This window comes from Chenopodium album, chromosome 5 (genome assembly GCF_948465745.1).
Source record: "Chenopodium album chromosome 5, dcCheAlbu1.1, whole genome shotgun sequence".
In the NCBI taxonomy this organism is placed as follows: domain Eukaryota; kingdom Viridiplantae; phylum Streptophyta; class Magnoliopsida; order Caryophyllales; family Amaranthaceae; genus Chenopodium; species Chenopodium album.
Genome location: NC_137838.1, coordinates 69148850 through 69220938, shown reverse-complemented (window position 1 = coordinate 69220938; position 72089 = coordinate 69148850). Strand labels below are relative to the sequence as shown.

General features: G+C 35.1%; 2 protein-coding genes and 3 pseudogenes across 3 annotated transcripts; 3 read left to right on the top strand and 2 right to left on the bottom strand.

The window, feature by feature from the left end:
• Positions 1-23025: 23025 nt before the first annotated feature.
• Positions 23026-26837, top strand: LOC145630930 (non-structural maintenance of chromosomes element 4 homolog A-like). Of its 2 annotated transcripts, XM_081683053.1 has the most exons (8): positions 23050-23129; positions 23299-23552; positions 23647-23727; positions 24689-24944; positions 25038-25128; positions 25280-25490; positions 25633-25724; positions 26347-26837. In XM_081683053.1, exons 2-8 carry the CDS (start codon positions 23312-23314, stop codon positions 26602-26604), a joined length of 1230 nt encoding a protein of 409 aa, XP_081539179.1. In that variant the 5' UTR covers positions 23050-23129; positions 23299-23311; the 3' UTR covers positions 26605-26837. The 2 variants fall into 2 exon arrangements, with proteins under 2 accessions (XP_081539178.1, XP_081539179.1); XM_081683052.1 differs by having other exon boundaries at positions 23026-23552; positions 26347-26836.
• A 1884-nt stretch (positions 26838-28721) lies between these two features.
• LOC145632199 (zinc finger CCCH domain-containing protein 14-like) lies at positions 28722-33230 on the top strand. The gene is made up of 3 exons (XM_081684510.1): positions 28722-29021; positions 30107-30155; positions 31925-33230. Exons 1-3 carry the CDS (start codon positions 28943-28945, stop codon positions 32682-32684), a joined length of 888 nt encoding a protein of 295 aa, XP_081540636.1. The 5' UTR covers positions 28722-28942; the 3' UTR covers positions 32685-33230.
• Positions 33231-34710: 1480 nt separating this feature from the next.
• Positions 34711-35437, bottom strand: LOC145630929 (18 kDa seed maturation protein pseudogene; annotated as a pseudogene).
• A 5013-nt stretch (positions 35438-40450) lies between these two features.
• LOC145633067 (spermidine hydroxycinnamoyl transferase-like) lies at positions 40451-41193 on the bottom strand (annotated as a pseudogene).
• A 6924-nt stretch (positions 41194-48117) lies between these two features.
• Positions 48118-49257, top strand: LOC145630928 (cytosolic sulfotransferase 13 pseudogene; annotated as a pseudogene).
• Positions 49258-72089: the final 22832 nt, after the last annotated feature.

Genomic DNA, 72089 nt, shown 5'->3' with positions numbered 1-72089 from the left:
TGTTGTACTGTATGCGATACAAAGTATTAATATCTTATATCCACATAAAACGGTTAACCATATAAAACGGTTAACCATGAAAGTTAAGGCGTTTTATATTTGAAAGTTACATTTTTATAAAAGATTAAATTAATCAAATAGAGTTGTTAGGATGGACAAGCGTTCTATAATCTATATGATTTAACATATAGAACGTCTATATATCTATCCTAGGTGTTCTATGTAATTCTAGAGAACGCATATCCTACTTGACAGTTATATTAAGTGTTACTTATTCCACTTTTTGTGGTAGTGTTTATTGGCACCACTAATATTAGAGTCACTACAATTAAATATTAATTAGACCTGAAGGGTTTTATATCAATGAAAATGTTACTATGTTTAAATAAAGGTGATTACGTTAAATAAAAGTCAATGAGTTATAATAAAGGACATAAGAGATTAATATATATTCCAATGAAAATTTATTATAATGATCAATATGAATATTAAAGGTCACTATATTAAAATTAGAATTACTATGTTCAAATTAACGTCAGTGGCACATTCAAAACCTTTAAAGCAAACTTGCACAAATTTTTATTAAGGTTATTACTATGTTAAAATTAGGATCACTGATAGGTTGTCGTACACCTGTCAAAAATAAATTCCTAACAAAACCAACTAACAATGTAGTAGGGTAAGTAGGGTCGAATCCACAGAGACATGGTTATTCAATCTAGCTTTCAAGGTAGGGAGAAACTAAAATATGTCACAAAATTGGGATAGAAATTAAATATAGTCTAATTGAAATAAGAAATAAAACAATTAATAAAAAGACCTAAGGTTATGGTTCACCATGTCTATAGTTCTAAATCTATAAAATATCAATAACAATTCAATCAATCAATTCCATAGAGCAATTGCTAAGCCTATGGTCGGGTCTTAACGCTCACAATTCAACATATGTAATTCTGTCGCTAACATAATCAGAATTGCTAATTGTAGGTAAGCCTCTAAAAGTAAGATCTTTCGATTCAAACTCTTATTAACAATAATTAATCAAACAATTGACCAAGTTGCAAGATTAACAATAAAACACTATCAATTAGAGAAATCAATAATCAAAATATTAAAAATACCAATCAAGATTCATTATATAAACATGGATTCCCAAACCCTAGAAATAAACTACTCAAACATGAATGAAATAATTAAAACTAAATCTAATAAAGAAAGCATAATTAAAATAAAGAAATAAAATTACCTCCATGAATAAAATTAATAAACTCAAGAACTATAACACCACAATAATTCTCCCTTTTCCAAACCACTTACTTTAAATAAAAATAGAGGAGAGTCATTTTCATGTTACCGCCACGTGTTAAAAGGTTAAGGATTTATCAAAGTATTGCAGCGGATATCCAACTTAAATATTAAAATAATATAATTTAGAAACCCAATAAGTCAAAGCTTACAAATTGGAACCATAAAGGCCCTTATTTAAAACCAAACCAATAATCAAAGTCCCAAAACATAATTAAAGTAGTAAAACATAAATAAGTTCAACACAAAGAACGAATACTCTCAATCACACCAATCCCTTGACAATGCGTATGTCAAATCACCGAACTTCACATCATCAAGCTAACCTGTGCAATACTGCTCCCCAATAATACAAGTGTAATAATTGGATCATCACAGGGTCATTGAAAGGCGAAGGCCATGACCAAAAGAAAACACACAAAAGCACGCAATCAGCAAAGCTGAGTACATACAAGCTACAACGTACCAAACCTAGCATGCTCAACTAATTAAAGTAAATAAACATACAACACGAATTCATTAATCAAGACTCCACACTTAAACAATTCAATCGACTCAACATACTTGCTAATCAATTCCAAACACTTGACTCTTTATATTTAATTTAATTAATTTAGTTTAATTAATTTAATTTGGAGTAAGCAATAGACGAGGTTGTCCAATCCACCAAATCATTTTGGTCCCAAATGACAATTTAAAATAAAAGTTTAGCGCGATGCAAGAATGGGCGCGACTCCATCCTCACAAAGTTAGTCTAGGATCCCATCTAACTTTCATTATAAAATAAAATGTAAATAACAAAAGAAAAGAGGACATGTTGATCAAACAAGCCTCGGAAAGCCATGGGCTACCACCGTGTACCCCAACCCATAATTGTCAATACTCTAGAAGTGCACGCTTTCTAGAGTTTTATTGCTCATCCATGTTTTACTTTACGTGATTACAATTTTAATTAATAGCCGACTCAATCAAATAGACCATATATAAAAATCATACATCAATTTATTTTTAATATTATTTAGGACAATGGTGATCACATCACAAATTGACCTTTAATTTCATTAAACTTCTAAATTATCCAAATTGTCGAACATAGTCAACTCACCTAACCAATTCGGCGTAATCCACCTTTACTCAACATACTAACAAGTCATGATTGAGTAATAAAATAAATAACAACCTTATGGAATAATTAATAAATTCATTCCAATTTAACCATTCAATTCCAATCCTTTAATAATCCAAATGTGGTTAACAAACCAATCCAATAAAAATATGCTTGTATCAACATTCCATACTGTGGGGAAGATTTCAAGCATTAATCCCCTAGCTTGAACCCCACTGTGATCATACACTAAAGTACGGTGGCGTCCAAAAGGGAAGAAGATAGAGCAAAAGAGTCGCCAACAAGTTTTTTAGGAACTTGTAAACCGTTCACGAGGTGAAGGTTACACCCCTTAACGATCCAAGAGATCGTCAACTCCATAAGGTCTTGAACCAAATAGGGTTCGGGGATGAAGGTACAAATCCAACCTAAAAGAGATTGAACCTACCCTAATAATAGGTTTCTACTTTATTCAGATCGTATTCATGTGCGCTTTCTGACTAACATACAAGCAATAGGATTAACGCTAAACCTGTTTATCTATGTTGGTTGACTATTAATGCACAAATAAAACTATTATTGGCGATCACTTGAATTATAATCAAATTAACCTAAACAAGATTATTAATTATCTTATTAAGCGTGATTACAAGTATAGATTCTCTTTAAACATGTATAAAAGGCGCGATCAAGCACTAACAATGAATATCAAGCAACATAATAATAATCATCATAAACATAATAACAATTATAATCATAAAAATATTCATGTTAATAATAAAGCATAATAATAATAGCAAGATCCTAGAAATGATACTAAAAAGATTAATAACAAACCCTAACATGTCACTAAGAAATAAAAATCAAAGCTTTAACCCTAACATGATACTAACATCATAAATATTAGGAAGAACATAGGAAGCATCATACTTTTAATCATACTTGATATAAGCAAATCACCCTAAATATCATACTAAGAAAAGCATCCTAACATGATACTAGGAATCAAAATAACATCCTAAACATGATTTCTATATCATAATATCAATGCAAACAATTAAAGCACTTACTTGGATGCCTTGTACCTCTTTCTAATAACAAAATACATACGTTAGTAACTTCAAGGAAAATAATAAACAAAACAATTAAATTAAATAATTGAAATAGAGATTTGGGACCAAACCCTCAGAAATTAAACCTTTCACGTCTAGGGCGAAGACAACTTCGAATATGGTTAGGTGTATCTAGATCTAATGAATGCGGAATTTTGTATTTGAGAGAAGCTAATTTAGAAAAAGAGAGACAGAGAGTAATGAAATCTTGATGAGAGTTGGTATATTGTAGACGAATGAAAATTGGTGAAAATTGATGACTGTTGATGAATGAAAACGGAGTTTTTACGACGTTATTTATAAAGAAAATCAACCAAAAAAGATAAAATATCAAAACGGAGTTCTGGCGCACATAAAATTGAATTAGCGCCAACGCTGGCTATTGGCGCCAGACGCCAACATTAGCGCCAGGCGCCAAGCGTAGCGCCAGACGCTACAGCTGGCGTTTGGCGCTGATTCCGAAATTTACGCGTTTTCTTAAAATCAGATAGAAATTGCCGTACAGGAGGATAAAATCGTAGTTTTCCTCAAAAATGCTCTTTGATTTTAATTAAAACTCTGAAAAGTCAACAAAAGTCAATTTATCAATGCTAATTGAATTAGGAATGAAAAGAATCTTCTAGAAGAATCTAGAAGACTAAAACCATTCCTAATTGCATTAGGAATGATAAATCCATATTAGGCCCTCCCCTAGATCATTGGGCCGCATATAAGGCTCAAACCGGGCCCAGTTTAGTAATTTGGCCATAACTTCCTCAATATTTATCGGAATTGGGCTTATAATATATCGTTGGAAAGCTCTTGTCAAGCCCTATCCAACTACACCACTATTGGACCCATATCATGGACCAACCAAACTGGATTGACTGTTTTCTTAAAATAAGTTTTCAAAAACAGAGAGAAGAGAAAAGAAATTAAAACTATCCGCAACACTAGACTTTCCACACTTTCACTTCATTCGATTATGATTCAACGTGAAAGGTACTCATCACTAGATTCGGTTTTGGGGAGACACAAATGGGTGTCTACAGAAGCCCCCACTTTGACTGAGTCTGGAGAAACGCAAGTTTCGAAAACAAAAGTCAAAGTATCGATAGGGACGGAAAATGATTCAGAACGTTCTGCGATCCTAAACCACTCTTGTATCGCCGATACCTGCAAACTAGCGTTAGTTAAACAGATAAAAGAGTTAAGAAACGCGTATCTTGCACCGTCGAGCACACGTCTCTGAAGGTAACCGATTTGCAGCTGCATTACTATTGTTTTGATGACCTCCTGCCAAGAGAATGTCATCCCGCTTGAAAACCGCTACGCTTGTAACTGCTTCCAAAATAGAAGATTGCTTCGCTTGAAACTATCCTCTTCCGCTTTGATAATATTCCACGTCTAAGGGAACACTATCGAAGATTGCTTCACTTGAAACAATCCTCTTTCGCTTTATGACCATCCTCCACGTCTAAGGGAACATGGCCGAAGACAACTTCTCTTGAAATCACCTTCAATTTCTTTTTGACAACTCTCCACAATCTAGGGACCGCCATCTTGCTGTTTTGATGTTCACTCGTCTCTGAACAAAGAGCTTCTTTTTTTTTAATATGTTCACGCTCCTCTGAACAAAGAGCTTCTTTCTTTTTGGATATGTCCACGCGTCTCTGAACAATAGAGCTTCTTTATTATATTCTTTTTTAATATGAACTTCTGAATGATGTTTCCACGCGTCTCTGAACAAAGAGCTTGATAATAGGATGCCCACGCGTCTCTTGAGCAAAAGATCTTGAAGGAAATGTCCACGCGTCTCTGAACAAAAGAGCTTCGAATGCTATGTCCACGCGTCTCTGAACAAAAGATCTTGATTAATATGCCCACGCGTCTCTGGAGCAAAAGAGCTAAAAAGAAATGTCCACGCGTCTCTGAATAATAGAGCTTTGATAATATTCCCTCGCGTCTCTGGAGCAAAGAGCTTTGATGATATGTCCACGCGTCTCTGAACAAAAGAGCTTGAATGATATGCCCACGCGTCTCTGGAGCAAAAGAGCTTGAAAGAAGTGTTCACGCGTCTCTGAACAATAGAGCTTGAAAGAAATGTTCACGCGTCTCTGAACAATAGAGCTTGAATGTTTGTTGCGATAATATTCTGAAGAAAATTTCCGAAGACCAACGCTTGCCGATCTCTAAAGCTCGCTTGAACTTTGCTTCCGCTAAAACCAGTACGTCGGTGTCTCTGTGATGAGCCAATTCTTAGGCGCTTTAAGCTAAGTGAGACGATCTTTCATCAGGTCGGTCACTTATTGTGATTGTAATCAAACTGACTACTTAATCATGTCAAATTTCTTATAGGGGCTAACTGGCGCACCAAGGAACCCGAAATTGTTGTATGAGGTCGAAATCACCCTTCTAAGAGGCTTCGAGCTCTTTCGCTGCTGAAATATCTCTGGCGCCAAGAATTGACTCTGCCGCCAGATGCTGAGATCTACTGTACAAAAGGGGTTGTAACGTGGTTAGGCTAAAGGTTATAGAAGAAGGGGATAAAGGCTCAAGACCCTCAATAAGCCCCCAAGGTGTGCAACCTTGATTTTGAATATTTGTTTTTATGCTTGAGTTTCTACTCTTTTTTTTTTTAGCTTTTTCTTTTGCTTTAGCATTTATCTTATTTTTATAAGTGTGGGCAATCCCGATCATGCGGTCTATCACTCACTTGGCATTCATGTTTCTCAGGCACGGTACCGAGCACTCGACAGAGACGCAATCTAAGACGTGTTCATATCAAAGACATGTTTATGTCAATGACATTGGAACACTTGCCCTTTTGTACACTTGTATTTATTTTTTGATTTTGCTTATTTTTGCTATTTTAATCTTTTGAATTCACTCAAGCCTTTTTGAAATTGCATAAGTTACACACCATCTCATCCCAAGGCTAGGTAGATATGGGTTGAAAAAATGAAGGGTCTATCGTTAGACGAGGCTCAAAGTGGTTTACCAAAAAAGGATGTATAATTAAAGGGTGAAAGGAGATATGATGTGGCTACAAGAGGTGCCTCAAATCATTGGTATACCTTGTGCTTAGTTCGACATGGAATTTTTTTATTTTTTTTTTAATGCAATATAATGAAATGATCATATGCAAGAGAATAAATGCTCATTTTATTAAAAAGGGGAAAAGGAAAAAATTACAAAATTAATCTAAAGAAAAAGAAAAGGTGCCTATGCTAGACTTATTGGGGAAAGGGTAAATAAAGAAAAGGAAAAAAAGATGTCATGAAATCTCATCGTTGAAGCTCGCCTCTTGTCTTGTGTTGTTTGCTTTATCATCACTCGCTCTTCTTGTTAACTGGAGGTGTGGGAAGCTTGTTATTATCAATCAAATTTTGGATAGCCTCCTTTAGCTTCCAACAGCTCTCAGTAGCATGACCCCTACCTTGATGGTACTTGCAGCGCACATTTGGATTCCAACTAGGCACTCTCTTCTCAAGCGGGGGATCTTGAAGAGGTTCAATAGGAGTAATGAGTCCCTTGGCATGGAATCGATCGAAAGCATCATCATAGCTAATTCAAATAGGGGTAAAATCCCTTTTTTGTTGCTTTCTAAATCCTAAGATCTCATTAAGGTCGAAAGTACCAACACTGTTGCTAGAGTAGGTGTTTTCGGAAGGAGAAGGATAGTCGTTCTTCTTCCCTTTACAGCCACTGTTGTTATTGTTACTAATCATGGCCTTCTTTTCGCGCGGAGGAACATGAAGGAGATTTGAATCAATGAAGTCTTGAACACGATCCTTGAGGGCGAGACATTTTTCGGTAGTGTGACCGCGACCTCTATGGTACCGACAATAGGAATTTGGATCCTAATTGGGAAAACGTTTCTCAGATGGAGGGTCTTGACTGGGACCGATGGAGTGAATATGACCTTGATCATGAAGACAGTCAAAACCTTCATTGTAAGTCATTCCTATTGGTGTGTATTCTTCAATAGTCCGTTTTTCCCGTGGCTTAGGAGCATTGAGTTCTTCATTAAACCCTTGGCGAGGGTTTTGTTTGATGACCATTACCCGATTTGCTAGTCCTTCTACCACATTCAAGAGCATGGCAACAACATCTTGCAGTTTCCGAACGTCCTCTTTTAGACTTGACGAGTCTTCCCTGGTATTATCTAAGAAAAGACTTTCATCCTCCTCAATCATGGCCCCTTCATCGAGAGAGGTTATATAAGGTGTCTCGATCATGGGCTCTCCTACAGGTGTGATAAGAAGTGATGGATCGAAGGATGCTTGGTTATCTTCTATGGCTAGAATCTCGGAAGTTTCATTGTTATCGATTAGATCTTTAATAGCTTCTTTGAGTTTCCAACACTCCTCAGTGTCGTGACCCTTTCCTCGGTGATATTTGCAGTGCTTATTGGGGTCCCACTTGGGTGGGCTGGCTTCTGGAACTGGATCTTTGATGGGCCCTATGGGCATGACTAGTCCTTTGTGATGTAGCTTCTCGAAAGCTGTTTCATAACTCATACCAAGTGGAGTGAACACCCTTTTTTATCTTTGGATTCGTGATTTAGAGGCGTTCGTGGTACGTACTTCATTAATGGGTGAGGAAGAAGAAGGATGGTCGTTCTTCTTTGCTCTCGCACTATTATCTTTCAGAAGGTCATCTTCAATGTCAATGCCTATATTATAGACAACCTTGAAAGTATTCAAGTTGTGTTGGTACTTTAAGTGCTTTGAATACTTCCCTTGAAGATTCTTGATAAACATTCTCACAGATTCTTTTTCGGTAGGAGCCTTGACCATATTAGCAGAAGTTTCCCTCCATTTATTGAAGAAAGAAGTGAACCCTTCGTTTTCTTTTTGTTTTAACATCTCAAGTTGTCTATGGTCCGTCTCGTCTTGGATGTTGCACTTATATCTATCTATGAAAGCGTTTGTTATTGACTCCCAAGAAGAGGTTTTCTCTTTCTCGAGAGAAAAGAACCATTGCTGACAAACGGTCTCAAGAGATAGTGGGAACAGAGAGGGGAAAAACTTCTTATCGATACCCTTAATGCTCATTATAGTTTCGAAAGCTCTTAGATGAAAGTAAGGGTTATCTATTGCCTTGAATTTTGGGATGTCAGTGGCATTGAACTTATGCGGAAGAAGTTCCTTGTCCAGCAAGACCCCTTGTGAACTAATGCCCTGAAATTTATAGTCACTAGATAGCTTGCTCAAGCTTTCTTGCATGAGGTTCATTTGTTGTTGCTTCACAGGGTCATCAATTTTGAGGGTTAAAGCCTTTAACACCTCAGTCACGTCATTCAATTGACTCCTAAGTTCATTGACTTCTTCTTGACTTGCCATTATCTTTTTAGCCTTCCACTTTGGACGAATCGGTTTATCAAAAAATGAGACTTGAATAAAGAGGTTGTCCTTGATTAATCGTCCTTCTCTCCTTGACCAAGTACTGTGGAAAAGGAATTTGGGGATATTTATTGTTAATTATTTGACTCAAACTCTATTCAACATGCAATGGATGGAGGAAGTGAAGAAAGATTGGAATAGAATGTGAAGAAAAATGATGTAGATGGAGGGATATGAAGAATTAAGAATAGGATGTACCCCCAACTTAAATGACGGAAAAAAACCGACTCATGCATGAACCTAAGACATGGTCATGGTGACATATACTCAAAGTGTGTGCTAAGACTAGTGAGTGTAGGTTATATGTTAAGACTCGGGTCATGACCATGTGGCTAGACTATGTGACTAGACTCAATTAATGACTCGACAAGGTGTTATTGACAGCGAAATTTAACCGACTGAATTAGCAAACTAGTTAATTAGACACTAGGTGATGACTCGATCAATAATCCGAACTGTCGTCAAAACGACAGGACTGGCGTCGCACTGTGTAGTGTAGCGCCAGACAACAGAGCTGTCGCCAGGCGCCACACCCCACAGAGTGGCGCTACAGCTCATCTTTTGGCGCCAATGCTGGAGCTTCAAGCTGAGACTGTTTTCGGTGTTATTAATCAACAGGGGCATGCCTAAAGTCGTACTAGGTCAATTCTGATTAAAATATTAGACTTTATTCACTCAAATTAATTAATCAATTAATTAATTAGGCAAAGTTCTTTAAGTCATTAATTTATTAAATCTCAACACAAGTCAAACAAACGGTTAAGAAATCATAGTATTTGCACAACAAATAATGCACAATTAGTCAAGTAGGCACAATATGATGCAATGAGTTTGCAACCTAACCATGGCTCTAGTTCTCTAAAGTTCGAGATATGGTTTAGTCAATAGAGGGTCCATGGTTAATTGTCCGGATGCACCACGCGGAAGCCTAACCGTGAAGGGTTGGCGCGAGTGGATGGGACACCGCGAGTTTTAGAAAAAAACTCGCTTCCATGGTTTGGTGAATTCAACATTCTCGGATGTACCCTTTGTTGCTCAGAGCGTTCAATCAGGTAGATGGAGCATGAATTCCCAGAGGGTTATGTCCATATGTAGAACACATATGGGTTTCAGAAAAGTGAGAAAAAAGCTCAATCAGGAAGTAGGATCGAGCAAACAATGCGAAAAACTGGTCAAAATTAGAACGCATATTTCTGGCTCGGTATTGGAAGAATTTGGCGCCAGAAATCGGAGATTGGCGCTTGGATTTAGCTGTAGCGCCTGGCGACAGGCCTGTCGTCTGGCGCTACAGTTAAATGTCTGGCGCCAATACCCTGGTCGCTGACGCTAATTCCTACATGCCTCAGCAGCTTTCTGTGCTCGATAAAATTTTCCAATTTCGCACAGTGTTATTTCGGTCCTAGTTGTGAAAGATATTTCTCAAATTTCCTACGTGTAAAATCCTATGTTTTAACTCATTACGGATGGTCTTTCCAATGAGATCTTTTTTATGCATATGACAATAATATTAATCAAAATTGCGCACATGAAATACTTAGAACGTTTCGAGTCTCATCCACTCATTCTAAATCATTGCCGAAACAAATTCAGAAATTAAAATAGAAATCCTCCCCAGTGGAGTCGCCAAAAAACCGTGGGGAATATTTCAAACATTAATCCCCTGGCTTGAACCCCACTGTGATCATACACTAAAGTACGGTGGCGTCCAAAAGGGAAGAAGATAGAGCAAAAGAGTCGCCAACAAGTTTTTTAGGAACTTGTAAACCGTTCACGAGGTGAAGGTTACACCCCTTAACGATCCAAGAGATCGTCAACTCCATAAGGTCTTGAACCAAATAGGGTTCGGGGATGAAGGTACAAATCCAACCTAAAAGAGATTGAACCTACCCTAATAATAGGTTTCTACTTTATTCAGATCGTATTCATGTGCGCTTTCTGACTAACATACAAGCAATAGGATTAACGCTAAACCTGTTTATCTATGTTGGTTGACTATTAATGCACAAATAAAACTATTATTGGCGATCACTTGAATTATAATCAAATTAACCTAAACAAGATTATTAATTATCTTATTAAGCGTGATTACAAGTATAGATTCTCTTTAAACATGTATAAAAGGCGCGATCAAGCACTAACAATGAATATCAAGCAACATAATAATAATCATCATAAAAATAATAACAATTATAATCATAAAAATATTCATGTTAATAATAAAGCATAATAATAATAGCAAGATCCTAGGAATGATACTAAAAAGATTAATAACAAACCCTAGCATGTCACTAAGCAATAAAAATCAAAGCTTTAACCCTAACATGATACTAACATCATAAATATTAGGAAGAACATAGGAAGCATCATACTTTTAATCATACTTGATATAAGCAAATCACCCTAAATATCATACTAAGAAAAGCATCCTAACATGATACTAGGAATCAAAATAACATCCTAAACATGATTTCTATATCATAATATCAATGCAAACAATTAAAGCACTTACTTGGATGCCTCGTACCTCTTTCTAATAACAAAATACGTACGTTAGTAACTTCAAGGGAAATAATAAACAAAACAATTAAATTAAATAATTGAAATAGAGATTTGGGACCAAACCCTCAGAAATTAAACCTTTCACATCTAGGGCGAAGGCAACTTCGAATATGGCTAGGTGTATCTAGATCTAATGAATGCGGAATTTTGTATTTGAGAGAAGCTAGTTTAGAAAAAGAGAGAGAGAGTAATGAAATCTTGATGAGAGTTGGTATATTGTAGATGAATGAAAATTGGTGAAAATTGATGACTGTTGATGAATGAAAACGGAGTTTTCACGACGCTATTTATAAAGAAAATCAGCCAAAAAAGATAAAATATCAAAACAGAGTTCAGGCGCACATAAAATTGAATTAGCGCCAACGCTGGCTATTGGCGTCAGACGCCAATGCTAGCGCCAGGCGTTACAGCTGGCTTTTGGCGCTGATTCCGAAATTCACGCGTTTTCTTAAAATCAGATAGAAATTGCCGTACAGGAGGATAAAATCGTATTTTTCCTCAAAAATGCTCTTTGATTTTAATTAAAACTCTGAAAAATCAACAAAAGTCAATTTATCAATGCTAATTGAATTAGGAATGAAAAGAATCTTCTAGAAGAATCTAGAAGACTAAAACCATTCCTAATTGCATTAGGAATGATAAATCCATATTAGGCCCTCCCCTAGATCATTGGGCCGCATATAAGGCTCAAACCGGGCCTAGTTTAGTAATTTGGCCATAACTTCCTCAATATTTATCGGAATTGGGCTTATAATATATCGTTGGAAAGCTCTTGTCAAGCCCTATCCAACTACACCACTATTGGACCCATATCGTGGACCAACCAAACCGGATTAGCTGTTTTCTTAAAATAAGTTTTCAAAAACAGAGAGAAGAGAAAAGAAATTAAAACTATCCGCAACACTAGACTTTCCACACTTTCACTTCATTCGATTATGATTCAATGTGAAAGGTACTCATCACTGGGTTTGGTTTTGGGGAGACACAAATGGGTGGGTCGCCGGTGTCAGGTGGCCGGCGGTGGTGAGGGGCGCCGGTGGTGGCTGGGCGGCAGAAGGGTGGCAACAATGGTGGTGAGTGTGAGTGAAACTCACGTAAGGAGGAGAAAGAAGAAAGAAAAGGAAAGAAAAGAAAATAAAAGGAAAAAGAAGAATAAAAGGAAAATAAGAAAATAAAATAAAGAGGAGAGAAAATAAGACTAACCTTTAGTGTGGGAAAAATTTAGGGGATGTATGGGGTATTTATAGGAGAGAGAGTGGTGTAGGGCAAGTTGTAAGATTGGGCCTCATAAAATTAATGGGTCAATTAAATATGTAAAGTGAGATTGGCTTTGATTGTTTGGACATGAATTATAGAATGAAGGTATGTATAAAAATTTGTACCAAAATAATTTTCGACCCAAAATTAAAAATTGAAACTTTTGAAATTAAATTCCGGAAAAAATACAAATAAATATTATAAATAATATATAATTTCATTTATAATATATTTAAAAATATGGGGGATTACAAGAACAATCCGTGGAGAATCCATGGAGTGGAGTTGCCCATGAGAAAAACTAGGGCTAAGAAAACGAATGTAAAAATGGCCTAAGGGAAAAATGATATCCTTTGAGTATTTATAAAATCCTAAATCTAATCTAAAAATAATTAAAGAAAAGAAATAAGAAAATAAAGATTACATAAGTTGAATTATTATTGGATGATAGAAGATGACGTGGCCCGAAGACTTGTGACGATGCGGAATGAAAAAGCTACTCGAGGCTTCAAGGCTGCTCGAACCAGACCAACGGGCGCAGGATGGTGGCCGCGGGCTGGCAGTAACAGCGGCTAGTGTCGAGTGGTCGCGGGACAGGGGCGCAGCAACATCCCGCGGGAGGCTGACTGCATCACTTGGATTCAAACGCCCATAACTTCTGTTATAGGAAGCTTCTTAGGCGTGCAACCTATCATTGGAAATCTCTTTAAGTCTAGTTTCCAACGCAATTTGAATCACTTCAATCCGATATGTAGAACACAAGTTATGATCAAAAGAGTGGACAAAGGTCAGTTTTGTCACATTGTAAAATATCGTTTTTCTTCGTTTCTTACTCAAATTCGTTTCCAAAAAGTGAATAACAACCCTTGTGGATGCTATATTCATTCCTCATTTATATAAATTTCAAAATCAACATTCACGAACATGGTATCTTCGATTAATAAACTCGATTTATCGGCTTCCATCTAAATATCATCCTAATCAACTCCAAACACTTCGAAAGCGTCCAAATGACTATAAAATCACCTGAAACATTGAGAAAAACACAAACGGGGCGTAATAGAGCACAAAACAAACAACTTATGAATTTACGTCATAAAAAGCAACAAAAGAACCTAAAAAGCTACTATATACTTAGCATAAACGTGCCTATAAATCCTATATAAATGTGATTTATCAATCATTATTTTAAATAAGAATTGTACGGATCTCAAGTCCACAATAATATTACTGTGAACCAGGATCACGAAAGAGTTTTAATATAAAAAACTGAGGAAGTACTAAGAGCATCGCCAATGATTTTAGTTAGAGGCTTGCTTGCAATTTATAAAATTCCCTAACTACTCTCTTAACCATTTGAGCTAATAAATGAAATTATTTTAGTCAAGTAAATTAGCTAGGAGCCTAGGAATGAACCATTGGGGCACAAACTAGCTACGAAAGAGATTAACTTAAAATCTTATGACATAAGAGAATCCACAAGGCACTAAAAGTTGTTAAAACCTACCAGACCGACCCGATCTGAAACCAACTCGAAAAATATCAAATTCTAGACCGTGTTGTAGACCTTAATCAGACCAAACATGGACCGATTGATCCCAGTCACTTAGTAGGTGTTCAATCCAAGAAAATTTAAGATTCCAGGTTTTCAATCTCGTCTAAACCCAAAATAATAATATGGTCCGGACTTGAAACCCGAATTTTATTCATAACTTGGTAAACTTTTGTAATTTGTTAAATACTTAAATAGTTAAATGTATTAAATTTATTGTAAACTTGTAGTCCTTATACACATTGTTGACTTGTAATTTTTAACTTAAGTAACCTTTTTATCACGTATAATATGTTATCTAATTGTTAAGCCCTAATATTGTACTTAGTATTGTATTTAGTTAATGGGCCAATTTATAAGGCCTAATCTCTTATCTTAGGGTGTATAAATACTTTGTGCATAAGCTAATACAATATATAGAAAATTCATTGTCTAAAGTTTGACATGGTATCGGAGCCAAAACGACTTTAAACCCTAAATCACTGAATTTTTTTTTCTAATCATCTCTAATCTTTTCTACTCTCTATTCTTCTCTGCCGAATTAACAACAACAATGGTGGATGATGGTAAAATTGACCCTTCATCTCCTTTCTACCTTGGTTTGGGTGATCAACCAGGCAATTTGATTACTCATGTCATCTTGAAGGGTGATAACTATTTGGCATGGTCTAGGGCTATTACCCTATCTTTGAAATCTAGAAGGAAATTCGAGTTTGTTGATGGCACAATAAACAAACCACTCGAGAAGAAGAAGACGCTAGATTGGGAAACTGTTAATTCCATGATAGTGTCTTGGAGATGTTGAACTGAAACTTGCGGCCTCCATGCCTTATTTCGATGAAGCTAAGAAACTATGGGACTATTTGGAGAAGCATTTTTGTGAAGAAAATTTTGCCAACAACTACCTTTTAAATGACCACTTTTGAGAACAACTAACATTTAAAATTTTAATTTCTTTTAAAAAAACTACCACAAAGTCACAAAAACTTTGAAAAGCACTACCACGTTTTATTTTCCGAGAAGAATATCCGGTTGAGAAAGCCTAGTTTATAAGATTTCAATCAATTGTGGTATAGAAAACAAGAGATTTCGATAGTAAAACACAATTATAGGTCAATTATCTTTAATTTTGCATTATAGTTTATTTAATTTCTCAATTAAAACTTAAATTTAGGGTTTATGGTAAAAAAATTGAATTAAAGGCTTTACAAAATTGGGGGATTTGGGGCAATTGAAGTGTATAATCCAATTAAGGGTTAATGTAGTGCAATATTATCATTTAATTTGGGTTTTATTAGGGAAATTTTATAAAATATGCCCCAAAAACGGAGATTCTCGCCGGAAACAATAAATGTGGTAGTACTTCTCAAACCTTTTGTGTTTTTGTGGTAGTTTTTTCAAAAGAAAATTTTAAATGGTAGTTGTTCTCAAAAGTGGTCATTTAAATGGTAGTTATTCGCAAAATTTCCTTTTGTGAAGCTAATGGCCCTCATCTCCAACAACTACGAGCTACTATTACTCTATGCAAGAAGTCACCGACCAATCGACCATGAGCATCGAGGACTACTACAATACTCTAATGGGATTATTTAACGATCTCGCTCACCTAAAACCACCTCACGGCTGTGAGTGTGGCCTTTGTGTACTTGCAATGTGGCTTCCAAGTATGAATTAGATAAGGAAAAAGAAAAATTACATCAATTTTTAATTGGTGTGGATGATAATTGATTTATAATGGTGCAGACTAATTTGTTATCTCAACAACCTCCTGTGACTCTTGATCACGCTTTCCAGGCCTTCCTTCAAGAGGAGCGCTCTCGTAGCATTGCTCAAGCCAAGGCACATACGGCAAAGGAGGATGCCCATGTGTTTGCTCTTCCACCAGCTGACCGTAGGCAATTTCAGTCCACCCCTCGTGTTGATAAATCAAAGCTTTTTTGCACTTACTGCAAGCGCTCGGAACATGATAACTTGGGGTGCTTTATTTTACATGGTTACCCTCTATGGTGGGTGGAGAAATAAGGGAATAAGGGGGCAACCTCTGCCTCGTCTAATGTTGTTGTTGTGTTGGACTCGAGCAAACCCACGGTGCGTGCTAATGCCGTGGCTGCTCCATGGGTGATTTTCCTCCTCCTTTACATGATAATCTCTTTTCACTCTCTACACTCCAGCCAGAACATGTGCGAATTTTATTGAACATGGCTGCTACTCGTCAACAAGAAAAATTGAGTGATGAGTCTTCTTTGCCTTGGATTATAGACACCGACCGGTTCCTCTAACCACGTAACAGGGAATGAGTCTTGTTTGATGGATGCTCAAGCCATATCTCCGTGTCCTGTCGATCTCCCAGATGGTGCACAAGCTATGGCTACAAAGGAGGGGCGAGTGTATTTGACCGAAAGAATTACTCTTGAGAATGTTCTATTTGTTCCACTACACAATTAAATTGCAATTTAATATCGGTGTTGAAAATGATTGATGATTCATTTTGTTTTGTCCAATTCACTGATTATTTGTGTGCTATACATACCAACACTCGAGGATCCTGATTGGAGGCGGTGAACGGATAGATGGACTATACTACTTTCGGCGGCTTCCAACTAGGGATGGCAATTTAATCCGAGTTCGATTCAAATCTGATCCGTTCCGAAGGAAAAGATCCGATTCAAATCCGTTTAAAATTAGTCCGAATCTGAATCCGATAAAATAGATCCGAATCCGAATATATGAGGTGGATCGGACTTGGACTCTGCGCAAAGTCCGACAGAGTCCGATCCGAGTCCGAATCTGAGAGTATAAGCATATGCTCTATAACTTAGGACAATTATTTGCTTGTTTTGTAGCAAAATTTTGTTATGTAACTTAGTTTATAATTTAAATATGTTATGTTTATACTTTAATTAGTATGACAATATAAGCAATTAAAGGTATATGACAATAAAAAAAATAAAAAAAAATATCCGGATCATTTCGGAGGTCCTTATAAACGGACCGGATTCGGATCCAAAAATTACGAGTCGGATCGGATTCGGACTCGGACTTTTCTGATTTGGACTCGGATTTGGATCTGAGTCTAGGGTCCGTTTACTAAACGGATCAGATTCGGATTTAGCCACATCCGACCCGAATCCGATCCGTTGCCATTCCTACTTCCAACGGTATGTGTAGTGACTACTCCGGAGATCTCCACCTTTGAGTTATGGCATCGTCATCTAGGACATCCCTCGGATACAATTGTCAAGTTAGTTCCTGCTATTATTAGTACTAGTTCTAGTGGCACATCTTTGAATAAAGCTTGTGAAGTTTGTCTGCAAGCTAAGCAAACCCAAGATAGTTTTCCAAATAGTGATAGTAGAGCTAGTCGTATGTTTGAGATGATACATTTTGATTTGTGGGGGTCGTATAAGACTCCTTATTCTTGTGAAGCACGCTATTTTTTTTTACTATTGTTGCTGATTTTTCAAGAGGTGTTTGGGTATATTTATTGAATGACAAAAATGAAATTTATTCTTTTTTTTTTTTGTTCTTTTTTTGCTATATTTAAATGCTAATTTGATGTATCTGTGAAATGTATCCGAAGTGATAATGGGACGGAATTTAAACACTTGATTCCATATTTTGATGAACATGGCATTCTTTTTCAAACCTCTTGTGTTGGTACACCACAACAAAATAGTCGGGTAGAGCGTAAACACCAACATATCTTAAATGTGAGTCGTACATTGATGTTTCAAGCAAATTTTCCAATTGATTTTGGGGAGAGTGTGTCCTTAGGGCGGTTTATTTAATTAATCGTACCCCCTCTCGTTTACTAGGTAATAAAACCCCTTTTGAATTACTCTTTGATAAGCCACCTAGTTTTGATGCATTACGAGTGTTAGGTTGGACTGTCTTTGTTTTGTTCACAATAAAAAAAACTAAGGGTGATAAATTTGCTCCTAGGAGTCGGAAGTGTGTGTTTGTGGGTTATCCTCACGGTAAAAAGGGTTGGAAGGTGTATGACTTGGAATCGGGTGACATTTTTTTTTAAAGTGATGTCAAGCTTTATGAAAATGATCGAGTTTCCATTTGCTGATAATGTTGGAGTTATGGATACTCATATGGGTACGGATGATGTGTCTTACAATAATGTTGGTGTTGACATTGATTTTTTGGACGACCTAGAGCATGTGCTAGAGGTCGGTGAGGGCTCCCTCAACCCCGATATTGCTCCCGAACATACCAGCCTTGCTACGCCTATTACTCATACTTCTACTGCGTCACCTACTACCGCTACTGCTTCTTCCAAGGCTGCTCCCACAAATGTGTCTGGCAAGTTAGACGCAGCCCTGTTGCGGCTTCCAATGCTGCTCGCGGCTGCCTCGCGGAGCGGGCTGCTCCTGCTACTGTTTCGAACAGCACCCCACAGGCTGCTCCGAACCTTCGCTCTACTTCTTCTCTGGATTTGGATTGTGGCCAGCGTCAAAGACACCCTCCGGGATGGCACCGTGATTATGTGGCACATACTGTTTTTCTTCCATGACCATCTATCTCTCACAGTTCATCGCCTAATACAAGCTCCTTAGGTAATTCTTACCCCTTAGCACACTTTTTTGTGAATTGTGATAAATTTTCTATACAACATCGTATATTTATTGCAGCTATAGACACAACGGTTGAGCCTCAAAATTCTATGGAAGCTATATAACATGAAGGTTAGGAAGAGGCTATGCAAAAAAGAAATATTTGCATTGGAAGATAATGAAACCTGGGTCATAGAAGAATTACCTTCGGGTAAGAAGGCTCTCAAGTGCAGATGGGTTTACAAAGTGAAACATAATTCTGATGGCACAATAGAACGATTGAAGGCCCGTTTTGTTATTTTTGGCAATCATCGGGCTGAGGGCATTGACTATAATGAAATATTTGCTCCTGTTGCTAAAATGGTCACTGTTCGCGCTTTCTTAGCTGTTGCGGCGGCGAAAAATTGGGAATTTTATTAGATGGGTGTCCATAATGCCTTTTTTCACGATGATCTTGATGAAGAAGTTTATATGAATCCATTTCTCGGGTTCCATGGCTCAAAATCTAATTTGGTCTTTTGTCTTCAGAAGTCACTATATGGCCTTCGCCAAGCACCTTGTTGTTGGTTTGCGAAGTTAGCTGGTCCTCTTAAAAGGTACGGGTTTTCTCAATCGTACTTTGATGATTCCCTTTTCACTCTGAAATGGGGAACTATCCATCTTAGTGTTCTTGTCTATGTTGATGACTTGATAATATCTGGGAATACTTCTTCTGCTATTTCTGAATTTAAGTCCTACTTTAGCACATGTTTTCATATGAAAGATCTGGGTGTTTTGAAATATTTTTTAGGAATTGAGGTTGCTAGAAGTCCGGAAGGTTAATTCCTTTGTCAGAGGAAATATATTGTTGATATCATTACCGAAACAGGTCTTCTGGGTGCTCAGCCGGTTGCTATTCTGATTGAGCAGAACCACACTTTAGCCAAATCGAACTCTACTCTTATTGATGATCCTAAGGTATATAGGCGGCTTGTGGGTTGTCTCATAATTATCTTTCACTCGGCCGGATTTGGCCTATACTGTTCATATTTTGTCACAGTTCATGCAACCACCTCATCAGGATCACCAGGAGGCGGCCATTCGTACAGTTCGCTATTTGAAGGGTTGTATAGGATAGGGGATACTATTGAGTTCAGATTGTGATTTGCATTTGACAGGTTGGCGTGACTCGGATTGGGCTAGTTGTCCTTTGACGAGACATTCTATTTCTAGTTGGTTGGTGTTTCTTGGTGGTTCCCCTATTTCGTGGAAGATTAAGAAGCAACATACTGTCTCTAAGTCTTCTTCAAAGGCAGAGTATCATTCGATGTCTCATGTAGATGATGAGTTAAAATGTTTGAAGGCACTACTCAAAAGTTTGGGAGTTTCGCATCCACGTGCGATGAGTCTATTTTGTGATAGTCAATTAGCGTTATATATTGCCCAGGATCTAGTTTTCCATGAGCATACTAAGCATATTGAGGTTGATTGTCACTATGTTCGGGATGCTATTCGGGACGACACTATTAGTACTTCTCATGTGTGGACATCGGATCGATTAGCAGATATTTTTACTAAGGCTCTTGGCAAGCAACAATTCTTATATCTTCTTATTGGCAAGTTGGACATTAGTGACCTGCATGCTCTAACTTGAGGGGGGGGGTGTTAAACCCAAATATTGTACTTAGTATTGTATTTAGTTAATGGGCCGATTTATAAGGCCTAATCTCTTATCTTACGGTGTATAAATACTTTGTGCAAAAGCTAATACGATATATAGAAAATTCATTCTCTAAAGTTTGACACTAATCATGTTTTCAAGGGGAATAAATGAAAAAATTGCTGAAATGAGTCAAAATCAGTCTGAACCGAACCTTATAACTTTTAGACCCTTTGCCAAACAAGATATATAACCTTGTTTTATTTTTTGCTATTTGCCAAACAAGGTTTTTTTGTTTGATCTATTTAATTGATTTGCTAACTTCAGTGGGTTTGGAGGTGGCTCGGAAGAGGGCGGAGAATTTCCATCGAGAGAATTTGCTTAACTAGCTTATAGGTAGAGTGTATTAGTTGATATTCACTAATCAACATAATGTCAGTTGTTATTGTACGTGTACGAACCTTAGGTCCACAATAATATTGTTGTGAACCAGGTCCACATAAGAGTTTTCATACAAAAAAAAACGGAGGAATTAGTAAGAGCATCTCCAATGATTGTAGTTAGAGACTTGCTTGCAATTAAGAAAATTCCCTAACTACTATCTTAATCATTTGAGCTAATAAATGAAATTAGTTTGGTCAAGCAAATTAGCTAGTAACAAACCATTGTGGCACAAACTAGCTAGGAAAGAGATTAGCTTAAAATCTTATGTGGCATAAGAGCATCCACAAGGGATTAAAGGTGTCAAAACCTACCAAACCGACCTAATCTAAAACCAACGCGAAAAATATCAAATTCTAGACCGTATTGTAGACCTGAATTAGACCAAATAAACATGGAACGATTGATTCAAGTCAGGTGTTCGATCTAAGAAAATTTAAGATTTCAGGTTTTCATTCCGGTCTAAACCCAAAATAATCCGGTTCGGACCTAAAACTCAGATTTTTTTCATAGCTTGGTGAACTTTTGTAATTTGTTAAATACTTAAATAGTTAAATGTATTAAATTTATTGCAAACTTGTAGTCCTTATACACATGGTTGACTTGTAATTTTTTACTTAATTAACATTTTTACTACGCTTATATATTTATTTACTTATAATATGTTATCTAATCATGTTTTCAAGGGAAATAAACGAAATAATGCTGAAACGAGTTTAAAATCGAATCGAACCTTGTTACCTTTAGACCCTTTGCCAAACAAGATACTCCTCCGTTTCATATTATTTGCAACAATTAGACATTTTTCTTTTCCACTTTATGTCAAATCATTGCAAATAATATAAAACGGAGGTAGTATATAAACGTGTTTTATTTATCGCCATTTACCTAAAAACAGAAAAGAACTTCAACAAGTAGAACACTCTTAATGCCTAATCTATTCAGCTTAGTTTCAATTCATTTCTTAATTTTTTTTCTCTCATAAATAATTTAGTTCAGTTCAGACTATTCAGTAAATCAGAACAAACAGGTATATTCCTTGAAATCTTACCGAATGCCCTAAACCTATCGTCCTCCCCTTCATAAAAAACCACGAGTAAACAAATTTTTCACAATTGAGGTTAGGGGTGTACATCCACAGGACCGGACCTGAAAACCGACCTGATCCGGACCTGTTGGGACCGGACCTGACCCGGACCTGTAGATTCAGGTCCGGTCCCGGTCCTTAAAATTCAAGGTTTCCGGTCCCGGTCCGGATCAGGTCCAAACCCGGGGTTTTCAGGTCTAGACCTGAAACCCGGTAAAATTGTGTTTTAGTATTAAAAAAAAAAAAAAAAAAACTTTTTTTCCAAAAATCAAAACAACAAATCAGTTTTCATTTCTAAACCCTAAATCCCTCACACACTTTCTCTCAGTCGACAACACTCACCCACTCACCTCAGGCGACCACCAGTCCACCACTATCATACACCGGCCAGGCATCCATCGCCCACCAGCGGCATCGCCCATCACCCTAAACCCCCCTTACCCCTTACGCTGCACCAATTACCAGGGTGAAAACCTTTCACGCTGCCAGCCACCAACGCGAAACCCTCCGATCCGCCTCCTGCACCAGCCACCAGCGCGAAACCCTCCTGCACACCGCTGCACCAGCCACCAGCACGAAACCCCCCTACACGTCGTTGCCCCGCTGTACTAGCCACCAGCACGAAAACCTCCCAGACGCTGCACCACCAACCAGCGTGAGTGTGCGACACACCTGCTCCCTAAGCTACCAACCACCAGTCACCCTCACGAGGTGACGCGACAACTGGTAGTTCAACCACCGACGTCCGTCGCGCGACAACCCTTGCTCCGGTCCATACACAAGTCTAGTAGGCTATTTATTTATTTTTTTTAAAAAAACAAAAAAAAAATCATGAATCAGGTCTGTTCAGGTCCAAACCCGGACTAGACCTGATTGTTCAAGTCTGACCCGGAATCGGACCTGAATCTTCAGCTCCGGTCTCCGGTCCTCAAAATTCACTAATTCAGGTCCCGGTCCATTCAGGTCCGGGTCAGGTCCGTTCCGGTTTTAGACCGGTGTACAGCCCTAATTGAGGTAAAAGACAGAGAGAGTGCGGGAAAAACCTCAACTCTTCGAAATTTCGAACCCCAAACCCCGCTCTCTTCTCATTAAATTATTCCACATTTTCATTATTTCTACACTTGTAATTTTATTTTTTAATTTTTCTAATATTCATTCTTCCCTTTTTCTTCAATTCGTCTTCTTTAATTAATTCCCCCAATTTCCAGATTTCCTCCGTTTTAGGGTTCCATCTTCTTCAATCTCAATCAATTTTTTGGGAAAGTACCTTGATTTCAAATTCTGAATTCTAGGGTTTTAGCAACAATGGTGAAAGTAAAGAAAGAGAAAGGAAGTACTAGTAAGAATGCTGCTGCTCCTGCTACTGTTGTTGATCGAGGATTGAGGAGTCGGAAAAATAGCGCCGGTGATTCCGCCGCCGTAGAGCGGAAGCCACGGCCGCCGTCGCAGCGCGGAAGTGTGGAAGGAGAAGAGGAGGAAGAAGATGAAGTTGTTGTTAGGAGAAATCTTCGGTCTAGATATCTCGCCGTCAAGAATTTACTATCTGGTTTTTCTCTATTTCTTTCTCACTTTGAATTTTTGTGTTTTATTGGTGTTTGTGTTGTGATTGTTGAGCTAATTAAGGTATATTGAATTGGTAGGTGGAGCTGATGATTTGTTGCGGCCGGATTCCGATAGGTTCAAGACTATGATTGATGAAGTTGAGAGTTTGCATAAGAAAGGTGTTCATTGATTTCAACTTTTAACATCATTTTATGTTTTTGTCAATTGTAATGCAGTTTTTATAAATTATGCCTTTTGCTTTTATATGGAATTCAATTATTTGAAGTACATTGCTTATTAATGTCTTGATTTTTAAATGCTGTGACATTTTTAGAACATGCATATAAATTAATGTGAAGTACATTGCTTAGCAAATGAAGTACTGGTAATAGGCCAAAGATTTCGTGGGGAAAATATTAACATTGGCAATTTTAGCCAATTTGATTGATGTTTGGTTCTACCTGGTTAGGGCTTAGGGTACTCGTAAGTCGCAAGTATTGTGAAATTGTAGGTTTGATCAAGGGCCTTGAGTGATTAGTGTAACCTATATACTCATTATTTTGCTAGTGTTATATTTGATGTTTGATAGAATTGGCTTGGATGTATCATGTATGTAAAGATGTTGTGGGATAGTGTTTTAGAGAGTCCATTAAGTTCATGGTGGAACTCTTTGACTGCGATTTTTGGGCATTTTCTAGAGCAGCAAATTATGCACTTTGTATGTGCTGTGCTTGCTTTTATAAAGAACTTTTGAGGCGTTTGTTTGATCGAGGGGTAAACACATAATAGAAAGTTAAGCTGACGAAGTGCTGTAATTATCTGGATATTAGTTACATTTATAATAGCAATATAGGAGTAACTTTCAAAAGCTCAGGACATAGCCAAATGAAAGCATGAAAGTCCTGGGTAGAGGCAGAGAATTAACATAGATTGGGAGGGGATTTGATTGCTAGATAATGCTCTCTCTCCCACTCTCTCTCACTGGCATTATCTGCCGATAACTTCAAATTCTTAATTGTAGTATAACTCCAATGAGGTCTCAATGCTCAAATATTCATACCAAGATAATTAATCAAGACAAAGGACAAATTATGCATTAATCTTGGTTTAAATTTTGTATTCTCTATGTATTGGTTTCAGTTCGGAAGCCTCGGGAGCAAGTGGCTGATGCAGAGGCTTTATATGACATTACAAGCAGTTTTGTGAAAACTGTTAGGGCTCAAAAAAATGAAGGTGTGACTCCATCAGATTTTGTGTCTTGCCTGCTTAGGGATTATAGTCGTCAAGGTGGTGGTGCTACGGGCAGTGTAGATGGTTCTGGGAACACGATACTTTGGAAAGACATTGGGCTTGCAATTTCTCAAATTTTCAGAAAAGGCACTGGATGTTGTACCATGTTAGTTACTTTCTGCAAACCTTTCTATTGATCCAAAAGTTCTCTACTATTTTATTTATCTAGATTTCACATCTGCCTTTGTTAACTTTCCAGGCTAGGGCCTATGTCTTCTGAACTAAAGAGAAGGAAGACTGTAGTTCGGAAAAAACATGTCAAGCCAACTGATACTTCACGGCCTGAAGAGGTAGGGACTGTAGAGCTGCCTAGTTTGTTAATTGACCTTTTTAATTCTTGATTGTTAATGAGAGAGGTTGATCGGTATATTCTTAGTTGATTGATATTTTTACAATGTGTTTTGCATATTATTCACTAGATGTCTGTTGGTTTTATTGCAGCTTGATAGCACTGTGGAAGAGAAAACTGATACAGATAAGAATATGTCAATAATGTTTGGCATTTTGGGGAAATATCGGAGGGTTCGCCTTGAAAATTTAATTCTGAACAGAACATCTTATGCACAGACAGTGGAAAACTTATTTGCTTTGTCATTTTTAGTGAAAGATGGAAGAGCTAAAATCACTGCAGATGCGGATGGCCATTTTGTTTGTAAGAGCCGCAGCTGATCAACTGATTTATATTTATGCACAAACTATCTCTATGATGCACTCATTGCCTCGTCAGCTTTTTTTTTTTTTTTTTTTTTTTTTTTGACGGCAATGCTAATGTATTGTTTCTTTCCCTTTGGCAGGCCCTAAGAATGCTCCATCTGCTGAAGATATCACATCAGGCAAAGTTGCGTACAGTCACTTTATCTTTAGATACGACTTCAAGGACTGGAAGGTAAATATGCAGTTCGAACCCCGCGCAGCTGCTATATTGTATTTCCCATCTTTAATCCTGCGTGAATTTCGTTGTATGGATTCCTTTTTCAAGGACTGGAAAGTAGTGATTCTGCTTATTTTCTTACAGAAGCTGAGTTCCATTGAATATTAGCCAGTTTGCCTAAGCTATGTCGATTAGGCCCTAGTAGCACCAATCACCCAAGTTTGCTGTTTGATAGTTTCATCTAGTTTCACAGATGTGCTGCTTGATCTTTTAGAAGTAGGCTTAGCATGTAGCTCAACCTTTTTCCAGCTAAAGTAATTGCCAACACAGGCGATTTGTGCTTCTCTCATTATTTTGAAGCTTGGGTTGGAATAATCCGAGGCATAGTTGGCTGGAAAACCAAGCATTCAAGTTCATGGGATTCATGAACCTTTATGAACAAATATTCACTATATCACTACGTATCTCTGAAATTCTGAGTAAGGTGTTAAAGTTGGTGAATTTGTCAAGAACAACAAACATATTTTATAGTATTTCAGCATGCTTGTTACAGAGTACAATATTAATGGTTGCTGTATACCAGTAACTTAGCTGATTCAAGGATGTGCTATAACATATCACTTGATTGATTTTACAGTTGATGATGGATTCTGTTGGAGAAGGCGAGGAGCTGATGCCACACAGGGTTCCGGCAGATACATCTGCTGATTCAGAGCTACCAACTGTATCAGAAAATGAAGTTCCTGAAAAAGCTGCTACAACGACCCCAATTAGAAAATTATCAAGAAATCGTGGTCGTGTTCTACAAGAACAGATTGTTGAAGACTCACCGGAGAGCGACGAAAATAGATTAAGAGCTGATTATATCAGAAAGGGAAAGCGCAGATTAATATGAGGCTTGGATGAATTGTACAGCATCTTGATCTTTAGGCACCTTCATATATTAAATTTTAGATTGTCTATAATCATTTTTAGTTTCATCTAATGTTTCAGGTTTTGGACAAGTTTAACTAATGTAACCTAATTATTTCTGAAGTGGCTGTCTTCTTTACAGCCTACATGACTCTATTTAGTCTCATTTGTTTGCCTGTATGAGATTTGTACCATGTTCTCTAACTTCAGCTAATATTAAGTTGATATGTTCTAAATTAGTTGATACGTTTCTTTTAGGATAATTTGCCAATTACTACCGCAAGTTAATACCACTTTGTAAATTAATACCGCAAATTAAAAAAGTTGTGAATTACTACTGCAAAATTTTTTAAGATGTTGCGATTATTACCAAACCCCCATTAAACCCAACTATGACGTCATGATATCCCTTTAACCCATGTTTGACCATGGTTAAGGGCCTTAACCAGCTTCCAAAAAAAAAATGGGTTAGGGATATAATGACGTCATGGTTAAAGGCTTTAACCCATGTTTGACCATGGTTAAGAGCTTTAACCATGGGTTAAAGTGATATAATGACGTTATAGTTGGGTTAAATGGGGGTTTGGTAGTAATTGCAACATCTTAAAATTTTTTGCAGTAGTAATTCACAACTTTTTTAATTTGCGGTAGTAATTTACAAAGTGGTATTAGCCTGCGGTAGTAATTTGCAAATTTTCCTTTCTTTTATTAAGTTTGACTATGAATAAATTTACCTTAAGCAATTCTAATTATCAATAAGTAAAAATTATAAAAAGTTAATACTTTGAAAAATAAAAATACATAGTGAGAGGAAATATGACGAGATCTTTTATGATTATATTTTTCTTACTCGTATAATTTACCAAAGCTACTCAAAGAGATTTTTCTTATTTTTTGAATTGAGTTAATTGAATAGAATTGATTAGAGTTGAACTAAAATGAATTGTTCATTTCTTCAAAAAAAAAAAAAAATGAATTGTTCATGAGAGAAGGAAATTAGAAATTGAATTGATTGGAGCTGAACTGAAATTAAGCCGAAAAGAAAAGACCCAAAGTGGTGTTGGTGAAGAATATAGAAAGTTAAAACATGTTCCCTAACTAATTTGGAATGGAAGAAGTATAACCTATTAATCAATATGTTCATAATACTTCACATTGATCACTAATCTAATGTTTTAGAGCAGTGTTTTCAATTCAACTTTTCGATTCATTTTTTGTTTGAGTAAATTAAATGTATTAATCATAAATTTATAACGGTTTTAAAATAACCTTAATAGAGCTCATTTCAACTTAACTAGTCTGGTCTAATTTAAATCCAAACAAAATGATTTCAGTTATGCTTAAATGTTAAAACTAGAAAATACAATATACTTAAGTCAATCTAATTTTAAACTTATGGATTATATATTGCCCTAAACTTTTGTATCCTCTATACATTACTACTTGGTACTTCATCTATTTCTCCCTCTTGTATCATCTGAATTTATAACTCTCAGGATCAACCAAACATTTTATCCGCCTACTATATTCTAATTCATACTTTTATTAAGCATTTAAGCTCATGCATTCTATCTTTACAGAAAGACTAATCTCACATTTTAATTGATCAATTAGAATCAATAAAGTAATTATAATGTTGCTAGAATTTTCTTGCAAAAATATAAAAATTAATTTTTTTTGGCTCAACCAACCAAATCACCAAAACATAACAAGTACTACAGTAGTACCCTTAATACGGGCTTGGGTGATACAACCCGCCCAATAACATCACGCCCAAATCATCAATCCAGCCATTGGATTCTTGATATGCTCAATCAAGATAGCACGTGACCTCCCTTTCACTTTGTTTTTTTTTTTTAAACAAACCGACTTTAATTTCCCTTTTTCTTCTTTTATTTATAGATTTTTTTTTGGAAGAAATTTTATAAATTTATTTTTGAAAAAAAAAACCCATAAAACTTCCATTTGCATTTCCTCTCCACCTCCTCACCTCAAATATTTTCATTTTTTTTTTAAAAAACTCTTAAAAAAAAAATAATAAAAAAAAAATCCAAAATCCATTATTTTTTTTGTAAAATCAACCTCAAGCGCTCAATATTCTGTCTCCTAGTTTCTCTCTCTTCGAGGCGTTTCTTCCTCAACCTTTCTTTCTCTCTCCTCCCCAAACCTCTAAACCCTAGTTCTGCTAGGGTTTTCATTTTTTCACTTAATTTTTCTCAATCATTTTCCATTTTATCTAGGGTTTTGTCAATTTTGGTATTTGAATTTGTAATTTTTGCTTAAATTTTGTTGGGTTTAAAGCTCGAAAAATTCAACTTCAAATGGACGGCCGAAAGAGAGGAAGGAACAACGATGCTGGTGCTGTTCATTCTAATGGCGGATTTAAGAAGCATAAGCAAGGTTTGTTCATTTCTAGAAACTTCTCAAGTGTTTGAATTAATTTCTAGAAACTTCTTTTTTGCTTTTCTGTGTTTCTGGACTTGGATCTGAACTTAGAAGCAAGAACTAAGAGGTTATTTTTTTCTTGTTATTTAATTGGTAGAATTATTGTTAGAAATGAATAGATTTTTTACCTTAATAATTTTGATTTTATTTTTTTCATTTCTGTGAAAAGGTATTAGATTAGAAAAATCTCTGATTTAGGATTTTGTACAATTGAGTTTCTTTGTATAGAAAGAATTATGAATGGGGTTTTACCCAACTGATGTCACTATTGTGATTTGTACCTAATTTGGGAAAAGGGTTACTATTTAGTAGTAGCCCATGTGGATGCAATTTTGAATTTTTTTCGATGTAGGAGTATTATCTCCGTTTCACTCTAATAGGCCACATTTGTGTAGTTTTGAAGTATTTAGTACTTCGTCCGTCACACCTTAGTAGGCCACATTTTTTTTTTGGGACGTACTAGAATAATTGGCCACTGTATTTATATATATGAGTGAGTTATGTGATAAATTTGAGCGAGGGAGTAGAATTTAGCTGATTTGTGTTATCACTCGTAGTATATTTTTGAAGTGTGATGCAAGTGATTAATGTCCTGTATGTGGCTTGTGTGAAATGATTTGTGTGCAAGCTCAAAGGATAGATTGCCTGCAGTTTATTTTGTGTGCATATGCTGATTTTGCCTAGGATTTTTAAGATCGTTATCTGTTTTGTTTAGAGAAAAATGAAGTAGGCAAATTTATTTTTATAAATACAAGACTTTAGAGCCATTGCAGGGAATTGCAATTTGAAAAGCTAACACTTTTAAATATATAGACTATAGAGTCAAGCTATCGTAGGTCTACAGTGCATATTATCTAGCCAGAGCATATAACTTGTGTTAAATTGTGTCTCATGTGATGAAGCTTTGGTTTAGTAGTGTGTTATTATTTTCTATTAATTACATGTAAAGTCACTTCAATTAAGTATTTGATTATTTTCAACTTCTTTAACACAACGAAGGCAAGGAAAACTCACAAAAAATAATTAATGTTTTGTAACAGAAACGGATGGTATAGGAAGCAAATCAAAGCCTTGCACCAAGTTCTTCAGGTTCATATCTTTATCTATTTAATAAATATCAACATTATAGCGTATCGTTTCTAAAATGTTTTGGTTATTAACTTGTCCAATCGAACAGATTTTACGGTCCATAAATATATAAATTACTAAGCATGCAAGTTATGTAGCATCTTCATTCTATTAATCTCTCATTCTCTTTGCTATTGTCAATGCTTTTAAATTTCTTGTTGTCTTTCATGTAGCATCTTCATTCTTCTACATTTCTTTTATCTTGTTATTTTTCAAGTTAAGATGCAATGCACATTAATTTTCTGCCTCTATGATTGGGGTTTTTACTATTTTTTTTTTGTTTTTATAATCTATAGTATTTAACCAACTAATTTTGCTTCTATTGTTAGAAGAATATTTGACTAGATTAGCTTCATTTTCATTTTTCTGATTTCTGGAGACCTCTATACGCCTGTTCCAGTTGCATTATGAGTTTACTGTTTCTGCTTATTTGGCTATCATTTCTGTAACATGAACTTGGGTTTTTCTTTGTGAGAATTTAGCTAATTTTAATGGAAATTAGTTTATAGTGCATTGGTTCTGAGACTAATGAGTATGTTTGTTGCTCACGATGTTGAAGATTTTGATTGGAAAATTTTGGGTACATATTTATGTTTCTTAATTTCACCAAGTTTATAGCTCTCATTAATGTAGTCTTCAATTCAAACATATTACTGCGGGCTTTAGAGATAATAAAAATGGATATAATTTCATAATAAAAATGAGTGTGATCTATTCAGGTGGTGCAAGAAGTAGCCTATCCTTGTTCAGGTTCAGTCATTCAGCCTTTCAGGGATAACGTTTTGGATTATTTATTGATGTCATTCTCACTTAGCTATGTGATATGAATATACTTTGCCTTGTGATACTTATACTAGCTTTCTCTTGCTTCTCCACCTTGACAGTAAGGAAAATGTATAATTTCATTTTGTGATTGAAAGTATGCTTTTAGTTGTAAAAAAGAATTATGTAATATGATAGAGAAGAAAATGAATTGAATGAACTATGTGGCTTCCTTGTAAGAAGACCATGTTGTTATGGAGTGGAAGTTACTTGAAGGTGAATTAAACCTTGTATCTCAAGGAATTAGGTTCGAAATTGAAATCTTTTAGGTCATATATGGTATATTGAATTTGTTTTGTAGCTTTACTGATCCAAAGTTGCTTGATGTCTATAGTGATGTACTTGATTGGGGAAAGTAACCTGTATGCTTGACAGTATTACTTGTCAACTTTAGTTTATCTGATCACAGTTGATCTTTAGAAACAATTTTCTTATGTTAGTAGTCTCACTGGATTTTAGCTTACTTTGGTTGATTAATGTGGGTTCAATCAAGTTATATTTTTGGTTAACCATGTTGAAGTAGATGTTTTGTCTGGCTGTATTCTTCTGAAATGAATTTTCTGTTCAATTGTGTGGATTCAATTTTAGTTTTTTTGTAATAGTCTCTCCATTTGTTAATCAAGATGTGCTATATTATTTTCTAGCACCTTTTTGGTATCCTTGTCCCCCTGGAAGAAGTGCTTGTACTTGATTCTGTAGAGGGTGTGAAAACTTTGGTCTGAATCAGTTGGTATTGGCTCCTGCACTTTCATGCTAGCTTAATAATTGTGTGCTGTTGCTGTAGGGAAAGGATCCCCACTCTATTTACAGGAGACTGCTTTTAGACGAGGACTACTTTGTTTTATGTGGTCCTCTAACATATATCATATGGAACTTTAATTTAGCTACTGAATCTTATTGTGTTGCAGTACATCTGGATGCCCATTTGGAGAAAATTGCCACTTTCTGCACCATGTCTCTGGTGGCTACAATGCTGTTGCTCAGTTGATGAACCTTCCGCCCATGTCAAGAAATGCTCCACCACCACCACAACCCCCTCCACAGTCACACAACGGCTCTGCTCCTGGCGCTAAAACCCGCCTGTGCAACAAATTCAACTCTGCTGAAGGGTGCAAATATGGCGATAAATGCCATTTTGCCCATGGTGAGTGGGAACTTAATAAACCTGTTGCTCCACCATCCTTTGATGATCCTCGTGCTAGGGGGGGTCATCCGATGCATGGACGCTTTTCTGGGCGACATGAGCCACCTGTTCCCGCTGGTCTTGGTGCCTTTGGCGAATCAGCAACTGCTAAGATTAGTGTTGATGCCTCCTTAGCTGGGGCCATCATTGGTAAGAGCGGTGTGAACTCGAAACAGATTTGCCGTCAAACAGGTGTGAAGCTTTCGATTCGGGATCATGATTCTGATTCAAACAAGAGGAACATTGAACTTGAAGGAACCTTTGATCAGATCAAGTTGGCGAGTGAAATGGTACATGATCTTGTAGCAAGTGTCAGTGCAAATACTCCCTTTAACAAGGCTCCTGGAGGACCTGCACCCCATGGACCTTTCTCAACTAATTATAGGACCAAGCTTTGTGAGAACTTTACAAAAGGTTCATGTACTTTTGGAGATAAGTGCCACTTTGCTCATGGGGCTGCCGAGCTACGGAAGTCTGGAGTATGAGTCTTTGCGGATCCCAATTTTGTTTGTTGGGTTTTCAGTCTTCATGATGATGGGTTTGTGAAGCTCTTAATCTTGAATATGGCTAATCCAATCTAGACTCTTTTTAGTAAAATGAGGTTCAATGATTCCTAGAGATGGCTTCTTTGCTGCTTGTCATTACTAGTTTGTTTTCCTTAGGTTTTGTGGTTGGACGATACTTGTTTGCTTTTCCCACCTCTAATAGATAGAATTCTGCTAAACATGGGAGGTAATGGCTGGTCATTACATTCAACTAATTACTGTCAAGAGAAGATAGACAGAAGGTAAATTGCTGCATGGTGTTGTAATTCACGTTAGAGCTGTCATCAGAGTACAATCAGACACAGGCTGTATTTGCACTGTTTTTGGAATAGCTATGTCATGACCATAGACTGTCGACTCCTTTCATTGGCCTAGTGTATGTTTAGAATATATTTAGCCGCTAAATCTCTATTTTCATGATCGTACTTGATCTACTTGCACATTCATCAGCACGTAGTGGATGCAATGAAAGTTAATTTATTTAAATTGTGTGGAATCCATGTTCATGGCTTATATGTGAGCAGCTTATGCAGTTGCGAAGCTTTGGAAAAGCTTGTGTTTTTAGGACTAATCAATGTGTTGTTTTTGCTGCGCTAACCGCTCTGGTTTTTGTTAGCAAAATGTAGAGACTAGAGAGAGCATGTTTGCTTCTGATGTGTTGTTTGAATGTTTATGTTGATATGCTGTTTGAAATTACTGGTTCTCAATACACCTGCTAACTGAACACACGGATAGAAGCTTGTTAAATATATGTAGACATGACTTGATGTTTCAATGTTATGTGCTTAAATTACAGTGAAAATACTTGCTCAAACCAGAACTTTCATTTACTTGATCTAAACTTACCTGACTTGATCTTCTATGGTACCAATAAATTGGACCTTGATGTACGTTCTACGTAATGGTTGTTGTAAGATAAAAAATACTAGCTATAAACATTGTTGAGCATGTACTCACAAACATTATTAGTTTGACTTCAGGTTGTGCTACTAGTTTTGTTAAATGAAGTTTTTGTAAAAGATTAAATAAAAAAATATGTTAACGTTTTTACAGCGACATTAATATACAATCCCTAGCGTCAACTTGCCATATTCAGTTAAGGGGTTCTCTGTCTTGAACTCTAAATGTCAATTACATTGATCGCTTTTACGCAAATAATGGGATGGCCATTTGACAAGTTGACATACGATATACAATGGAAGAGTGTAAGCGTGTAATGTAGGAAGAACATTTTACAACCAAACAATCAAAGATGCAAAGAAACAAAACAATACGAATCAAAACAAATTGTTAAAAGAACAATATTACAAATTATCCAGGCCACTAATTTCTATATTGAAAGGTTAGATAACCTATGTTTGGGTATTACCCATATAGTTCCCCTATTATTTGGGTATATTCAGCCCAATATGAACTATTTGGCTGTTATTGTCCACTTTTGTTCGAACTGGTCCATTCATCATGCCAAATGAGGTCCAAGCCCAACCATTAGAAGGTGTTAATTAATCGGAAAAAGTTATACATTCTTCTTTTATACTCCATATCTTAATATTTGGAATCTCTTTGTAAAACAAAAATGGTCAAGTGTAAAGATTAAAAAGCAACAAAATGAAATATATAATTTGTTTCTTTTTCAGTACCAAAAATTAAAAATAAAGTGACTGGTACTCTACAAAATTGACTCTTTAACAAGGGCTAATTAATCATCATGATTCGTGAAGCCAAGCCAACCTTATTACTTTTATTGTGCATTACATTACAAATCAAAGTAGCTAATTAAAGCAATTAGAACAATCATGTGGAGTGAAATGACTCTAAATTTCAAAACTAACATAGGTGGTGATGAACTTATGAATTACAAGCCAAAGGAAACCTTTTTTTTTTTTCTCTATTTTATTTCATACCAAAAACAACAAAACAAAACATAATACTCAGATTATGCTAGATAAACATCAAAATACATACCTAGATACACCAAACATTAACTAAAAAGCATGAAAACGTGACACACCTCTTCTAAAAATACAAGAAAATGTCACTCACACCACACCAATCTATGAAAAACAACTTCCTAGCTAATCAAACATTATATCCGGTTCCGGTGTTAGCCCCTCCACCAGTTTGCCGATTCGTGGCCGCGGTCCTAGCCCCCCTACCAATAGGGTGAGCCCCAACAGCATGAGTCCCTTGCTCAACAAACCCACCGGCAGGCTCACCAGTACCATGTCCGGGCATAGCGGACATCTGGTGAGTCCCGGTGGGGAGACCAGTAGTACCAGTGGTGGAGTGAGTGTGAGACCCAGTAGTAGTGGTGGTAGTATGAGTACCACCACTACTACCAAATAAACCGGTTCCAGTTCCAGTTCCAGTTCCGGCAGCAGCAGTCTTGGCATTCTTCTCCGCAGCATTATGGCTCATAGCCTGCTGCTTCTGAAGCTCGGCCTCGGTCAAGCGCTCCTGCTTCCTCTCGGTGGCCAAGGCCTTGTCGTACTCATCATTGGCTTTCATTTTATCGACCTTCTCTTGCATCGTCGCCTTCGTCTTGTCCATCCCTGATTTCGCCGACGCCGCGATGTTCGCGGTCGTCTCCTTGACGGACTCCACTGCTTTCTTTCCTGTCTGCATCTTGGATTTGGATCAAACTAACTGCCTGAAAATTATTGCACTCTTTGATTTTTTTTTTGTGTGTTACAACGACGTTTATGTATATTATGAGCTTTCTTTTTATGGTTGTGAAATTGGTATTGTTATGACTAAATAAGGTAAGATGGTTGTCCTTATATAATGGGGTTTTTAGGAAGTGTGAAAGGGACACGTGTTGGGTTACATGAAGGTTAGAACTAGAGAGCTCCACGTGTTAAAGTACGTGTTGAGCTAAGGAACTTGTTATGCACTTGTTAGATTTCTATTCCTCTTTTAGAGCTTTAATGGATATGTATCAATGTATGTATATGTATAAACGTGGGCAACTTGGCTTAGGAGTTTGGGTTTTTATTGCTCCTTTTTTGCTTCAAACTACACCGTGCATGGGTTGGATCGGAGCATGGAATGGAAGTGTACATTTATTTGTCTTCTGTTTGTAGTGATATGCTTATACGAACAAGAGCTTCAATGAGATAATTGTTAGAGATTTAGAGAAGTCTTTGTAATAGATGTGTCACTGAAGGTAGTCCTATATTAACACATAATACCTTCGTTAATTATTATGTGTAATTTTGGGGTATTATTTGTAAGATATAAAATATTTTAAAGTTACACATAATATTTAACAAAGGTAATATATGAAGCTAGCTTGATGTTGGGAAGGAAGTATCACATTGGTAGAATAGAAAATATTATATAGTTTTTCAGCCATAATTATTTACTAATAACAATAATACATCATTGAAAACTGTTATTTCATCCACAAACTAGATTTAGGACCTGTTCTTTTCAGCTTATTTTCAGTTCAGTTCAGTTTAGCTTATTTTCAGTTCAGTTCAATTCAGCTCCAATTAGTTCAGTTCAGTTTAGTAAATAAGAACAGACTCTTAGTGCTCCTATCTATAGACCCCGATGATCTTTTGGTGAGTTATATAATCTTTTTTAGATACATAGATTCCAGTCATATTTTAACATAAAGTAATATTATAAATTTATAATAGATAGGTTTTTAAATTTATTTTTTAAGCTAGATATAGGAAAAAACTAGATTAGAATTGTCTTCTCATTTCTCACAAAACCGTTCCTATCCTATTTTGTAGTAAAAAAATATAAAAACTTGTTACCCAACAATAAATCAGTATATATCTTAATGGGTCGTCGGAGTAGATATCCTAATGAGTCGGAGTAGAGTAATCCAGAGACGCAATATAATTTGTTGATCTGTTTCTGTTAGAAATTGAGAGATGTACTGATAAAGGACAAGAAGGAATCCAAGATGAATGATGATCTTGATTAGATAGATTGTGAATAATACTCAAATACTTAAAGTGAGAGGATAACAAATATGTAAAATACAGTCGAGTGATGATAAACTCTAACTCTAAGTTACCAAGACAATCTTAAGGGAGGACAAGGTTAAATTAAAGTCTTAGCCAAAATACGGTTGTAAGAGTTAGAAAGCATGCATTTGTTAATATTTTAAAGGATTGTGAAGGTAGGTTTGGAATAATATGATATAGATCCGATTTCGTTAATACGTGTAGAATTTTAATCAAGACGTGGCGCACGCAGCTGATTAACTGATCCTTTACTTTTGTATCAGAAAATATTATCATGGCTATGTATGTCAGGTTTGTATCTTGGAGTTTGCAGCCGTACATATCTATCTATTTATGGCATTTTTCCCTTCAATTGCATGGCTGTCCCAATTAGGATTTTACACGATATTATGTGCCAAATCGATGAATATTATAAGTTGTTGATCCTTGGGTCTATAATCTCTTTACAGTGCGTTTTTGGTGTGGCGAGCTCACGATCCGGCAGGGTACCACATTATTAATCCCTCTAGTAATCCTTTAAATAACCCCACTTAAGTAATCTCTTAAGTAGCCCATCAATAATGGAGGGATCTAATTTATTAAAGGGAGAAGGAAAATGGATTTTTTCAATTCTCTCCATGCATTAGATATCCAAAAAAGGATGGTTCACCACTTCTTATCTTGTGTGTGTATTTGTTTTTAGAGAGCCATAACGGCGAATAATGAGAATCAATCCCATAATTCCTTGAAATAGGAAGGGAAGCTTTAACCACTTGAGACATCCCTCACACTATTTCCATTTCTCTCGCTCTATCTAAACACAATGCGTGTTAGTTTGTATTTAGGCCATGAATTGTGAGTATGGACATAAATTAGATTTAACTAGTCTTCTAGCCCGTGTAATGCACGGGTTGTTTATAGATATATATACAATACAAATTTTTATTTCATAATATATTTTTATTGGAAAACAAATAGCTTATAAAGGAGAAGAAGGGGTGAAAAATGAATGTAATTGTAGAAGATATTAAGCTGGGAAAAGTGAACCATGCAAACAACATTCATACATGTATTTATTTAAAGTGTTTTTTTTTTTGGCGTTGGTGAAAAATAAAATAAACATGTGACTTGATGGGGATAATGGTTTGTGTTTTTAAATACTAAGTATAGATATAGATTATCCTACATGACTATATTTTATCACATCTAGATCTACCTTAATACATCAATATTCATTTAAAAAAAACCCCTTATATATATCAATAAAATAATACCCTCTTCGTGTTTAAATATAAGTGTTACACTTACCAATATTGCGATCGTATTTTAATAAGTGTTATACTTTTTTTTTTTGGCAAAAAACTATATTTTAATACTAGTTTTGTGCCCCGTGCAATGTCCGGTTTGTTTATTAAATTTTGAGATAAATTTTAAATCTTTATTCAAATTTCAAAATATATCTCTAATACAAAATTCGTTTGGAATTGATGTGCTTTTGTAACAATTTAAACTATGTAGTAGGCATGTAAATGATTAATAATAATATTGGTATTTTTTTTGTAGAGTTATAATCTAATATATTTTTTTTGAATAAAATTATAATTCAATTTATACATATGAAATGGAGTTATAATCTAATATTTTTTTAGAATAAAATAATAATTCAATTTAGAATTTTTTTGTGAAAAACTACCTTTTATATACAACTTTTTGTGAAAAACTACATTTTAAAAAAAATGTTGTAAATGACTACCTCTTTTTTAAAAAATGTTGTAAAAGACTACCTATTACCGGAATCTGGTCGTTGACTTTTTTCGCCGGCGTTGACTAAGTCATGTGAGTAGCACGTGCCCTTTAATGACCCTTTTCCCACCCATTTCCCCCCAAATTTCACGAATTCCTCCCATTCAGCCCCTTTTTGTAACTCTAGAACCCTAATTTCTCGATTTCTTCTCCAATTCAGCCCCAATCTGTTGAATTTCCTTCCAATTATTGTAAGTTTTCCTTAAATCCATGTTTATCTTGCTTAATTTGTGCAAACCCCATTTTCAATTGTTGGGTATATGCGAAAATTGAATGTTTAAAGCAATTGTGTTTTTATGAATTGATCTGATTGCGATTGTAAATATGATGTAGGTGTGATGACTTTTCCTTCCAGAGACTAGTGCAATTGTAGTTTGAATTTAGGGAAGTTTGAAGTTTGTGAGAGGAATTTACAATAATTAATTTTTGAATTTGATTGTTGTTAGTGTACCGTGGTTGGGATGGTGGTTAGTATGGCTGCTACTTGCAGCTTAATGGTGTGAATTGGTGTTATTGTTGGTGGCGTCAAGAGGTAGAGATAGAGGGTGGTGGTGCGGTGATGGCGTGGAAATGTGTGTTGCTATGAGAAAGGGAAGATGCTGCTGTGAGGATCGCGGTCTTGCGAAGTAGTGTGGGCTTAATTGGATGTGTTAGATTCGACAAGCTGGAGGTGGTTTCAAGTGGGGTTGTGTTGGTTTTGGGATGCGTGAGGGTGTAGGCCGGGGTGTTTATTTTGAGGTGGGTTGAGGTGTTGTGGTGGTGGGGTGGTGGTGTAGATGGTGGTGCATAGAAAAAAAAAGAAAAAAAAGTTTTTAAAGGTCATGTGACTGACACATGGGTGGTCAACGCCGGCGACAAAAGTCAACGACCAGATTCCGGTAATAGGTAGTCTTTTACAACATTTTTTAAAAACTAGGTAGTCATTTACAACAATTTTTTTAAAAGGTAGTTTTTCACAAAAAGTTGTATATAAAAAGTAGTTTTTCACAAAAAATCCTTCAATTTATACCTATGAAATATTGGTATTTTATCGAAAATAAAACTCTCAACTAACAATTTTATTCTAAAATTCTATCCAAATTTGATTGAAAATTGAAATCTAAACTAATTAATTTATTTTATGAAGTCTATCTAAGTATATCCAACGTGGCACGACATTTGGCGAAAAGGCACGACACTTGGCGAAAAGTTGAAATGTCAAGTGTCGCTATTTCGTGACCTGACTAAAAGTTTAGCTTTATATATTAGTTATATGATATGATTAGGAGAAAGATAAAACTGGATTCAACCTTGTATCTTTCTCCTTTTTTTTTTTTTTAAAAAAAAAACCTTGTATCTTTCTCCTTTCATGGTTTATATCCAAATTCATTACTCCCTCATCGGTGTTTTTTTTAAGTGTTACACTTCCCATTACCGGTCGTATTTTTTTAAGTGTTACACTTCATTTTTTGGCAAAAAGTTATATTAAAATATTATATCTCTCTCCACTCATTGTCCCCACCCAAACCCATGGCCACTACTACTTTTTAATTATATCTTTCCTCTCACATTCATTACTTTTCAATCAACTATTAACTCCACTATCTTTCTTTTACAAATTTTAATACTTTAACTACCCCACTTACCTTTTATTTTATTTAAGTCAATTAAATTGCCTAAAACTATGTGCCGGTCAAACTTACCTCTTATTTTCCCCCCCTCTAAAATTCATTATTTTTCAATAAGCTATTATCCCCACTATCTTTGTTTTACAATTTTTTAAATACTCTAACTATACCTAATCACCTCTTATTTGACTTAAGTCGATAAATTATCAAATTAAAACTATGAGCCAGTTAAAATATAACACTTATTAATGCAAGGGGGAGTATAAAATAACATACAAGTCAATAAAATATTATGTATGTGCTACCTATGTTACTATAATGAAGTTTCTATCTCTTAGAAGTCAACGATAATACAAAGTACATAGTACCTTCATGGCAATGGTGGATCCATACGACGTCGTGCATCAACAACAATTAATAAGGTGGTATACATAAGCCGTTATAACTTATAATTTCAAATGGACTATATGGAAGACTTAATTTTCTGTTGTTGCTATTATTAGCAGCTTCTTTGAGACGTTCAATTTCATCATTTGTAACAAGTTTGAAAATTGGAGTCACATTATCACCCTTTTTGCCTATACCAACTTGCCTAAAATGTTTCATGCTTCCACCATCATCAATTTCCCTTGTTATGGATCCATCTACATCATCTTCGGATTGTAGGATACGCCGATCTAGGAAAGGTGCAACCTCTAAGGGCTCGCCTCGAGCAAGCCTTGCCCATTCCCTAGTAAAATGATATGCCCACCACATGCAAATTTAGTGACTTGCACAACTAATAAAGGAAGGTCTTGAATTGGTAGAAATCACCAAAATCCGCGATTTTCATGGTAGACTCTACTTCAATGAGCTCCGCACCCTTGCATTACACACGAGCTTAACTCGTCCTCCTCCTATCCATTTCAACCGGCCAGCTAGAGGGTAAAATGTAACCAAGGCCCGACTCAACGAGTTTTTAAGAGTATTGATGACTTTGTTGGTTGATGGATCACACCAATGTTGTTGAATTGGTCTATCATAGAAGTATGTATGGTATGCATGTGTAACGACTGAGACATGATCAAGTTCTGCCATATAGTCCATTTGAAGTTATAAATTCAAGATGGAAACCGCATTGTATAAATGTGTTGAATAAGAACTCCCAGGAGCGGTTTCAGATGGATCTACAGAGAAACTGATGAGGGGACCATCATTGGGAGAGGTGGACTCTTTGTTTTATGTGAGTACATCTCCTCTTCATGCAGAATTTAGAGGGATCCTTTTGGCGTTGGAATGGTGTCATGCAAACCACCTACAGGAAATCCAGGTGAAAACAGATTGCCTGTTTGCGATACAATTCCTAAGATCACCATCAACAGGGCCGGTACAATTGCATCATCTCTTAAAGGAAATTCGCTTGACGGGTAGTTTGTTTATGTTTTGTAATAAAACTACCTCCGTTTCATATTATTTGCAACGATTAGACATTTCTTCTTTCTAATTTATGTCAAATCATCGTTGCAAATAATATGAAATGGAGGTAGTATTATGTTTCTAGACAGGTCATACAAGATGCCCATGACTTAGCAGTCCAAGCTAGGAATTGAGGCACCTGCTGACCTTAGGTGTTTGCTTAGATCCTGTCAAAAATATATATATATATATATATATATATATATATATATATATATATATATATATATATATATATATATATATATATATATATATATATATTAAATTCATTTCTTTTTCTGTGTGTAAGGAATTGCTAGCTTAGGTATATATAGAAATCTACGGTGTGTTTGGTTAAAGAAATGGAAAGAAAAGAAAGGGAGGGAGGGAATAAAAGAGAAGAGAAAGGAAGATAGATGAGTTTTCCTTTCAAATCTCTCAATTATTCAAGAGATCACTTTATTACAATTTAATCCCTCTATTTCTCTCCTTTACAATTCCCTTTCTTTCTCTTTTACTATACAAATGAATGGGGTGAAAGTGTTTCAGATTTAAACCAAACCAAACCTAATTAGTAAGGGCTTGTTTGACATCATTTTTGGTTTTTAGTTTCCTTTTTTTTAAAAACTAAAAACCAAAAACAGGAAACAAGAAAAAAGTGTTTCCACTTTTTTTGTCAGTTTTAAAAATTATTATGATTTTTATAAGTTTAAATAATTTTTTATTCATTATGTGACATATATCATATATTTTTATACAACAAAAAACCAAAAAACAAAAACCACAACAATGCCAAACGAACCCTAATAATTCGAATTTAAACAGTTTGTAAAAATTAAAATAATATGAATTACGGTTGGGATTTGGTTTTGGGATTAAAAAAAAAACGAAAGACAAATTACAAACTAAAATTTTTACTCATTACACTAAACCCATATCATTTCTTTAACAATGTATCCCAACCCATTTTAACCTTTCATATATAAACCAAAATATAAAACCCTAATTCTCAAATTCCCCTTTGTCAGTATTTCACTCTCTTAAGAAAGTCATGGCTCACCGCTCACATCACATTTTCTCACTTTCTCCTTCATTTCACAATTCGATCTACCGACACCCTCATTTGCCACATCTTCTCTAGTTCTCCATCCTTTCTCAATTTCTTTGACGTTGTTAGTGGATACTAAAAGTGAATGTATTTAACAAGAAAAGGTTGAATGATTGCACGGATTTTTTGGGTGAAGTTCGGGTTTCAGGTTTGAATATTGTTGCGAAAAAGGGAACTAATTTCGGTTTGGATTGAATGCTAATTTGAAAATCCAAAATAATTCGGTTTGGTTTGGATTGGATCGAATCGTAATTCGACTTGGATTCGATTTGAGAAATCCAAAACCGAATCAATTCGATTTGAATTCAGTTTTGGCTATAATATAATCCACACTAAGGGGCCGTTTGGTTCACCATGAGGAAAGGGAATGACTAAGAGAAAGGGAAAGAGGGAGAATGGAAAGCAACTCCCCTATTTATTATAGGTTGTTTGCTCACAAAGGAGAAAGGGAATGAAATGGAACTTCACATGGAAGTACCAACTCACTGCCAACAACCAACTCCAACCCCCTCCCCCCAGCGGCGCCGAGATCCCCCACCCACTTCATTTGTCCCTACCCCTCCCTGCCGGCGACCTACTCCCCTTGTCCACCGCGTCGCCGCCCTCCCTCGTCCACCGCGTCGCCGCCCCTTTTCCTTCTAATTGTTGATGTTGTCCCTTTTCTCTCTCTTTTTAAGTGATTTGTTTGATAGATCTACTAGGTTGATTGTTAATAGAGTTTCATAGGTTGTTTTTTTTGGGTGTTTGAGGGTTGTTTATGGTTTTTTTTGTTGAGATGGTTAGGCTTTTTGGGTGGGTTTTGGGGTGGTTTTTATAGTGGTTTTCATGGTGGGTGTGGTGATTTCGTGGGTAATGTGTGGTGAATGTGGTGGGTGAGGGTTAATTCGAATGAAGTTGGGTAATTTGGGGAAGATGGGTTTTTTTTCCGAGGGGATTTGGGTGGTTTCGGTGGTGAATGTTGGTTTTAGGTGGTTTTGATGGTGGCTGGATGGTGGCGGCAGGGGCGTCGGCGATGTTATGGTGGTTAGCGGTGGTTCAGGTGGTAGTTCTGGTGGGTGGATGGTGGCTATGCGGTGGTTTTGATGGTGTTAGGGTGGCTAGGCGGTGGTTCTGGTGGTGTCAGGGTGGCTGTATGGTGGCTAGGCGGTGGCGTCGGTAGTCCGTTGGTGTTTTTAAGAGTGGTCAAGGTAGTTAGAAATTTGGTCAAGGTAGTTGGGTGAAAAGGAATTTGGGGGTTTGAGGGATTCCCTTGGGAGGGGTGGGGAATGAAAATAGAGGAAAATGGGGTAATGGGAGGGGTAAAGGGAATGATTGATTTTGTCTATCAAACATCAATAAAGGGATTCATGGTAGTTGATTCCCATTCCCTTTGTTGAATACCCCCAACCAAACGGCCCCTAAACTTTCACCCTTATAAATGGATGATAATCCATCCCTCCCATGCCTTTCCCTTCTTTTTTCCTCCATTTCCTTTAATCTATACAAAGTAAATTCAAGTGTTTCTATTTACAAATGTAGTGCCCAAAAAAATGGGTAAGATATCCAGGGTTGGAAGTAGTATGTAATTAACTTCAATTTTAATGCTATTGATCATATGTTTTTGTGTGTGTATTTTTTTAATTAATATGTCCCAAAGAACACTAATTATCATTGATTAAAACCCTACAGGCTACAACATTTACAATTCAGGATTAACGACAAAGAAATAGATTTAACAAAATCAAAAAAGAAATAAATGGGGAAGGACTAAGAATCTAAATACATACAATAGGTATTACACAATTCGACTCATTCTCGATTCTTTGTCTCATACAACTTTTTAAGTGGATCCGTCGTCGCTTCGTAATTTTTGAAGAAATAAAATTCTTGTGACAAATTTATATCCTGAATAAGAGTAATCAGTATAAATCGTGACTCTATATAACATAATACTATTCCAAGCAGAGAGAACACCTTGTTTTTCGAAGGAGATAAAAAAAACCTTGTCTTTTGAAGTATAATTGTGTTCTAATTCAAAGTATATTGTTTTATTTATTTATTATTTAATTCAAGTATACTTAGGGCTTGTTTCGATTGACTAAATTGAGCTGAATTTAACTGGATTGAACTTATTAGAGCTGAACTGAATTGAATATTTTATGAGAAAAGGAAATTAAGAACTGAATTGAACTGCACTGAACTAAACTTATCAAAGTTGAACCGAACTCAACTGAACTCAAAATAATCTGAAGAGAACAGGCCCTTAGCTTGTTATTCCTCCACTCTTTCAAAGTTTATCTTTGTTGCACAAAAATGTCAAAATAAGAACTTTTAATGACAAAGAAAGTACATTTTGACAATGTTAATATGATAATTTTTTTTTATTTTTTATTTTTTTAAATGTGAAAGTAGTATTTAAATGTTGCTTATGGAGTTGTGTTTGTAAAAGAGGAAATATGACCGCTCAATAATTGATCCATTTTCTTCCATGTGACTATAATTACATTTAATTTGAGCACTTGAGTTAATTATTGAGTGTGGAGAAATTTAAGGACATTGTATTAGTTAATATTTGTGTTTCACAATAACCAATATAAGTCTGTTGACTTTTTAGGACGAAGATCAAATTCTTTGTTAAATGAGAAAAGACACATAACTATATGTTTAATAATATGAAGTTGTGTTTGACAAATGACAACACATTATCATCTTAAAAAAAAAAAAATACTGTAATTAGTATTGTTCCAGCTTCACATTAAGTAAATTAAAAGTGATAAAAGAAGACTTTTGACTTCTAACGAATATTTGATACGTGCAATCAATTATGTTTATATTTTTTTCACGCCCTATTAGTTTTAGCTATTTAGTGCTACCTTATTATATTCCGTTAAATTATCCGCTCTATTTTATCTCCTTTTGACTTTGGTATATGATAGAGATATAGAGTATAAAAATCAGTCAAGGACTTAACATCTACTTACACACAATTACAAACTCATAAGCTAAAACCTACTCCCTCCGTCCTTAAATTAAAAGTCTATTTTTCTTTATTATGTGAGCAATAATTGGTAGAAAGAGGCTTTATATAAAGGAACAGAGGGAGTACTAGATTGAAACAAATCTAAATTTAAGTCTGGGATTTTGCATCAATACATCATCAATTGGAAAAAATCTCTCCCAGTAAGAGTTATTGCAGCATTCTCAAATCTCAAATTTTGCTAGCTCCAAGCAATTGTCAAGAACAATAATAATACCATTTTGAAAACATAATGGAAGACAACATGGCACACAATCAATATTGGGATTTTAAAATTATTTCTATCTTTCTCAATTCTAATTTTATTATTTAATTTTTTATTTATCAAGCATTTGTCAATGCATAAATCTAGAGCGAGCCTCACTTTATCACGTTGTTTATTAAGTGGAAAAATCGTACATAAATTAACAAAAATGTTAAGTCAACATGACATTTTCATAATTTTATCAACAATTGTGAACCCTTACATAATAAAAAGATTGATATATTTATAGTTTTGCCAAATTTATTTATCAAGGTACGGAGTAATAAACTTGTATTTTCGTACAAATCTAACGATGCATATCTTTAATTTATACTACCTCCGTTAAATATAATGTGCAACTTTTACTATTTTTGTCCGCTAAACATTATGTGCAACTAAGAAATTTCTTTCCTCTTTTAGTAAAAAAAAAAGTCAAATGTCAATTTTACCCTCACTTAAAAAACTAAAACACAAATTACTAACTATAATAAGATTTAATCAATCAATAACTATATATACTAAAAGACACACCAGCAGTGACACGTGTCATTTTCTGATGTGTCCTCAGTTTTTTTTATTTTTTATTTTTTTTTAATAAATTTCAATTAAAGAAATAAATCTTATTTACAAAAATTCCATAACCTTACACAATATAATTACTTAAAATAAAAAAAAAAATTGACATATCTTTAACAAAAATATTTATATAGCTATAAAAAAAATTCTTAACATAAATTTGCTCATTTTCTACGTCTGTTAATATCTAACATATCTTTCGTAATCCTTTATTTTCCTCAAAATTTGTCAACTATATTTTTAGAAATTTTTTTGTTTATAAAAACTAATTATAATGATAGTTTTATAATGGTTATTGAAGATTACCGTGCATGGCACGGGAACTAACCTAGTTAATCACTAATTCTCACCCAATTTTCACCCCAACGAACCAACCCAATCTAATTCATCAACTCTTCATCTTCAATTCAAGAAACTCAAAATCATCTTCATTCATCTGCATCTTCATCTCCGGCCATCTTCATCTTCCCCCATATTTTCACTCTCCTCTTTCAATCTCATTATCTCTCTTCATCTTTTTTAGATCTTCGTTTTCTCTCATCAACTTTCAAAAAATTTATAGTGGGTTTCATAGATTTGAGATCTTCTTTCTCTTTCTTCAACTTTCAAGAAATTCATTTGTGATGGGTTTGTCGATTTTGTGGTGATGATTTTGCCGTGGTTTCCGCCGGAACTATGGGGGTTTTTGTGAGAATGGTGGCTTGGCTTTTGTGGGTTTTGTTTTTTCGAGGGGGTATTTTGTCGAAGTGGTGCCTGGGTTTCGTGGGGCTAGTGGGTTTTGTATAGATGGGTTTTGTGTGGTTGGTAGTGGTGGAGGACTGGTGGTTTTGTGGGGGTTGGTAGTGATGGTAGTTTCGTGGGGGTGGTAGTGTTGGTGGTGAAGCTGGCGGCGGTGTTGGTGAAGGTGGTGTGGGTGGTGTTGGCTGCTCTTGGTGGTGGCAGTGGGTGGTTGATTATTTATCTATACAATCTCTCTCCACCTTAATTACATACCCCTAGAATACATTAGATCACGATAAAGACTACACATACAATTGTTGTATGTGGTCCATACATATAATTATAATTGATCATGTTTTTATTGGCTACAATAATGGGCCCAAGTTCCATTAAATTCAATTTATATTTGACTTATAATTTTCTACCTTATTTTGATGATGTGTTAAATTTCTAATGGTGTTGTATGTAGGGACAACATACAATGATTGTATGTATATCAACTCTTGCATTGGTTTTCATGTCAAGCCTCAAAGTTGCACATAATTTTTAAAGTAGTAATAAATAAAGACTATATTTTAAAAAAAGTGGACATTTGGATAGCATTTTTAAGATAATCGAAAAAACCTCAATTATTGTATTTTCTTATGTTTAAATCACGAAAGATGGACAAAGATGTGCAAAAATAATGCAAAAGTCAAACTACTAAAAAAAGAACGAAAAGTATCAAAGTAGAATAGTTGACTTAGTTATGGATTACGATCCGCACATTTTTTAACTTAGATACAAATTAAAGCTTCGACATGTGAACAAAACTCATTTGCATCTTCCTTTATTTGTAAGATTTAGCCTTAAAGGAATCATGGTTATATAATGGAACGAACTCTTTTGCCATTAATAACATCTACCCATTATATTTAATTAGATGGCAGCCTCAGAGACCACAAACACCAATACCCAAGAAAAATTGGAAGACGAAATCAAAGAGTTACAACTCTCCCTCCCAAAAGAAACTTGGTTTGTATGGCCTATGTACTTCTATCAAGGTCTATGGATCCTAAGTCATATTTTTGAGGGTGTAATCGCATTCAAAACCCACTTTCAAGCTCGTGACACTGATATCGTCTTAGCCAGCCTACCCAAAACTGGTACAACATGGCTAAAATCTCTCCTATTTACTATTGTAAACCGACAAACATTGTCTAACAATCTTTCTCAACACCCTTTTAACACAAAAAATCCTCACGACCTAATCATCAACTTAGAGATGGAAATTATTGAGCATCTACCAAACTTAGCTAAAACACCCGCACCTCGAATATTATCTACCCACATGCCATATTTATCACTCCCAGACTCGATCAAGACTTCAAAATGTCGAATTGTTTATATTTGTCGAAACCCTTTTGACACCTTTGTTTCACTCTGGCATTTTTACCTACAATTTGAATCATGTAAGGGAATCACACCAAATATGGAATTGATGGAACAATATGTTCACAAGTTTTGTTCAGGTGTAATCCCTTGGGGACCCTATGAAGATCACATATTGAGTTATTGGAAAGAAAGCAAGAAAAACCCACAAAACGTGTTGTTTTTGGAATATGAAGGGTTAAAGAAAGAACCAAAAGAACACTTGAAAAGGTTAGCTGAGTTTGTGGGTTACCCGTTTTCGAAGGAGGAGGAGAAAGAAAATGTTATAGATGAGATAATAGAGCTTTGTAGCCTTAAGAGCTTGAAAGATATGGATGTCAATAAGAGTACAATGTTTTATCCTTGGTTTGAGTACAAGGCTTTCTTTAGGAAAGGGGAGGTTGGAGATTGGACCAATTACTTGACTCCTTCAATGGCTAAGCGTATTGATGAAATTCAAGATAAACTTAAGAAGGCTGGTTTTTCATCTTCATACTATCAAACTAATGTGATTAAGCCTTAATTGTTTTTATCTACAATATAGACCTTGATGCTATGTTTATACATCCTATTAATGTTTTCTAATAAAGGTTATACGTGTAACAAAAATGTTTTTGTTTATTTATTTATTTATTTTAAGGAAGCTCTAACCACTTGCTTTATACCCCAATCTCTTAATATTATGTTATTGATTGTAAATAAAAAAAAAAAAGGTAATTTTACAACTTAAAAGGGTTAATTTAAAGATAGTAAAATTTATCATCCAAAAGGCGTTTTCAATTTAACCCCTGTTCTATTCACCTTATTCCATTTATTTCAGGGTCAATAAGCTAGATAAATTCAAATAAACATTAATAAGTTCAGATAAGATAAGTTTAGATAAGTTGTGATAAAAGTTAATCAGGGGATCCAAATTTAATTTATAGCTAAAATAAATTCTAATAAGGGCTAATAAGTTCAGATAATAATAAGGGCTAATAAGTTCAGATAAGATATGATAAGTAAAAACCAAGTGAATAGAACACAACTAGTATTCGATCTATAATCTTCCCCAACAATAAAGTAGTCAATATATTGTTGCTGAAGTTTATGAATAACTTGTTAATTATATTCATTAAATGGTTATAAATTGAAGTTTACTTTGAAAGGTTATAAACTGATGAATAAAATAAATAAATAAATAATGGCATAAATTAACAAAATGAGTTTGATCTGTTCTTAGAAATACATAGTGAGTAGTAAAATAAATTAATGTAATAAAAAAAATTCTTCATAAACTTGTACCACAAAGATTGGACCTACACATTTGATTGTCCTCGAGATCCAAAAGTTATTCAATCTCTCTCTTTTAATATTGAATGAATAAACAAATTAAACTTCAACACAATCAAACTCTTTTTACTTTGAATTGAGTAACAAAAAAACAAGTAAAAGTGTTCAACATGAGACCGAAAATATAAAAGAACATTTTATTTAAGCTTTAAAGAGTTTGAACTATGCATTACACATCTAAACGTATGTGGTCATGCGCCTGCTACAACAACTATTACATTCTACTATTGCGACTTTTTCTCACAGGTTAACCCGACCTAAGTTAACGAACAAAACTCCTTAGAAGTATAGAAAGGGTAAGGATTAGATCCCTACCCTAAACACCCCTTTGTAAGAATCAATTCTCAATGTCACATTTTTTCACTAGGCCGGACCTTGCTTGATACTTATATTACTACACCAAATTGAAATTAAACAAAAAAAACTATTGTAACTAAGACGGATCAGATTTAAAAGAGGCAGCTAAGTGTTAGTCTGCCTCTCGACCGCATTCTTAGCGTGTTCCCCCTGCTTACGAACCTCGGCTCCGCCCTTAGTAGCCTCCTTCTTCGCAGTAGCCGCATTCTTATCGAATGCGTTATCACCCTTCATCTGATCCACCTTCTCCGTCACCGTCGCCTTTGCCTTCTCGGCCCCTGCCTTTGTTGACGCAACTGCGTCAGAAGCCTTCTCCTTCATTGCGTCCATTTCCACTAGCAAATAAAGCTTAAGTCTCTCTTTTTTCTTTCTATTTTTGGATAAATGCAAGAATATTTTCCTTTCTTTTTTGATCTTTCTTTTGTTGGTTGATTTTGGAGTACGGTGGATAGGAGCATTTAAGGATGTCATGAGAATTGTGAGATAGTGACACGTGGGTTGAATATGTGACGTGTTGCTTTAGAAGATAACACGTTTTAGGATTGTTGAGTTGCTGTCTTGTGTTAAGTGTTGAGTTTGACACTTATTATTTTGGTTTTTTATGTAGAGATAAGGTTAGGGAACATGGGACGGCCCAATAATTTAATGTACCCAAAGTTGCGACTGGGCTTTAGAACTTGGAAATGAGAAAGTGTCCTACTTTTTGTAGATTCCAAATAGAGCTCAACAATGATGCGTATAAACCAGTTTGAGACTTCAACAATCAGTTTATGGTTTTGGTTGAATTAATCCTTTAAAATTGAATAGTGACAGTGTGACATAAAAGCCACGGATTGAAATTTCATTCACCTTCACTTTCAAGTAGAATATTTCTCCTCAAATTATAAGGTGTATCACGTCTATAAATTTTAACATCTAGTAAAAAAAATATGAACAATCACAAATTTTGAATATGTATATATTAATTATGAAGATTTAGTACAAACGAACATTTATTTACTACAGTAAAAATCAACATACATTTATTTATAATGTACATATAAACAATTTATTGTATCTTTATTTGTATATAAATTGAATTTGAACCTATTTGTTTATAAAATGGACATTTTAATTTAAAATGAACATGACACTATTAGAATTGAACATATAATTTTTGAAAATAAACATTGAAGTTTTTAAATAGAGTCATTACACCATTTTATAATAAAAGCATCAATAAATACGAACATCACACTACTCGAATTTGAACAATTATTATTTGAAAATGAATATTGAAATTTAAAATATGAACACAACACTATATAAAGAATATCAATTTTTTGAAAGAAGTTTGTCCGACTCGTAATAATCCAATAGTTTTATAATATGAACATTTCTATATAAAATAGGAACATATAAAATTGGATGTTTATGTTCATTTGTGACGTGTTTATATTTTTTTACTAAGTGATCATTATTTTTTAATATTTCATTATTAAGTGTTCAAAAGTATACACGAGGTGCACATAATAACTATTGAATATTTCTCGCCTATGCTGCATATACATTTCAAGCCTAAAAGACTTTTATGTTTTCAGATAAAAGTGTTAATTCGAGACATTTGAGTTATTGTTCAAGGGTAATTAAGTTCTCAATTATCCCATGTGATCATTGATAAATAATAAGTAATTGCAAAATACAACAAACAACAATTGAATTATTTAAGCATTGAATCACATTTAATCAAGTAAATGTATATGAAACTAAAGTTTATAGTCGTGAAGAATTATCAAGCATGGCATCAAAATATATACAAGATTACTCAACAATTGTATTCAAGCTTTGCATCACATTTAATCAACTAAATGTATATGACACTGAAGTTTATAGTCATGAAGTAAATCCTTGAGAGGATGACAATACGGGTGGTGAGGCAATACAATATGAGAAATTGTACGGCAATTTAGACTGAGAAACCATGGTCATAATTAATAGGAAAAATTGAAATAAATAATCCCACCTTTGCTCGACCAGCTCAAAACGAACCCACCTTTGCATATTCTAGGAACGAGCCCACCTTTGCCCTATATTTTCTCAAAACAAGCCTTTTTACCTATGACCTATTGAGCAGGTTAATTTTTTTGTTTTCTTTTTTTAGAAAACTCTTTCTCCTCCACCTCACCACCCATTTCCCACGTGCATTCCCTGCCACGACCAACACTACCATCCCCTACTCCTCTCACCACTCCTCACCGCAACCAAAGCCACCGCATCACCTTCTCAGCAACAATACACCACCAAATAACGACATCAACCACCACCGTCACCTCTCATTTCCGACCTTCATCAATCGCAATCATTCACATCACCTTCACACCCACAACTCACCTGTTGCACTCGCCCAGCACCACCACCGAATTGCACACACCACCTCTGCCAAACACCGCAAGCCGCAATAATCGCACCAAATAACAACAACACCACCACAAGTCACTTGCAAGCAATTTGCGAACCCCCGAATCACCAATTTGGCGCACAAGTAGAAGCAATTAGCAATTAATTCTCCAATTGAGTGGGTCCTTTAGGTGGGACTTTTAAGTGGTGGAGGTAAGTTAGGCGGGGTGGGATGGTGGTTTTTTAGGTGAGTTAGGGCGGCGAGACAGTGTGATAGGGGTGGGTAAAGGTTTCAGGGTGAATGAGGGGAGGTTGTGGGTGGGATTCAGGGTGAATGAAGGTGGTTGAGGGGTGGTTGTCGCTGCCGGGAGGTTAGGGGCAGCAGCCGAAGGGGGGAGAGGCAGCAGTGGCGGTGGCCGGGGGGAAGGGCAGGGGCGGCAGCCGGAGGAGGGATGGACGGTAGTGGCAGTGGTTAAGATATGGGGGAGGAGAGAAAAGTTTTTTGAAAAAATTATTTTTAAATTTTTTTTAAAAAAATTAGACCAATTAGAAGGTGACATGTGGCAGTCACCTTCTAAAACCGGTTGCTAACTTACAAAACCAGTCAAGGGCTTGTTTTGAGAAAATAGAGGGCAAAGGTGGGCTCGTTTTGAGCAGATGAAGCAAAGGTGGGATTATTTATTTCAATTTTTCCTAATTAATATTCCCCCTATTTCTTTTTAGTTGACACATTTCTTTAATCACGTTTGCCAATTTATAGATTTAATCATTAATATCTTTAATTATGGATAAGCACAAATTATAAAAAGTTGGTATTTTGAAAATATATATTGTGATGAATCTAATAAGATTCCACATGACTATATTTTTCATTACGTATAAGCACAAAACACAAACAAGGGGTAGTATGTGAATAGTGATAAAGTCAAAATGTGTCAATTAATATAAAACGGAGATAGTATCCAATAATATAAGAGGTAGCTATGCAAATAATAGCAATCATAAGCCGAAACTCTGAAAGTGTAGCTATGCATAAGTGCATACTTGAATCGTACTCTTTGTTGCGGAGGCTTGCGGTAGTAGGGTAATTTTATTGTATCATGTATCAAATTGTGGTTATTCATTTTAACATTGAGCTCCTAAAAGATATACCCTTCTTTATAAGTTTAGGTCATGCTTTTATCAAGACTCTTTTTAAGTGTGGAACAATCTTTCTTAACCTCACAATTGATTAAAGGGAATGTTAAGGCATTCATATTAGTTTTTTTTTTTCTGCATCACTTCTACTAGAGGTGCAACCCGAATCGAGGCCTTTCATTTCTCCTCCGTATCTGCTGGTAAATGGTGATGGTATTACAATGTGTTCTATCCTCACCCATGGCCTGAGAGAAGTACGCCATGTTAAAGATCACGAAAATAACTTTGAGCTACCCTCCACAGTAAATATATAAAAAATTATCTTCCATTTTTCTTCTCCATCCATTTCTCACCAGTTGCGATATATGGAGATTCTGCTAAATTTGGAAATGACAATTTGATGAATTCACAAAAAAAAAAAAAAAAAAAAGGATTTTATCACTAATACCCTCAAAGATTTGACTTTTATCAATGGTGCACCTCATTAAGTTTTCATTATCAGCGATGCCCCTAATATTTTCACCTAATTGCTACAGTGATCACAATGTTATTAAAACGTTTACTAAACGTTAAGTGTGGGTATTTTTTAAGGAATAAGTCAGCAATTGAGTTGACAAAAATGCCCCCCCCCCCAATCATTAACTCTCCCTTCAAGCCCAACTAACTTCATTTATCACAAAAAAAGGCAAAAAAATTTGATCCTTCAACATCTTAGCTCCCTCCTCTGTCCAGAAGCTCGATAGAAACCCTAATTGAAGCAGAAATTGTGGAGAATTGCTTTGACAAATTGCGGATTAAGGTTAGTAATCAACTTCAATTTTTATTTTGTGAATTATTTGGTATAAATTCTTATGTTTTAGGGTATTGAATGGTTTTTTTTGGGGTGTTCAATTATGATTTCGAATAAGGAATAATAATGTAATGTTGTTTGATTTTGGTTGAATTCATGCTAGAGTTAATGACTGGGGGACATTTTTGTCAACTCAATTGCTGACCTATTCCTTAAAAAATACCCACACTTAACGTTTTAATCAAATATGATCACTGTAGCAATTAGGTGAAAATATTATGGGCACCACTGATAATAAAAACTTAATGAGGTGCACCATTGATAAAAGTCAAATCTTTGAGGGTACCAGTGATAAAATCCCAAAAAAAAATTTAGGAACCATTTATATTTATCTGAAATATAATCGTAAAAATATTCTAAGATAGGTGATATCAAAAAGTTATGAAGGTTTTTACAGAAAAGGAATCAATATATTATTATACTAAAAGACAAGCAAATCAATGTGAGGCTGACACATGTCACTCTATAATTTGCTTGTCTTATAATGGTAAAAAAAAATTAAAGAAACCTTAGAACAATAATTTTGGTTAAAATTTATTATATAAATCATTTTGATTCAGAATTTTTGTTAATAAAATTTGATAGAATCTAAACTATTTGGAAATAAGTTTATTTATGGCAACTCATAGAGTGACATGTGTCAGCCTCACATTGATTTGCTTGTCAACTTATATTTAATGAATTTTGCTAATATGTTAACAATTTTTTGAAATGATTGATTCAAATATAACATATATACGAAGTATATAATTTTATTATAACTATAATACATAGTATCTTTTTTCATAGTATATATAATTAATTTTGGAATAATAATATTTGTCATCAACTTTGCCACTATATGTAATATTTTTCTTAATTAAACTACACTTATTCACGTTCAACAATATTTTACCTTTTTCACTTTTACCTTTTAATTGATAATTATTCTATTTCATTATATTCGTATTTTTAGTTTATTTTAGAGTTACTTCTGGGCTAATGCATAATAGGTATTATCCGGAGTCAAAAAATGATTTTTTTTTTGAATAAATAGACATGAAGAGTACAATGTACTAGGGTAGTACTTGGCTAAACCTATTCTAAACTTTATATGACATACTAATTAGTGTTCAACATTTTTTTTAAAAAAAAAAATACTATCCCTGCTTCTTATTACTTGCAACAAAGAGGTATAGTATATGGGATATAAAAATATTTTTTAGTTGCAACTAATAAAAAAGGGAGTTAGTATTAGTTTTTAAAAGTCAAACTTAAATTTTTGTGTACAGTAAAACCTATATAAAACCTTTATAATAGGATTTTATAATAGAATAACGTAAAATTTTATTTTATGATTGACGGGAATGTAAAATATTATTTGCATTGTCATTTCTTAATCCCTTGGTCATTATGTGAGTCTATATTTGTGTGTATGTTCATTGTCATTTTCGAGGTAATGCAAAACGGGTATTATGTGGGGTTTAAAAATAGAAATTTAATTGAAAAAAAACATGATGAGTAGTATGTACTACGGTTGGCTAGGTAATTGAGTGAACATATTCTAAAATTTATATGAATCATACTAATGTTTAACATATTGGTTTTTAATATTACCCCTGTTTCTTTTGCTTGCAAGTTGTAACAAGGGTGCATTATTTATGGGATATAAAAAATTTCTTATTAGTTGCGACTAATAAAAAAAATAGAGTTAGTTTCAAACTTAAAATTTTTGTTGTAAGTAAAACCTAAGCTACATAAAGCCTCTATTCATAGGAAAAAATATTTTATCATGATGTTTATTATTAGTTTGTCTTTTTCACTGGATTGAAACCCACAATTTGAAAAAATTAAAAATAAATTAGAAATGAGAATAACTTAAAATTTTATTTTATTTTTTAAGGGATCGTAAAATATTACTACAATGATGAATGTCTATTTGTATATACAGTATTTACATTGTCATTTCCTAATTTATCCATTGATCATTATTGTGAGTATTTGTTAATTTTAGTGATTCTGTTATTAATCATTAAGTTAAATTATAAATTAATATGTTGATTTGTAAATCGTGCATCGCACGGGAACTATGCTAGTAGCACTCTAAAGTTAGATATTTTGCATGGATTGATTAGTCTTCCTTATAATACAATACATGTTATTTTGAAATCATTACCAATTAAAAACGTATAATAATAAAATGAGTATTTTAAAAGGAAGGAATATCCAATTCCCATCTTTGTTACTATAATAAAGACTCAATTTAACTTGAAACAAAATTATATATATCTAGTGAGAACCACCCTTTATGTGAAAACTCATTCCTTATGTGAGGACAAATCTCAGCCATTAGATTGTATTAAATCCAACAGCTGAGATTGTTCAACTAGTAATGGCAATAATGTAGTTCTTAAAACCAACACATCAGTCCCCAAAACCCAAAGTACGTACAATTTGTATACTCCTCTTTCTTTCTCTTCAAAGCTGAAGGTGGGAGTACAATGGAGTCTAAAATTGAAGATCGACGATTTCTCTCCCTGCTTCTTCACTGCTAATATAACAAATGAGCAAAAACTTAGTTGCTCATTTGTCAAATGAGCAAATATTTAGTTACTAATTTAACAAATGAGCAAATAGTTAGTTTCTCATTTGTCAAATGAGCAAACATTTCTTTAATCAACAAGCATTTCTTTGCTCATTTGTGAAATGAGAAACCATTAATTTGCTCATTTGGGTAGGTAGGGCTGTGTAAGAAGGGGTCCCCTGCTGCCAATAAACTTTTCTCAGCTGCTCCGGACCAAATAGAGCTTATCTACGGGCACATTGCTTTCTCCGGCGGGCTTTCGCTCGTAAAGCTAAAGACGACCCAAGACAAAGTACAATTGTTGGGTAGAGGACATGATTAATAAAACCTGGCTAAATCTTGGTTGGGGGCGTACTAATTTCACAAATGATCAAAGTAAAATAAGAAAATATTTCTTTGATCGATTAATTTGGGAAATGAACAGTTAATTTTATTTTTTTTTTTTTTTTTTTTTTTTTTTTTTTTTTTTATCATTTAGCAAATGAGAAAATAGTTAGTTGCTCATTTGTCAAATGAGCAAATACTTAGTTTCTAATATCACAAATGAGCAAAAACTTAGTTGTTCATTTGTCAAATGAGCAAATATTTCTTTAATAATTCATTAAATCAAAAGCATTTCTTTGCTCATTTGTGAAATGAGCAACCATTAGTTTGCTCATTTGTGAAATGAGCAACCACTAGTTTGCTCATTTATCAAATAAGCAAACATTTCTTTGATCATTAGGAAAATGAGCAATCATTATTTTTCGCTCATTTAGAAAATGAGCAAATAGTTAGTTGCTCTTCTTAGTTCCTAATTTAACAAATGAACAAACTTAGTTGCAAATGAGCAAACATTTCGAACGACATTGATTGAAAATCGCAAAAATCGCAAAAAATTGACGAAAACCGTAATTAATGAAGAATTCAATTGACGAAAACCTTAATTAATCAAACTAAAATCATTGAAAATCAAACTTTAATCAATGAAAATCAAACTAAAATCAACGAAAAGCAAACTAAAATCAACGAAAATCACCTTGACAAAGAATCAATGAAGTTTGAATAAGAATTGTTGAAGAATTAAAGCAAATAGCAGTAAGAAAGGGACCAGAGAAATCAAAGGAGGAAAGAGAAAATGGCGCGTCGATTGAAGGAGGAAAGAGTAAACGCTGGAAAATTATTTTTGAAATTATGTTTCATTTGGATAAATTGTAGCCATTGGATGCAATTGATCCAATGGTTGTAATATGTCCTCACATACAATATGGTTCTCACATAAGGGATGTGGTCTCATATATATATATATATATATATATATATATATATATATATATATATATATATATATATATATATATATATATATATATATATATATATATATTTATATATATATATATATATATTTATATATTTATATATATATATATATGCTCCAAAGTCATAAAGTAACAATATTATCATCATCAAGAACCTTTCCATCACAACATCTTTTTTGTAAGATTATATCAAAATTTGTATTTTTTTTCATTTTAATATACATGCAATGTCCCAGATCACTGCTTTCTCGAGCGTCCAATGGAAATATGTCAAGCGTGATGGAAACATGGTTGCTCACAATCTTGCAAGCTTCCTCCTCTTTGGTGTAGAACAAATTTAGGAATATCATGTACCCTCTAGTACCTCTCCTTTTGTACTCATGGATTCTATGTTGATTAATGAGTAACTGAATCGCTTGTTTCCCCTAAAAAATAATAATAATAAAGATAAACTAACAATCAAAGAGGCGCATAGGCACATTGAATTACAGATCTTGTAAATTGTGTGAGACCTTGTTAGTTTTGTTACAATTTATATTTTTATAACATTAAAATTATAGCAATTACTCATATCAGTTAATTCTAGTATATTTATGGTTGAATTTATGTATCTGTAAGGAATATTTCAAGCATCTCACACTTGAGCCCCACTGTGATCATACACTTAAGCATGGTGGCGTCCAAAGGGAAGGAAGCTAGAGTAAAAGAGTCGCTAACAAGTTTTAGGAACTTGTAAACTGTTCACAGGGTGAAGGTTACACCTCTTCATGATCCATGAGATCGCTAACTCTATAGTGGTCTGGAACCATGACTGCATATTCGGGGATGAAGGTACAAATCCAACCTAAAAGAGATTGAACTTGCCCTAAAAATAGACCTCTACTTTATTCTTCTCATATTCATGTGCACTTTCTGACTAACATACAATCAATATATTAATCCTAAACCTGTTTAATCTATGTTGGTTGAACATTAATGCACAAACAAATCTATTATTGGTGATCACTTGAATTATAATCATATTAGCCTAAACAAGATTATTAATTATCTTATAAAGCATGATTACAAATACAAATTCCCTTTAAACATGCATAAAAGGTGTGATCAAGCAATAACAACAATATCAAGCAACATAATAATAAATCATCGTCATATTCTTAATAAAGCATAATAATATTAGCAAGATCTTAGGCATGATACTAACAAGATTAATAACAAATCCTAGCATGTCACTAAACATTAAAGATCAAAGCTTTATCCCTAACATGATAGTAACATGATAGAAGGGAAAGAATAGGATGCATCCCATAGAAACATACATGATATTAGAAATCTTAGTTATTACCCTAAACATGATACTAGGAATCAAAATAATCAAAGCATGATTTCTATATCAAAATAATAACAATTAAATTACTTTCTTAGATGCCTCGTATCTCTTTCTAATAACAAAATACACGCGTTAGTAACTTCAAGGAAAATATTAAACCAAACAATTAAATTAAATAATTGAAATAGGGATTTGGGACCAAACCCTCAGAAATTATCAACCTTTCACGTCTACGACGAAGGCAATTTCGAACTTGGCTAGGTGTGTCTAGAACTTATGAATGTGGAATTTTGTAAGAGGGAAGGGTTTAGAAAAAGAATAGAGAGAGAGAGAGAATAAGCTTTTAGCTTTTAGAGAGAAAATAGAGAGATGATTGTTAATTGTTGATTAAAAACGGGGAGATACGACCTAATTATAAGAAAATAGTCCGGAATCGATGGAAACAAATCAGGATTTGAATCAGAATAAAATTGATGCCTGTTGCGAGCGATAGAGCCTGTCGCCATGCGACATGAATCACGCATCGCGACAAGCCCTGTCGTTTGGCAACAGGCTTGTCGTTATGCGACAGTTAAAAGGATAAACGCGCTTTTGTACGGAATCCTTTTCTTAATATAATTATGCGATTTAAAATCCATTTAATCAATTTTAAAACATATTTATCATAATAAAACACTTGTTTTATTTCAAACCAAATTCATCATTTTTCTGAAATATTAATTATCAATCCTAATGCTTTTAGAACTCAAAATAACCTTCTAGACTATTCTAGAAGACTATAATCAATCCTAATAATTTTAGGATTAATAATTAATAGGCCCTCTACTAGATCATTGGGCCATAAAACCATTTCAGACCCAAATTAGTATTTGGACCATAATTTCCTCATTATTCATCGGAATTGGGCTTATAATATATCATTGGAAATCTCTTTACGAGCTCGATCCGACTACACTATTAATGGACCCTTATAATGGACCAAACTAAATTGGACTGACTATTTCCATAAAATAGAGTTCTTTTCAAAAACAGAAAGAAAGATTTTTATTAAAACGGACACATCACAAGACCTTTCACGTTTTCACCTCATTCGATAATCAAGTGACGTGAAAAGTATTCATCACTGGGTTTGGTTTTTGGGAAGACACAATTGGATGTTTACAGTATCAAAAATCACTTAACATGAACATGAGAAAGGATGGATTAGAAGGAACCATTATTATAACAATAGAGGAACAAATTATATATGTTTGTGTTAAGTTTTGATTGAACAATTATGAGATTAATACTTAAAACTTTCTGAAGTAATTCTCTAATCGAATCTCTCTAATACCATTTTTAACGTTAGTATAGTGGACATGTGTATGTAGGGTGTTTTTATTAAGAAGGTTAGATGTGATTGTTCATCTAAGTATTGAATTATCAATGTATAGAGCTTACTACGTAATATTTGTTTTTGAAGTTCATTATTAATTTTTTTTTTATCGGATGTTATATTTAATCAATAGTTTTGCAGTGGAAATATAGTACATGTAAGGAAAAATATACCACTTATTGCATATAAGTTTTAACAATTTGAAGATCACCTTTTGATATTTCTTACCAAGTTTACTACAAAATTTTTTGCATGCCCCCGATTTACAATAATTTATTGTAAATCCGGCGGCGCGGAAAGTGCGAGCATTTTTTCTTTACTTTCTAAAGTTAGAAAACACAAAATAAAAACAGAGGAGAGAGAAAGTGAAAACATGTAGAGAAAACGCAAAAACGAGTACCTTAGGGCTTCGATCATCAAAGTAAAATTCATCAGCAAACTTCAATACCTCAAATTGCAATAATCTGATACACAAATTTATACAAAAACAGAGGCAAATTGAAACTCTATTGTTAGGTGATTTTGAAAACTCGAATTCTTTTTTTGAAATCGATTTAAATCAATCGATTATAGAAGAAGAAACAAAGAGTTTTGGAGATGAATTTGTCCCAATTTTTGACAATCATAACAATCCTAACACTGAATTTGAAGGTAATCAAGTGTTTGGAGATAATAGCAATCCTGGCATTTATTTTGGAGGTAATCATATTTTTGTGATAATAGCAATACCGAAGAAGAAGACAATGCAGAAGAGATAGAAAATTAGGTTGTACCTCATAAATAAATTGACTTTAATTCACTTAATTCAATACAAACATCCAAAGCAAATGCAACTGAAGGTAATTTCTATACAATCAATTAAATTAACCTTCTAATTAGTCAATATTCATATTGTTTTATCTTAATTGTTGTGTAACCAAATTAGTTGACTAAGTGATCCATAATTGTTGCTTTTTATATGAAAAAATGTTTCCAGCATGAATTCAACATTGATAACGAAGTAATTTGAGAAAATTCAGTTTGTATGCTAAAAAGTTAGCCTTTGTATGCCTAAATGTTACCCTTTTTATGCATAACCTTGTATGCAAAATATTTACCCTTTTGTACGCAAAAATGTACCCTATGTATGCATAAATGTTACCCTTTTATGCATAAAAGTGAACCATATAAAACATAGTATTACTCCCCTTAACTTTAATTTCTAAATAGAATGACATGCTGCCTCGAGTCGTCTGATATGTCTGTATTAAACCTTTGGTATAAATGTTGTGTGAATATTACGCTAAAACATATACTTATTATATTAAATCACACATGCAATTCCAATTAATGCTTCTATTTTAGATCTTAGAGGATCATTTGTTGGAGTGGTAAGAGAAATATTTTCATAAATTTAGTAATTGTATGATAAACATGCTGCTACACTAGAGTTCTCAATAAGAAAGCATACAACAAGATACTTCATACACACACATATATAGTTAAAGAGAAAATTTATGTATTTTCTACAGAAGGAAAGAGAAATTCAGGTGACAAGAACATAAAATTAGATAGAGTAGTTGATGAAGAGAATGTAAATGTGAAAACAAGAAATCCAAGACAAGTAGCCATTACACGATCTGATGCAAGGTATGCATAAGAGCGAAAGTAAATAAAGAAGGACAGTTTGAGATAGTGGCACATGTATTACAACATAACCACGAGCTTACAAGGTCACGGTGGCATTATTTGCATCGTTCTGAAAGAAAAATGACAGAAGAAAAAGCTGAAGCAATCAAAACAGTGAAATCTTCCGGTCTGATTACAATGGACACTTATAATTACATTGCTACAGAAGCTTGGAGAGAACATAATGTAAGGTATAGTGTTAAAGATCACCAGAGTTTCTGCTCTAGGTTAAGAATGAAGCGAATTGAGGCTGGAGATGCTCAAGCTTTAGGGAACATTTTAAATCAGGAACAATCAGTGGATCCAAACTTTGTTTTTTAGAGTAAAATATGACAATGAAGTAATAATTTCTAATGTCATTTGGAGAGATTCAATGATGCTAGAAAACTATAAGATATACATAGATGTTCTTATCTTTGATACAACATACAAGACCAACCGATATAATCTTATATGTGCTCCTTGTGTTAGCATAAACAATCATTGGCATAATTGTATGTTTGTATGTGCTTTTATTGGGAATGAAAAAACAGAATCGTTTGTGTGGTTACTAAAAACCTTCAAGAAAGTTATGGAGGATAAAACACCAACCTTAATATTCACTGACCAGGATCGAGCAATGTCAAATGCAATTGAGCGAGTAAAAAATTTATAGTTACATATTACACTAACTAATAAGTTCTAACAACATACAATATTTGACCATCAAAGCACAAGTTTCTCTATTTAGTGCATAAAGTGACCTTTTTAACTCCATAAAGTGACTCTTTTTATTGCATGAAGTGACCTTTTTATTTTGAATGTAGGTGCTTTCTAATACAAGGCATAGACTTTGTATATGGCGTTTAGAACAAAATACAATAACCAGATTTGGGGCTTTTAAAAAATAAAGAGTTTAAGCATGCATTCAACCAGTGCTTAAAGTGGTGTGTTACTGTAGGGAATAAATTTCAAGCGTTAACCCCTAGCTTGAACCCCACTGTGATCATACACTAAAGTACGGTGGCGTCCAAAAGGGAAGAAGATAGAGCAAAAGAGTCGCCAACAAGTTTTAGGAACTTGTAAACCGTTCATAGGATGAAGGTTACACCCCTTAACGATCCAAGAGATCGTCAACTCCATAAGGTCTAGAACCAAATAAGGGTTCGGGGATGAAGGTACAAATCCAACCTAAAAGAGATTGAACCTGCCCTAATAATAGGCCTCTACTTTATTCTGATCGTATTCATGTGCGCTTTCTGATTAACATGAAATCAATAAGATTAACCCTAAACCTGTTTAATCTATGTCGGTTGAATATAATGCACAAATAAACTATTATTGGCGATCACTTGAATTATAATCATAATTAACCCTAAACAAGATTATTAATTATCTTATTAAGCGTGATTACAAGTACCAATTCCCTTTAGTCATGCATAAAAGGTGTGATCAAGCAATAAATAATAAATCATCAAGAAACATAATAAATAATCATCATAATGATAATCATGAATAATAATTATAATAATAATAATAATAATAATATCATCATCATAAATAAAATAATCATCATCAAAATAATAGTAATAATAATAATATTCATAATCATCATAAATTATAACAATTATAATCATAATCATGTTCATGTTAATATTAAAGCATAATAAAAATAGCAAGATCCTAGGCATGATACTAACAAGATTAATAACAAACCCTAGCATGTCACTAAGCAATAAAAATCAAATCTTCAACCCTAACATGATACTAACAATCATAAATATTAGGAAGAATGTAAGAAGCATCGTAACAATCATATTTAATATTAAAATTACCCTAGACATGATACTAGGAATATCATAATAACAATATAAACATGATTTCTACATCATAACATCGATTAAAACCATTAAAGCACTTACTTTGATGCTTCGTACCTCTTTCTAATAACAAAATACACACGTTAGTAACTTCAAGGAAAATAATAAACAAAACAATTAAATTAAATAATTGAACGAGAGATTTGGGACCAAACGCTCAGAAATTAAACCTTTCACGTCTAGAGCGAAGGCAACTTCGAATATGGCTAGGTGTTTCTAGATCTTGTGAATGCGGAATTTTGTATGTAAAAGCAAAGTAAGAATTAAGAATTGAATGATTAAGAGAATGCTAATTAAAACTGATTGTAGATGAGAACTCGTGAATGATGAGAATCGGTAAATGAAAACGGAGTTTTTAATACGTTATTTATAGAGAAAATCAGCCAAAAAGATAAAATAAACAAAACAGAGTCTGACGCACAAAAAACAGAGCTGGCGCAAACCCTGGCTAACTGGCGCCAGGCACCAACACTAGCGCCAGGCGCCAGGCCTGGTTCCAGGCGCCAAAGCCTGGGGTCAGGCGCCAAGCCTAATTTCCTTGAAAATGCTATTTGATTTTGATTAAAACTCTGAAAAGTCAACAAAAGTCAATTTATCAATGCTAATTGAATTTGGAATGAAAAGAACCTTCTAGAAGAATCTAGAAGACTAAAACCATTCCTAATTTCATTAGGAATGATAAATCATATTAGGACCTCCTCTAGATCATTGGGCCGTACATAAAGCTCAAACCGGGCCCAGCTTAGTAAATCGGCCATAACTTCCTCAATATTCATCGGAATTGGGCTTATAATATATCGTTGGAAAGGTCTTTGCAAGCCCATCCAACTACACTATTATTGGACCCATATCATGGACCAACCAAACTGGATTGGCTGTTTTCTTAAAATAAGTTTTCAAAAACAGAGAGAAGAGAAAAGAATTAAAACTATCCGCAACACTAAACTTTCCACACTTTCACTTCATTCGATTATGATTCGACGTGAAAGGTACTCATCACTAGGTTTGGTTTTGGGGAGACACAAATGTGTGTCTACAGAAGCCCCCACTTTGACTGAGTTTGGAGAAACGCAAGTTTCGAAAACAAAAGTCAAAGTATCGATAGGGACGGAGAATGATTCAGAACGTTCTGCGATCCTAAATCAATCTTGTAACGCCGGTACCTGCAAAACCAGCGTTAGTTAAACAGATAAAAGAGTTAAGAAACGCGTATCTTGCACCGTCGAGCACACGTCTCTGAAAGTAACCGATTGTTTTGCCGCTTCTTTTTTTTTGATGACCTCCGCAAGCTAGAGAATGTCATCCCGCTTGAAAACCGCTACGCCTGTAACTGCTTCCAACTTAGAAGACTGCTTTGCCTGAAACGATCCTCCTCCGCATTGATAATATTCCACATCCAAGGGAATACTACCGAAGTTTGCTTCTCTTGAAACAATCCCCATCCGCATTGATAATACTCCACTTCCAAGGGAATGCTATCGAAGATTGCTTCGCTTGAAACAATCCTCAGTTGCATTGATAATACTCCACATCCAAGGGAATACTATCAAAGATTGCTTCTCTTGAAACAATCCTCAGTTTTTCGTGACAACTCTCCACAATCTAGGGAACGCCATCTTGCTGCTTGTTTTGACGATCTTCCGCAATCTAGGGAACGCCATCGATCAATGTTGCTACATCTTGAGCCTTTTCTTGAATCATAGTGACAACCTTTCCAATCATAGCAAAAGTCGTCGAAGACCGCCTCATCATGAACCGCTCTTCTCATATCTTGGTGACAACCTCCACAATCTTAGCGAACGCCGTCGAAGACCGCCCATCTCGTGCTATCTTCTCAAATCTTGGGTGAAAACTTCCACAATCTTAGCGAATGCCGTCGAAGACCGCCCATCTCGTGCTATCTTCTCAAATCTTGGGTGACAACCTCCACAATCTTAGCGAATGCCGTCGAAGACCGCCCATCTCGTGCTATCTTCTCAAATCTTTGGTGACAACCTCCACAATCTTAGCGAATGCCGTCGAAAATAACTTTACTTGAAGTCATCCTCAGTTGTTGCGATAATATTCCGAAGAAAATTACCGAAGACCAACACTTGTCGATCTTTATAGCTCGCTCGAACTTTGCTTCCGCTATGCCTATACGTCGGCGCTTTCGTTGCTTTGAACCTATACGTCGGTGCCTTTTCTGCTTTTGAGCCAATGCTTAGGCGCTTTAAGCTAAGTGAGACGATCTTTCATCAGGTCGATCACTTATTTGCTGTTGTAATCAAACCGACTACTTAATCATGTCAAATTGCTCATAGGGGCTAACTGGCGTACCAAGGAACCCAAAATCGCTGTATGAAGTCAAAATCACCTTTTGGAGAGGCTTCGAGCTCTGTCGCTGCTGAAATATCTCTGGCGCCAAGAATTGACTCTGTCGCCGAACGCTGTGATAGGATCTTCCCTGTTCTACTACACCTGTATTTATTTTGACTATAGAACTTTGCCAATCCCTTTAATTATCTTAGGGTTGACCTAAGGTTTAACGTCGCTTGACTCAATAACTTGACACGACTCAAGGTATAAACTTGACTCGCTGTGATTGACTGACTCGAGGTTGACTCGACTCAAACTGTTTGACACATGTGTTAGACTCAAATCAAGGTGATGTGACACGACATGACTCAATGTGAACATGACTTGTGTGTGCATTGTAATGTGATCGTGCGACTCGAAAATGCAAAAAAGCAAAAATTTTCCGTCATTTTTGTGGAGCGTACCGACTTTCTCCCGAAAAAAGAAAGACGCGAAAAGAAAGAAGTTTTTGAAGGTGCATGTTGAATGAGCTTAGTCAAATGTTGTTTGATACTATCTCTCAAGGTGTAAGGATTAATCCATCCTAGGCTATCTCAAATGAAAGTATTAGGGTAACTTAGGCACGGAGGCTAAGCACTTCATACTTCGATGCAATGATGATTATGATTGATGAGTGATGTTGATAAGGCATGCTTCAGCGTTGTGTTAAGATTTCATGACAAAGGGTTCCTAAAGGGAAATTATATTTGGTCACGTATCTGTGCAGTGTGTGAAAGTGACACTAAAGTTAGGCCGCAAGAGCTAAGTGTGTGGGAAAATATTATTTTTAGAAGAGTCAAATGATGGCGACTCTTAGGCTAGGTAAGCTAATGATATAGGGATCAAGCCCCCAAGTCTAGCTCTACGTGAAAAGGGATGAGCATTGGAAATTCCTAGATATGATCATGGTGTGAGTGTGTGAATGTGAATATGAATGCATGTTTATTACGGCCGCACCTCGATGTGAGGTTGCCTACGTATCCGTTAGGAATCAGGCCGAACGTAGCTCTAGCCGAACCTCGCACAAGTGTGTGTATACCTCAAAAAGGTCTTTTTAAGGGTTGTGACGTGGTTAGGCTAAATGTTTAAAGAAGAAGGGGATAAAGGCTCAAGACCCTAGATAAGCCCCCAAGGTGTGCAACTTTGCTTTTGAATCTTTATATTTATGCTTGAGTTTCTACTCTTTTTTAGCTCTTTTTTATCTTTTGCTTTAGCATCCATTTTATTTTTATAAGTGTGGGCAATCCCGATCATGCGGTCTATCACTCACTTGGCATTCATGTTTATCAGGCACGGTACCGAGCACTCGATAAGAGACGCAATCTGAGACGTGTTCTTATCGAAGATATTTTCATATCAAAGACATTGGAACACTTGCCCTTTTTGTACACTTTTATTTATTTATTGCTTATTTCAAGTCACTCAAGCTTCTTTTAGAATTGCATAAGTTACACACCATCCCATCCCAAGGTTAGGTAGATGTAGTTTGAAAAAAGAAAGGTCTATCGTTAGACGAGGCTCAAAGTGGCTTATGAAGAAAGGATTGTATATTTGAATGGTGAAAGGAGATATGATGTGGCTACAAGGGGTGCCTCAAATCATTGGTATACCTTGTGCTTGATTCGACATGGACTTTTTTTTTTTTAATGCAATGCAATGATCATATGCAAGGAAATGAATACTCATTTTATTAAAAAGGGGAAAAGGAAAAAAAAACTACAAAATTAATCTAAAAGAAAAGAAAAGGTGCCTATGCTAGACTTATAGGGGAAAGGAAAAAATGAAAAAGAAATAGAAAAAGAGGTCATGAAATCTTGTCGTTGAAGCTCGCCTCTGTCTTGTGTTGTTTGCTCTGACATCATCCAGTCTTCTCGCTAGCTAGAGGCAATGGGATCTTATTTGCCTCTATGAGATCTTGAATGAGGTTTTGAAACCTGTAGCATTCATCAGTAGTATGACCGCGCCCTCGATGGTACTTGCAATAGGAGTTTGGATTCCATCTCGAAGATCGATTTTCTGGTGTTGGATCCTCGGTAGGGCCAATAGGTTTGATTAATCCTCGATCATAGAGACGATCGAAAGCAACATCGTAGGTCATTCCAATAGGTGTGAACTCTCGCCTGGGTTTCCTTTTAGATCCTTGATTGTCCATGGCTAAAACTTCACTGAGATCAAAGGTACTAACATTGTTACTAGAGTGGGCGTTTTCGGAAGAAGAAGGATTGTCGCTCTTCTTTCCTTTCCAGCCACCGTGGTTACTATTGTTAGTAGCTTTTTGCTTTGCGATGTCATCTTCGATTTCAATTCCGATGTCATAAACGGCCTTGAAAGTATTCAAGTTGTATTGATATTTTAAGTGCTTTGAATACTTTTCTTGGAGATTCTTGATAAACATCCTCACAGACTCCTTTTTGGTGGGGACCTCAATCATCTTGGCGGAAGTTTCCCTCCACTTATTAAAGAAAGAAGTAAAGCATTCGTGCTCTTTTTGTCTTAGCATCTCAAGTTGTCTGTGATCGGTTTCAACTTGAATATTGCACTTGTACCTATCAACGAAAGCGTTTACTATCGATTCCCAGGTAGAGGTTTTCTCCTTGTCAAGGGAGAAGAACCATTGTTGGCAAACGGTTTCAAGAGATAGTGGGAACAGAGAGGGGAAAACCTTCTTATCGATACCCTTAATGCTCATTATAGTTTCAAAAGCTCTTAGATGGAAGTAAGGGTTATCTGTTGCCTTAAATTTAGGGATGTCAGTGGCGTTGAACTTATGTGGAAGAAGTTCCTTGTCCAGCGAGACTCCTTGCGAACTCATGCCCTGAAATTTGTTGTCACTAGATAGCTTGCTTAGACTCTCTTGCATGAGGTTCATTTGTTGTTGCTTCACGGGATCATCGATCTTGAGTGTGAGTAGCTTCAGTGTCTCAGTCACGGTAACCAATTGGTTCCTAAGCTCATTGACTTCTTCTTGAGTTTCCATTATCCTTTTAGCCTTCCTCTTTTGACGAATCGGTTTATCAAAAAGTGAAACTTGAATAAAGAGGTTGTTCTTGATTAATCGCCCTTCTCTCCTCGACCGAGTACTGTGGAAAAGGAATTTGGGGATATCTATTGTTAATTATTTGACTCAAACTTTATTCAACATGCAATGGATGGAGGAAGTGAAGAAAGATGGAATGGAATGTGAATAATATTTAGATGTAGATGGAGGGATATGGAGAATTAGGAATAGAAGGTACCCCCCAATTCAAATGACGGAAAAGACCGACTCATGCATGAACCTAAGACATGGTCATGGTGACATATACTCAAAGTGTGTGCTAAGACTAGTGAGTGTAGATGGTACGTTAAGACTCGTGTCATGACCATGTGGCTAGACTATGTGACTAGACTCAAGCAAAGACTAAGTTAAGACTTCACGTATATGCATTAAACTAGATAGGCCGTGGTATTTTAGTCATAACTTTTTATCTGTGACTCTGGTTTGGATGAAACCAACGCCAAATTAAAGATAAAACTCGGGGATACAGATCCATAGGTTGTACGACTCGTAGTTCTTTCTAGAACTCTGGATATGACCAATACAAGTTGACGTTTGTGCAGCATACGGGAATAAAAATCCGGGTTGACTTAAAGGAACTATGACTCGATTTTATATTTATTTATTAGCTCAAATTAATTAATTAATTAATTAAACAAAGTTCTTTAGTAATTAATCAGTTTATTTAGTCTTAACACAAGTCAAAAAACGGTTAGGAAAAATCACATAGAGTATGCACAACAAATAATACACAATTAGTCAAGTAGGCACAATATGATGCAATGAGCTTGCAACCTAACCATGGCTCTAGTTCACTAAAGTTCGGGATATGGTTTAGTCAATAGAGGGTCCAAGGTTAATTGTCCGGATGCACCGCGCGGAAGCCTAACCGTGAAGGGTTGGCGCGAGTGGATGGGACACCGCGAGTTTAGAAAAACTCGCTTCCATGGTTTGGTGAATTCAACATTCTCGGATGTACCCTTTGTTGCACGGAGCGTTCAATCAGGTAGATGGAGCATGAATTCCCAGAGGGTTATGTCCATATGTAGAACACATATGGGTTTCAGAAAAGTGAGAAAAAATTCAATCAGGAAGTAGGATCGAGCAAACAATACGAAAAACCGGTCAAAATTAGAACGCATATTTCTGGCTCGATATTGGGGGAAATTGGCGCCATCAATCAGAGACTGGCGCCAGCTTTTAACTGTAGCGCCTGGCGCCAATACTGGTGTCTGGCGCTACGACTAAAATGCTGGCGCCAAGCTCTGGCCCCTGACGCTACTTCCAACATGCCTCAGTAGTTTTCTGTGCTCGATAAAATTTTCCATTTTAGCGCGGTGTTATTTCAGTCCTAGTTGTGAAATATATTTCTCAAATTTCCTACGTGTAAAATCCTATGTTTTTAACTCATTACGGATGGTCTTTCCAATGAGATCTTTTTTATGCATATGACAATAATGTTAATCAAAATTACGCACATGAAATACTTAGAACGTTTCGAGTCTCATCCACTCATTCTAAATCATTACCGAAACAAATTCAGGAATTAAAATAGAAATCCTCCCCAACGGAGTCGCCAAACACTGTAGGGAATAAATTTCAAGCGTTAACCCCTAGCTTGAACCCCACTGTGATCATACACTAAAGTACGGTGGCGTCCAAAAGGGAAGAAGATAGAGCAAAAGAGTCGCCAACAAGTTTTAGGAACTTGTAAACCGTTCATAGGATGAAGGTTACACCCCTTAACGATCCAAGAGATCGTCAACTCCATAAGGTCTAGAACCAAATAAGGGTTCGGGGATGAAGGTACAAATCCAACCTAAAAGAGATTGAACCTGCCCTAATAATAAGCCTCTACTTTATTCTGATCGTATTCATGTGCGCTTTCTGATTAACATGAAATCAATAAGATTAACCCTAAACCTGTTTAATCTATGTCG

Coding starts and splice junctions, on each gene's coding strand:
- LOC145630930 (XM_081683053.1), top strand. CDS start 23,312: ATGGTGAAAGTAAAGAAAGAGAAAGGAAGTACTAGTAAGAATGCTGCT. Junction 23,728..24,688: donor TGAGAGTTTGCATAAGAAAG/GTGTTCATTGAT, acceptor TATTGGTTTCAG/TTCGGAAGCCTCGGGAGCAA. Junction 25,491..25,632: donor TGCGGATGGCCATTTTGTTT/GTAAGAGCCGCA, acceptor TCCCTTTGGCAG/GCCCTAAGAATGCTCCATCT.
- LOC145632199 (XM_081684510.1), top strand. CDS start 28,943: ATGGACGGCCGAAAGAGAGGAAGGAACAACGATGCTGGTGCTGTTCAT. Junction 29,022..30,106: donor ATTTAAGAAGCATAAGCAAG/GTTTGTTCATTT, acceptor GTTTTGTAACAG/AAACGGATGGTATAGGAAGC. Junction 30,156..31,924: donor CCTTGCACCAAGTTCTTCAG/GTTCATATCTTT, acceptor ATTGTGTTGCAG/TACATCTGGATGCCCATTTG.